The sequence below is a fragment of the Cupressus sempervirens genome, chromosome 6 (genome assembly GCF_028749045.1).
Source record: "Cupressus sempervirens isolate cs-2001-9-10 chromosome 6, ASM2874904v1, whole genome shotgun sequence".
Classification (NCBI taxonomy): Eukaryota; Viridiplantae; Streptophyta; class Pinopsida; order Cupressales; family Cupressaceae; genus Cupressus; species Cupressus sempervirens.
This window is the reverse complement of record NC_143123.1, coordinates 403,783,133-403,855,221: the sequence shown is the minus strand read 5'-3', so window position 1 is coordinate 403,855,221 and position 72,089 is coordinate 403,783,133. Positions and strand designations below refer to the sequence as shown.

At 35.2% G+C, this 72,089-nt stretch overlaps 1 protein-coding gene across 1 annotated transcript; it reads right to left on the bottom strand.

Annotated features, from left to right (window-relative positions):
• Positions 1–16,549: 16,549 nt before the first annotated feature.
• On the bottom strand, positions 16,550–46,139 carry LOC149552769 (Mal d 1-associated protein). Its single transcript, XM_089788316.1, has 2 exons — positions 45,717–46,139; positions 16,550–17,282 (listed from the first exon to the last, which is right to left on the bottom strand). Exons 1-2 carry the CDS (start codon positions 45,968–45,970, stop codon positions 16,913–16,915), a joined length of 624 nt encoding a protein of 207 aa, XP_089644442.1. The 5' UTR covers positions 45,971–46,139; the 3' UTR covers positions 16,550–16,912.
• Between the last annotated feature and the right edge of the window lie 25,950 nt (positions 46,140–72,089).

The window sequence follows — 72,089 nt, the reverse complement described above, 5'->3', positions numbered from 1 at the left end:
AAATTACTTGTCTTAGTGCCAAAGGTAAGATTTTCTTTCAAGATCTCAAGTACTGTAAATTGGTTGTCAAGAAATTCCTAAAAGATACTAATGGTTACCTTACAAAATTAGAGGGTGGTGTTTTTTTTACTTCTTCATTTAAGTTGTTATGATGTCATGTTCTAACTGTGGTGATGGAGTATATTTCCTTATATGGGAGATATGATAGGGTCCATACCAACCATTCTGTGTTATTAAACCACTTTAGATATATGAAAAAGGTTTATTTCCCTATTTACCATTATCTCACAATATCAATGCATTGAGGTCAAACCCTAACAAACCTATAATGCATGAGGGTTTGATGAGGATGATTCGTATTCATGTGAAAAAGTTTATTTCTAACCCACTTCCAAAGAAAATTGAAGAGCATAGTGGTAAAAAGTCAAGCTTGGGAGAAAAATGGGGAAGTAGAAAAGAAGTTTAGGGGAATTAGGGCTTGAAACCTCTAGGTATAGCAAAAAGAAGAAAATAAAGATCAATAAAGTGGAACTGGTTTCTAATACTAAGGAAAATAGTGACTATGAAGATGAGAAAGAGGAGAAAGTGGGTCAAGGAAAAGTAGAGAAGGAGACAAAAATTTTAGATGAAGAAAAAAAATTGAATCAGTTGAAAGAATGTTCGTGTAGAAAAAAAATTCCTCAGTTGATAAAGATAAAGAAACCCAAATCAACCAGTACGAGACGAGTACCCCTAATATTACGAAGAAAAATGATAAGGAATCTTAGGAGAACAATGTAAAAGAGGAAGGGCCTAGAGAAGCCATCGGGATGGTAGACTATGATGAGTCAATAGACTATGATGTGTATATCTCCCTTACTGATGTTGAAAGGATGGGTACTAAATGCCAGCTTGAAAAAAGTGACAAAACTTTTTGGGAAGAGAAAGAAATGAGGAAGGTGAGAATCTATATGTTGTAGGTTGTTGATGAGGATGAGCTCAATGTTAAACTTACTAAAGATGACATTAGAGACATGGTTATTGATCCTCCCCATGGGGTTTTGGAAACTGCTTAAGTTGTCTTTGTATATTCTCTTAGGTTGGATAAATGGACATTTCCCTCCATCAAGTTGTTGAACCTAAAGTTTAGAGCTTTAGAGGGGAGAATTGATGAGATGGAGAATAATATTGTCAAAAGTGGGAAGGAGTGTCATTGAGTAGTAGGGGAACAAGGAGGATGTAGATGATTTAAAGAAGAAGATAGATAAAATGGAAAATGTCACCAAGGACGTGCTGATAAAATGAAAGGAAATATTGGACTCTTCCTTGTTGATTATCTGAACAGGGTGATAAATATCATGGAGTAATGCAAGGAAGTAAAGTTGGTGTTGGATTTGGAGGAAGCTAATAAGGACGAGGTGGAGGTTGGACTTGGTGAACATACTCACTCCAACACTAAGAAGAAATAGAAGAAGGAGACCTAGATCAATTGGAAAGACATAAAACAGGTCACTAAAAATATTAAAGGTGTTCAGCAAGAGCTGAAAGACAAGGTGGAAGCTTTGGCATAGCTTGCTCCACTTTATTGTTGACTTTTTTTTATGTCTCATCTGTTATAGCTCATTTTTTAGTTTTTTCTCTATAGTTTTTGGTGTATACTTGAAAACCTAATCTATCGGGAGCATGTGTAAACAAGAAAACATTAGTAGCATGTGCATTTATCAAGATTTAAATCAAACAAAGAACTACTAACTATCCTTGCATTTTACTACACTAATACAACTGAAAGAAAACTCCCCACGCAACGTTGGAGCAACTCAACAAGAGCACCCACAAGAGGCCTTGTTGGTGTGCTCTAGTTGAAGGGATGTGGATGTGTTCTCCTCAAACACAAATATTGAATCCCATGATTTGATAAATGATATGCAACTAAGCTAAATGATGAAGAATGCTTCAAGAGATGGCTATGGAAGCAACCATTCTTGAGAGCACTCAATGGATAATGGATAATGGAAATGGATACAAGAAATAAAACTAAGAGTGCAATTCTATCATGAATATGCAATCACAAATGCAAGAAATCTAATTTCTACCATAGGGCTAGTAAGAAAGTATGAAAATCTCTGAAATCACTAGAAAGCTCTAAGCCTAAACTAGCATGATAACAATGCATATGGAGGAGATTGCAAATGCTTGAGACAAGGGCTCTATTTATAGGTTTGAGAGAGGCCTTAGGGATGTGGTATCTATGTGGCATCCACCTAGGTGTCACAAGGGAGACACATGGGCTAAGGGGACAAGCCATACAAAGGTCAACATAAGCCTTTTTGGTGAAAGGGATGCCTCAAGGTTTGCTCACACATGTGTGAGAAACCTTGGAAAAAGGAAAAGGGGACAAGTGTGTAAGAGTTGTAAGAGGCTTTGAATAAAATAATAAAATGGAAGCTTTGTTGGATCTTGAGTTGCTCACACATGTGTGAGCAAACACTTAAGGACTAAAAGGTGCTTAGAAAGGTGTTTAGGATTAATTAAGTGGGATTAACTAATGGGTAGGCTTAGAAGGATGAGAGTGATGTGTGTAGACTAGGTTTTAGGTGGGATTAGGATTAAATTAAATGGGATTTAACTTAATCATGGGATTATAGAATATAATAAAGTTAAGGGAATCAAATAAATTGGAATTTGTTTAAAAGGGGATTTATGGAGCACTATGTATTAAATAAATTTAACACATTAGGGGGAGTATTCAAATTAAATTTAAATATATTAGGGATGTGAACCTATTTAATTAAATAAGTAGAAGAACATGATAAAGTATAATTAATAAATAAATAAATAATTATAGTGTCAAGAGAGATATTAAATCAATTAATATAGTGTTTAGGATAATTTCAAGTGTCTACAGCTAGTTTTGGTGTTGGCTTTATCCCAGTTTTACTGAAAATGTATGTTGGTCAAAACACTATTTCATTTAAGGACTAATAGCTTTTTGAGTTTCTATAAAACTTTTGGGGTTTCGGGTCCCCTGTAAAAAATCTATTTTGGTCTTAATCAAAAACATTCACATAATTTTAATTTATGTAATGATTCATCATAAAATTATAATTCATAGTCAATAGTTTACAAATCCACCACATCTTTATTGTATCAAATATTGATAAGAAATCAAGATTTGATAACTAGTTAGAAGATTACCAATGTCCCCTATTAGAAACCATTTTTCTAATTTGAAAGTTCTTTCAATGCAACCTTATCAAGGTATCTCAAAGAGGAAAAAATGTAATTCTCTTTATTTTTACTAATGAGACACAAGAATATTTCCACTCAAATACCTCAACTATAACCATGGGGCTATTTAACCTTTTATAAAATAAATACATGTATCAAATTAGGTCTATATTAAGTCACATGAGAGGTAGAGATCTTACATAGCTCATTTATTATGGTGAGTATGTGTATTTCTATCTAGTTATATTAATAGTAGGGGGGCGGACCTTGCTTGACATTCCCAACGAATGACCTATCCTCCAAACTAATTGTTTACAACATTTATTTCCAATTTTTTATTAAATATATCTATGGACTAGTATCTATATGTTATTTTCTAATCGATAATTATAAGTTTGAGATAGAATGATAGTTATTTTCTTATCATTGCACCAAAAGTTAATGTTACTAACAAATTTTTGTATCTACTTGAAGGTGCACATAACCTAAATCCACAAAATTGGAGTGCGTATATAATATAATGATTTGAGGGTACATAAAAGTCTTGACCACTAATTAACAAGCTATAAAGTCTCTTACTATCTTAGTTGAATGATAAATACACTTTTAAGAGTGATTTTTTTTAATTCTCTAACTAATTGTTGCACTTCGACAGAACATATGAATTTAGTAAAAACTTTCATTACAAAGATTTTGGGTTGTAAATTAAATATTTAATTTAAATGCCCCATCAACTATAGTGATTTTTACAAATAGATGGCAAGTGGACATTGTTACTTTTAAAATCACAGTTCACTTGAACCCATATTTTTTCGAATGTTATAAGATAAAAGGTTGTTAATCTAATTGTATATGAGTGTGATATACAAGATATGGAAAGCCCTTTGAATAACAATATGCTCAACCTTAACAAAACATTATTAGCAATGTATAAAATTTATCAGTAGAAACATTGAAATAGAGTTATTAATAAATGTGTGTCCATCATCAAACATGAGTTGCACCATGAAAGTCTCTTGTATGGGGACTATAGATCATGAACTTATCTGATAGAGAACAAGTATCAACATGAGCTGAGAAGAAGTTGTCCTGATCATCGCTTCCAGCTTTGAACAAGTGTGGGATTTTCTTCTCATCTCCTACCATAAAACCGAGAGGAATCCCACAAAGAACAATTAATTCATGGGCTTTCTTAAACAATGATCTTTCTCGAGACTCTTCCCAACATCGGCCTTCATTTAAAACATGCAAACTAACTCAACTCAACTTCCTTACAATTCTTGTTTTTTTTCTTTTTCAATTTCACCCCCCAAAAACAAATATTAAAAAAATTATCATCACCTTTGCAAGCAAAGCCTTTCAACTGCACTCGGAGTTATACTTTTTGAAAATATATTAACCAAAATTCATCAAAATTATTAAGTCCACTTATCTTCACTCTAAATTATATTCAAAAATAAATAAATATAAGAGATGCATGATCCAAATCAAAGAATTAAAAGTAGAAAACAAAATAAGCTTCAAAGAAATATGAAAAATAAGTTATTATTAATTTAAAAAATTATATAATTCTATTTTATCTTTATCTATTTTTTAATGTATTTTAATCAATATTTTTTAATTGGAAAAGTACTCTTATTATTAGTAAAATAAGGTGCAAATTAATTGGAAAAAGAAAATAGAATAAGGTGTAAATTAAGTTATTATATATATATATATATAATCTATATAATAATTAATTAATTAATTAATTTTATTAATTTGTTGAGATACGACATATTAAAAAATGCTAGGTTGTTGTTGACTTCAAAAGAAAAAATAAAATAAAATAAATTTGTATACATTAGCTGCTTAGAGTTTTAATAGTTTGGTATATAGAGGAGGATACTTCAGATGGAAGACATTGGTGGTAACGTAAGATCTGTTATCAACAATATAGTTGCATTTTCAACAGATTCTAAAATATCTTTTTATTTGTGTTTGCAATGGATAAGTGTTTGTTTTAGTAGATAATTCTTAATGAATCAATTATTTGTTGGTGCAAAAATCATTATTAAATTTTGAATAAAAAGTGACAAGCTAGTGTAATTCTTATTTTATTAGTCCCTGTCGTTTAAAAGCAACAGACTAAAGTTTTCATTTGAATGTTTCTCAATTATTATCTTCTTAAAAATGGCTTGAGAAACTTCTAACCTATAGTTTCAATCATTTCATTGTATTAGTTTATTTTTCAATATGTTAGTTTCATTTTATGATTGAATGAAACTATTTTTACTAATAGTCTTTTTCTAACAAATTAACAAAAATAGATGATGAAATAGTCTGAAATAGAGTCTAAAAGAGTTAATGAGATTTCCACATATGTGGAGGACTTATCCTCTACTGCTGCTATTTTTGGTTTTAGGGGATTTTGGCCCTCTCTGTCGGATCTACATGCTTGGATATCCAAATATTGGGAGCTTATCATCTCATATTTAGTTCAGATTTACCATGTGGCAAGGGGTTCTTTTATTGTGAAATTTGCTACTGCTGAAGATAGAAATGTCATCCTGCGTTGTGGTTTCTCTTGGGAGGAAAGGTTCCCCTTGATGGCTAAACCTTGGTATAAGGATTTTGACCCGTCGATTGAATCCTTTTATAAGATACCTCTTTGGGTAAGGTTTTTGAATCTTCCCCTTCACTTATAGCTGGATTCAGTCTTGGAGGCTGCGGGGGAGGCCCTCAAGGACTTCTTGTTGGTTGATATCGCGTCTTCCAATGTGTATCGGATGATGTATGTTCACATTCTTATGGAGATTGATGTCTCCAAGGGGCTACCTAAAATGATTAAGTTGGCCTCTCCAAATGGCTCTTGGATTCAGCTTCTTGATTATGAGGGTATTCCCTTCAGATGCAAGAAATGTCATAAGACCGGCCATCTTGTTGCATGATGCCCCTCTGAAAAGGTCAGATCGAAGAAATCACCTTCTTGGTGGTTGGGGGTTTCAAATGATCACTACACAGCTTAAAAAAATTCCACTTTTGGGGATGGGTTGGTAGGCTATTCTTAGTATTCTTTGGTGGAGGATCATGTTGTTGTCTCTAATGCTTCAATTGATGTCCCTATGACAATAACCAAGAATATTGCAACAGTTCCTTCTTTGGATGTTGTAACTGTTGATTCGATTGTTGCCCCTCTTATGGCTCTGTCTCAAGATGGTGTTGTTGTCCCTTCTATTGTTGTGCTCCAGAAATTGTGTGGTGGTGTTGTTTCTTGTCCTATTGCGAGGGTGTTGGGGGTTGGTTGCGGAGTTGATGACCTTGTGTGGCAGAAGGCTACTGGAAAGGTGGAGGATGGATGGACAATAGTAAAATAAAAAAAATTCAAGCCCTCCAATCTTTCGTTTGATATGTCTTTACGTTCTCAAAAGACGAGACGAAATGTAAATCTTGAGGCTTGGTTGTGTATAAGGCTTCAGGACCTTTCAAAACATGTTGCTCACCTATTCTTCTAGAGGTTGTCCCTTTTTGTTTGGCTCTCCTAGCCTTGTTGGTCTGTTGTTTCTTTGTAGTTTGTCATGGTTTAGAATTTATTGCTTATTTCTTTTGTAACCATGGGGTTTCAGGTACCCTTTCAAAACCTATTTCGATGGTAGAAGTGCACTTTATTATTTGTGAGATCACCATGGTCATGTAATTTTGGTTGGTGACTTGTTTCACCCTTGGGTTGTTGTATCTTTTGTTCGGGTTACATTGAAAATATTTTGATATGTAAAGGGTTTCAGGCACCCTTCAAAACCTATTTTCCTCTATCAAAAACAAAAATAGATGATCTACATATGGCATTTACAAAATATATAATGTGGCCATTCATGCTTTCACATTTGGCTTTGATGCAAAGACAAGTGGAATGCATAATGCACAAATATATTTTTAATTTGTTATTGAGCTCATATTATTGATGTGCATGTGGCCAAGGTGAAACTTATATGTAGCAATTAAAATCTAGTGTTGGATGAAGAGTCGATGCTCAATATATTTTCGACTAATCCTTTCTATTCAAAGTGGTAATAAAGGAGACTTTTCCTTTAATTTCCAAGTTTCTTATGATTGTGAGAAATTATATGGTTCATGTTTTACCTTCTTCAATAATGGTGTGTGTGTGTGTGTGTGTGTGTGTGTGTGTGTGTGTGTGTGTGTGTGTGTGTGTGTGTGTGTGTGTGTGTGTGTGTGTGTGTGTGTGTGTGTGTGTGTGTGTGTGTGTGTGTGTGTGTGTGTGTTTAAATTGTCTTATTGTTTGAAATAACATAGATGGAGACATTGGGTCCCTTGAATTTACTACAAAATAATTTAATTGATTTTTTTAGTCTCCCATATGTGCCCTTATATCTAGCTTTCTATTGGGATAACAATTTTTTGTTATGTGCACTTGGTATTACATCCATATATGTGGAGATTAAATTGTAGTAGTGAAAGCAAAGTATTTCTGAATTTGGTTTGTTAAACTATTAAATTATTACATAAAATCTATGAAAGAAGACTTAGACTCCCTCACGAGTGTATTGGCAAGCATGTTAGGCACTTGAGAGGTAGGAGAAATATTGTGGGCATGCAAGGGTGAACTACCTTGTAAGTTATGTTACTCAATGTGACTATTTTAAGGTTTAGTAATGAACTTCTCATTTTTTATGGAGGATTACATTGTTGTGATTAATAACATTTGATCTCTGACTATATACTCTACCTTTCATGACTTAGGAAAAGTCAAAATCACTAGATTTTGAGAATAGTTTTATAATAGTTCCATTTAGAAAATTTGAAGATAACATCTTTCCTTCCAAATTCATATGGATTGGTATGATATAACTTTTGAAATTTGTTTTATTTTTTAGCTTTCTCAACACATACAGCTAAAATTCTATGAACTGTTTGACAAGTGGATTCATTTATTTTTTAATTATTTCAGAACTTTTATTATAATATTAGGAAAATATCAAACCCCTAGTTGTGAAAATTGTATGAAACATTTCAAATCTAATGTTCATCAATATTATTTTGAAAAGTCAGTTCTCTAACCGTATAGAAATGTGAAATTAACAGTGTTTTATTATGCAAGTGTTCAAGGACAAATAGGTTATGGAAAAGTGATCCTTTTATATTTTGGACTTCAATTATTTCTCTTTCAACTTCAAATTTAAATATTTTTTCCAAATAAAAAATTTTGTTATGCCAACAACATCAAAGTAGCACTTTCCCTAAAGGTTTTAATTGAACATCAATAGAATTATTTTTGGGGGTGAAGTAAATAGATTAATATTCATTTATTTTTGCCTTCGTAAATAAGTTTATTTTGGGAAATTCTCTAGTCACAAAATCCCATGAGAAATTGGAAAATGAAAGCAAGGAATTTATTTCATGGTTATCCAATGCAGTTTCCTAAGTTTTTTGTAGTTGTTCCACTGCTCCAATAAAAATGAATGGATAAGATGAGAGGGAAACTATGCATTCACTTTGCATTCATTATTCACTCCTATTATATTTTCTCAACAAATCTAGGTCTATGTTTGTAGTTGTGTGTTTTATTGGCAGACTTAATACAAAGATATAATACATCTATCATCGCTCTTACAGGTAGAACCTTTCAACACTTAAGTGCAGTGGAGTTATCCTTTTGTAAAAATATATTAAATATTTTTTTTGAGATAATGGGTGTTGCACACATTGCATAATATTGTTATTTGATTATTATTATTTTTATTATGTAATGTTGTACCTAGATGGACGTGCAACATGTAAATATTCTCATGGAATATTCTTGATGAGTTGTATTGTAACATTGTGATAATATTTTATGTAATTATTTAATATTGGAGAAAAGAATTAAATGCCCAATATTAAATGTGGGGTCAGTGGGTTAGGTAGCACATGGTTTTAGCACATGGTTTATGTAATACCACTTGGTGGTTTTGTGAGACTTGCTACTACATAAGCAGCCACAAGGGTAGTTGTTGTAGATAGAGAGAGAGACAAGAAGAAGACAAAAGGCAAGAGTCGAGCGGGACAAGGCTTGACAGGTTAGCCAAAGGAGCATTTGTGAAGGTTGAAAGCATGGCATGGGATGTGTGGATTCATGCGTGTTCACATAGTTTGTTCAGTTGTGGCTATGGCCATGAAGGCTTCCATGGTTGTATGGCAATGGTATTTTTGTTGAATAATACATGATGATGGATGCTTTTGGAGGCTGGATTTTTCCCTCAATGAGGGTTTCCCAGGGTATATCTTGTGTCACAATCTTGTGGGTATGTCATCTATTCTCTTGCATGTGGATTTTAATTCCGTGTTTATTTCAGATCTATTATGGGTTATGTGGAAACGGTTATATTCTTTGTTGCCAAGTTTCCTTACAAGTGGTATTCGAGCTATGGTTTTATTGTTTGTAACCCTAGATTGAATCCATGGGAATGCATGAGAGGATAAAAGAGAAAGGGCAAGATATATGAATAATTATTGCAGATCTGAAGGTTTTGGGTTTGCTGTTATGATGGGATGTTAAAAGATTTGGGCATATGAAATTGTTGGACAAAATGATTTTTTCAGATGTTTCATTTAAATGAGGGTTTTGGGGGTAGCATGTAGAAATGACTTCCTGGGTAAAAACAGACCTCACCATTGGATCTGGGTCGACATTTTCATAAAATTTGATATATAATATGCCCTAGTTTGGCCATGTTCAGAGGAAATGAAAGAGTTTTTTAGTTTCAGCCCATGATGGCCGTCAAATTTAATCCTGTCGGAATTTTCGTCACTGAAAAAAAATTAAAAATGAAAAATCGTACTGAAAATGGTAAAAAGATTGTCTTAGTAAAATGGCCATAACTTTCTTTCAGAATATCGGATTTCAGAGTTCTTACAGGCGTTGGAAAGCTAATTCAGAGCACTACAAGATGGTGTAGGTTTGGTTCTATGATTTTGAAATTTTGTCAGGTTTTAAGAGTCCTAAAGTCAGATGTTATTTATTTTGAGCACGAATTGGGGCATAACTTGGGCATACGGAGTTGGATTTTGGACTTCAAGTAGTCAACGAAAAGTTCTTGGAGAGCTCTACACATTGGTTCAGATTTGGTGCAGGTTTGGCATGATTTATTTGTTGATATATTGATCTGAATAGTTTATAGGTATATTTTGACTATGGTAACATTGTGAGTTTATGACATTGGAGATTTAAGATTTGATGTCATTGTATACTTAGTTCATATTTCAGTTTGGTCTCATGATGATATGGTTATCAGTGTTTGATTTGGATATGCATGATGACTTGTTGGGTCTACAAATTGTGCAGTGTTGTAAGCGATCTATACTTACAAGTTGCATTTATAGCTTGGTTATGGGTTGTCTTTGCCCATTGATCTTTCATTATTGATGCATATTCAAATTGGTGGCTTGAATTTGGGTTGTCTATGCCCTAAGTCACATGATTTTATGATTTTATCTTCATATAGAAGGGATGAGATGTTGTTACCAGGTACAATCATGGCAGAGGATTGTGGTTGACTATGCTGACAGGTTGGACATATTGAGAGCCAGATGCTTAGTTCATGGATGTGATCATGGTGTCATGGATTTTGGCATGACATGATTGGTTATACAGGTACATCCTTGATGTTCATTAGCTTGGATTTCTGATTCAGTTATGGTGGTATATCTTCTTGGTTGAGGATCATGGTTATTTGGTTTCTTTTGAGGAGCTCATGATGTGCACTTTGAGTTTTTTGATGGTTTGATGCCTTGGTTGATTCTCATGGTTAGAGGATGGTTATTTTTTCATCATGATGTCATGGATAGCTTGAATACATGGTTTAGTGGGAGCTTGTGACAGTGATGGATTAGTTCATAATTTGGTTTGGATCTTCAAGTAGGAGATGGATTTTATGATGCCATAGGTGACTTGGTACCATGGTTGAGTGGGAGTTGTTGGCATTGATATATTTATTGAGTGTTTACAGATGTTGGAGGTTTGTCTTAGATCCTGTTGCTGCAGAAGCATTTTTTTTTTGACATTTGCATGGTGCACTTGTTATCTTCATGGTGTTTGAAGATGGTTAGATCTTGAGGACTCATGGAGTTCTTGGTTATCTTCATGGTATGTGGAGATGGTTCTTCCTGGTATGTGGAGATGGTTTTCTTCATGGTGTGTGGAGATGGTTGCATCTTGAGGACTCACAGGGTTCTTGGAAAAGGTGTGGTTTATGCTTTTATTTGGCATGTTATCCTTGGTGTGAGAATGGTTTCATTATTATGTCATGGTATACTCTTGATACGCGTTTAGAGTTGTGACATGTTATAGTATGTTCATGTGGAGCATGTTATCTTTTTGGTTGAGATGGTAAGATCATGTTGTCATGTTTATGTTCCTAAGGCCATGGTTGGAACTTTGACATTGATCTTGGTTTAGTTTCTTGGTATTGAGTACACTGATCATAAGCTGGATACTTCATGATATTGCTATGTTGCATTTGGAGTTGGCATGGATTGATTGGTTACAGGTGCTCATGGATACTTAGAGATGGTGGTGATGCTGATTTCTCTTGGATCAGAGAAGTATTTGTTGGGACAGTTGATGGTTTCAACAAGAAGTCCGAGGGGCAGTCACCTGATATGGACTTGAGAGGAGATTGTTCTTAGATGAGTCTTGGTTGGAGACTTGGGTATCTTGATGAGCATTCTCATTCCCCACTCTTGGTCTACTCGGCAATTTGCTACTTGAGAGGTATAGCCCATTATTTTCTCTCAGTTGCATTATATTTATGCTTGTCTTTCATGGATATGGATCTTGAGCTATGGTACATGAGTTAGTTCTGGAGGGTTCATTTGAGATATGATTTAGCATTGGTTATCTCCATTTGCATATGTTGTTATACTGGTTGAGTTTGGGAGATGGTTTTATATTGGGCATATTCCTTGGATTAGGAATGGTTATTCCTTGGTTTAGGAATAGTTTTATTGAGTTTGATCTTCTTGTGAGAGGCTTACATCCATGATTAGTTATATGGTATGATTTGGGTGTTGTTGAGGCTTCTTGTTGGGGTTTTATGGAGGAGATCATACTTGCACAGTTCACATCTAGAGGTGTGTCTAGAAGGACATGATACAGGTTATGATTTGCATGGTTTCTCTCGTCTTGGTTATCTTCCTAGATGTTTAGTTTTGACTAAATTGGATTTGAGATTGGTTAGAGATTGTGATCACTGGTTTGTGCTCATGTATGTCATGTGAGAGATGACATGGTTATTACTTTATCTCCTTCCTTTGTTGGTTGTGGTGAACTTGGGAGAGCATTGGAGACTTGTTATGAGAATTGTTCTTGCAGGATATTAGTTTATGTATTGTGGATATCCTTGATACTACATGGATTCACTTCTTTGAGATGTGTTAAGTGGATTGGTTATAGATTTGACATTATCCTTTGTAGTGGGAGCTTTTTGGTATATATGTGGCAGGTATTGCTCTTGAGGCTTGTGATTGCAGGTTATAGATTGGATATGTCGGTGATATGAGATTCACTTGTTATACCTTTGAGGTATGGATAGTTGGATGGGTTTGGCACTTTGTTGTGGGTGTTATTTCAGTTATGGATATTTTGACAACTACGGATACATGTGATTACCTTTGGATCAGGTTTTTTGTGCTTGGAATTTCAGTTGGTACAGGATTTTATGATCTTCTAATGCGATAGGTTGGGTGGCTTTCTCTTTGGATGGTTTCTATGTATGTTCGGTGGGAGTGGCATAATAGGAGGTGAGATCATTCATGTTCGAGATGCTGGATATTTTGATTTTGTCGTGGGTACCAGGATGGAGCACTTGGTGTATTTTGATCCATGATGGTGGATGTGCTAGGAGGGATTGTTCCCTTGTTCATTTATGTGGCTGCGGATTGACCCTATGCAATGTATACAACAAGTGGGAGATTGTTGAGATAATGGGTGTTGCACACATTGCATAATATTGTTATTTGATTATTTTATTTTTTTATTATGTAATGTTGTACCTAGATGGACGTGCAACATGTAAATATTCTCATGAAATATTCTTGATGAGTTGTATTGTAACATTGTGATAATATTTTATGTAATTATTTAATATTGGAGAAAAGAATTAAATGCCCAATATTAAATGTGGGGTCAGTGGGTTAGGTAGCACATGGTTTATGTAATACCACTTGGTGGTTTTATGGGACTTGCTACTATATAAGCAGCCAAAAGGGTAGTTGTTGTAGATAGAGAGAGAGACAAGAAGAAGACAAAAGGCAAGAGTCGAGCGGGACAAGGCTTGACAGGTTAGCCAAAGGAGCATTTGTGAAGGTTGAAAGCATGGCATGGGATGTGTGGATTCATGCTTGTTCACATAGTTTGCTCAGTTGTGGCTATGGCCATGAAGGCTTCCATGGTTGTATGGCAATGGTATTTTTGCTTAATAATACATGATGATGGATGCTTTTGGAGGCTGGGTTTTTCCCTCAATGAGGGTTTCCCAGGGTATATCTTGTGTCACAATCTTGTGGGTATGTCATCTATTCTCTTGCATGTGGATTTTAATTCCGTGTTTATTTCAGATCTATTATGGGTTATGTGGAAATGGTTATATTCTTTGTTGCCAAGTTTCCTTACAATTTTAACCAAAAAGAAAAATTCATTTTTCGTCAAAATTATAAACTCCACTTATTTTCACTCTAAATTATATTCAAAAATAAATAACTCTTAATCTAAGAATTAAAAGTTGATAACAATATAAGGTTCAAAGAAGCATGCAAATTAAGTTATATTATTAATGAATTTATTATATATGTTTCTAATTCATCTTTATCGATTTTTTTAATTGTATTCTAATAAATGTTTTTTAACTGGAAAAAATACTCTTATTAATTTGGTTGAGATTTGACATATTTAAAAATGTTAGGTTATTGTTAATTTCAAAATATAAAATTAAAAAAATTGTTTCAATCAGTATGGCATAGAATATTTATACATATTGATTAATTTATGTTTCTCACCAGCAATATTATCTACTTGGTTCAATTATTTTGATTGATCATGTGAAATCTAAATAGTTTAGTTATGTAGATGATAATTTTTAAACCGTAATTTTTGAAAACGCAATTATTAATATTTTTCTTGTTAATTTTGAATACAAGAGGTGGAAACAATGACCAACAAAACTATGAAATTTATTCTAAACCATTATTCTGTATTTTATTGGCAACATCTCACTAAAAATAATTATTTTACATATAGATGTTTTTTTTCAATTGCTTTCACTTAATTGACTATAATTGACAATCTTCTTCCAATTGCAAGACCCTCCCTTGTCTCTCTCTTCTATTATCCTCTTGTTATTGCACTTATACTCTTAATGCCATCATTTTTATTGTGGAGTAAATAAGCTGATTTGCACTACAATGAGATTAGATGGTAGACATATGATGTTGTAGGTCCTTATTTGATAATGCCATCATTTTATTGCAGAGTAAATAAGCTGATTTGCACTGCCATGAGATTAGATGGTAGATGTATGATGTTGTAGTTTCTTATTTGATAATGGCATCGTTTTTATTGTGGAGTAAATAAGTTGATTTGCACTACCATGAGATGAAATATAGATGTATAATGTTGTAGTTTCTTATTTGATGATGCACATGTATATGTAATTTAATGATTATGTTTCTCTTAAATTTTATTAGAATGTTGGTCTCAAATGTTATGGTCTGAGTTGTTAGATGATTTAGATGCTTACGATATATTTTGTTTTATTGCAATCGAAAGTCTACATCCTTGATATATGTGTTTCTGGTACTCTCCAATGTGGAGATTCCTTTCCTGTTTAGCTATTACACTTGTTTCTATAATCATCAGGGCTTTGTATCACGGAGATGTCTATCTAGCCGAGGATTTGCACCAGACGTGACAGTTTTCCAAATTAATTAATTAATTTATAAATCACATAACAGCTGCTGTTTAACCACGGGCTTGTATCACGGCCTTCTAGACATTGTATTGTACGATAAAATGTCGTAAGGCATTTCACCGAGAGTACTTCATCGCGCGTAGTTGAAGTGTTTCATCGTACCAGTACTCGTAAAGTTTTCTACCATTTTCTTGTGACGTATCATGTGGCATTGCGTTTCACCACACCTAAAGCAATTGTATCATGGGATATTGATTATGCTTCATCGTGCCTCAGACAACGAGCACTTCGAACCGTTCTATAGTTGGCAAGTTGGTGATTCAAATACCCTTTCGGGAGACATCTTGCCAATCGCATTTGAGGTGGTTAGAAGAAGTTTTATGTTTAACTAAGTGCTTATAATTGAAGAAAAAGACTTATGTGGTTAACAACATAGGAATTGTACTCTGGGCTTTAAAGTGAACACTGAGTAGAATGCTAACGTAGTAATCAAAATGAACCTTCCATATTAATCACTCAGGTGGAAATCGAAATGTACGAAAGTAACTGAGGGTTTGGGAATCTTCGGTCTTTGTTTAGTCTTCAGCTTGCAGTAGATTTAAACACAATGTATTTATGTTTATATCTTTATTCTTAAAAAAAATGTTAGTGTATGATTGATCCTTGTGTCCAAAGATTTCTGAGTAAGACATGACAGTCTTTCCAGAGGTTGACCTATCATGTTTGAGTTGTAGTAGCATTAGGAAAAGTGACCTCCCCAGAAGGCCTAATGCTCACCTCTATGAGCATTCATGTAAATGCAATGAGTGCCAAGTGGTTCATTTATTCTCCTTAAGAAATAGGTTCTTATAAAACTTTAATCATGAAACGTGGGTCAATGAGTTTATCACACTGCTCAGTTATCTGCATTGAAATGTTCAATACAAAATTAATATCAGCTTCAGCAATGCCTGTACATAGTGGACTGTACTGGACAGCATATATTAGGTTATATTTCTCGAGAGCAATTAGATTACAATTTGAGTTCTATTATTCAAAAAAAGATGACTTGGACAAATGATCTATATTGGCATCAATGTAAGCGTGTCCGTTTCAGTGAAGCTTTATCACGCGTATTTCCAATTTCATTGAAACACACAATAAATAAAACGGTAATGAGAATCTCTAGCACAATACAGCATAAATCTAAAACGGTATCTTAATTTCATGGTTAACAACTACAGATGATGTTTTATCCAACCTAAAAAACGCAAAATGTCCATCCAAAGCAACTAAACTTCTCTTAGCAAAATCTAAATTACCATATTCTCCTTTACGAGACTAATCTCCTCTAGGATTTCACTCATTACGGAACCTCCAACCCCTCTTTCATATGGAGAACATCGTCTCTTTTACAGTCTCACTGATTAAATAACAACCCCTTTCAAATAGATTTAAACCATCATGACATCTCTCCAGTCTTCATTACATTCATCAGTGCCTAGATGTATTTCATTGGTTATCACAAATGGTTTACTATCCAATAATAACGTCAATACATCTTCAAAAAGGATTTTGATTGAAAAATGTTCTAGACTATTGCTTGAAAGTAGGCATGACGGTTATAGTTCCTTCTACAAATTTGTTGGATCCTACACAAGAAATGATGGGGGAGAAAAAAAAAATTGTGATGTGAAGTCATAAATCTAAAACTGTATCATGATATCATACTATTATCCAAATCTACAACAGAAACATGTCCATCCATCCATGAAATGTATAACAGATCAGATCTCTTCAAATTTATCTGCCATATCTCCATAACCAGTTTCTTCTTTATGAATCTTATCTTCTCTATGTTTTCGCTCTTTTGGAATGCTGCCAACCCCTCTTTCAAATGGACTGTGACTATCCCCTTCTTCAGGATACCTGAAACTTTGAAAGAAATCGCGAGCCATCTCTTCAGCTGCATTAATAAAAGTATCCAAGCCTCCAAACAGACCCTGATGAAAGTTCTCAAGGTCACCACGAAAAATAGGCGGTACATAAGGTTCCAGTTCATCGAACTTGGGGACTCGAGGGTTTGAGACCATAGAAGAATCTCTTGAAACATCTTCTTCTGTGTATTCAGTTTTCGATTCAATCAATTCGTTAGGCCTGTAATCAGCTCAAACATGCAAAAATAATTAGTTTACCCAGAAGCATCAAAATATAGAAAATTCTTGCTAGTTAGAACTTAATAGCACAAATCTTGAAGTGCATTGCATATTCATAGAAAATACAACCACCTCAAAGCACAAGACTGATCATTAAAAGGAAATAAGAACAAATGTTGGTTATTAATCTCCAAAAATAGAGCTCATTATACTGAAATGGCAAAAAAGTCATACTGTTCAATATAAAAGAATTGGTCTTTCTAAAATGTAGAGTACAATGGTACATACAATTCTTTTCAAAACATACTGGAAACTCATCCTCCAAAAAATTTTAATTACCATTTATCAACTCAAATGTATGGCATGTCGGAATAAAAAATGTATGCTACTAAGATTAGAGGTTATGCACTATAGGAGATCAATGTGTAAGCATGCAGCAACCCCAACAGCTACCGTTCAACAGCAATAAGAAGAGTAAACGACATATGAAACAAATTGTGCATGAAAGATATTAAAGTAAATAAAATAACTCATAGCAAATGACTATTTGGCTTTTCTTGTTTACGGCTATGCAAAAACTGCCATGGCAATTATGAAATGATTTTACCGTCTGGAGCATTTAGCAATATTTAAGAACTACATGCCACACTAATCTAATCAAATTTATCGAACTGTCCAACAAAAACCCTGAGAGCATTAAGACTTGTGTAATGTGAGATTCCAGTAAACACTTGTCATATTATCTACTCTGCGATCTAGGTGAGTGAGTCTTGGAATATAATTGCAACTACAAGACATCTGCACTTGAATTGAAGTTATCTTTGACAGGCTTGATCTATTTACATTTTGTCAGTGTACTTTCACGGTATTATAAGAATGTAAGTTTTCCCCCTGGACAATTTTGCAACGGAAACATGACATATAATCCAGCTTGCCACAAGTTCTTTACCAAAATTTTAAAATGGTTACATGACAGAAAAGGTCAAATATTTCCCACTAAAATATGCAACAGATCTCTTGGTTGTGTGTCAGACCATTGAGCATATACCTTAGGTAACCTGGTATCATATTTGTTCGCTTGCCAATGACAATTTGAAAAACAACTGTAGATGAAGAAGACTACAAGGCATACATTTATCTAATTTTGAATTAAATAGCGGCACATTATAACCAGAATATTGGACCTAAACTTTCCTATCAACTTTTTGGCAATAACATTGGTAGATATATGTGAAATCTTTTACACAGTAATCTGACAGTCATTGCCATAGAAAAGTGCAAGTGTGTATTCAATACACAAGATTTTAGCAGAAGAGGAACAAGGAGTCACCAAAAACTTCAAAAAGGCATCCTCCCAGTAATTAGCTCAACGCAATGACATAAATGTTTATTAAAAGACGATATAAGACCCAAAATATAGCACACAACTTAGTAAAACTAGGATATAATAACCTGCGGCCTAAAGAGTTGCTTAAGCTTAGCTGACTTAACTAATATGGCTGCCCCTTACCAAATTTGGTTTATCCACATCTCAGAAAACATCTGTTTGAACTTTGAACCTTGTACAAGCATAAGTTCTCATGCCATTTCAAAATATGGAGTCCAAGAAAGTATGCAACTGCTATATTCTATGACAAGAAGTAATCATTCCACTCATTATGAGCTTCTTCAGCCCATACAGCATCTGTTGATGAAATTAAGCACCAGAAAATCCATTACCATTCCATCTGTCTAGAAATGGAATCAGCACAAATATATTATTCTTTGACAAAAAAATGTTATAGAAAATGCTTAAGACAATTGAATGCTGTACCATTGTGACTAGATGCATCCATACCTTGAACATGGGAATCCATACATCAATGTTCAATTTAACATAACAAAGTACAGCATCTCAAGGAAAACCTTCTATTCCAATCATGAAGTATAATTCAAATCTATCAATTTTTGCTGTAAATATTTTTTTCTCGAGTGGCATCAGAGCAGGAACATGAATATAGCCTTGTAATTTCGGTAAATGTCATTTTTTCATTACTCAACCTCTTTAGAAGTTTCGATTTAGAAGCCCACTAGATAAAAAAATTAAGAGAACCAAATCACAGACAAACAGGGTCTGCATGTTATAGCCATTGGATACAAAGAACCATTTCTCAAGCATCCAAAACACGATATTGTTCCATGCGGTAAAGCCCAGTTAGTTCCCAAACCTTACAGGCAACTGAAAAAGAAAAGACATGTCTTAAATGCATAATCATTTAATTAGACAAGTCTAAGTAGCTCCTAAGTATTTGTATCTTCTTCTAGCTGTTGATGATACTTCTGTTTGATGGTCATCTCAACTGCTTACTTATTATTCTTCTGCCCTGTTCACTATCTCTGCCGAACACATATTTTCTTCGATTTCCCCAATACAAAATCTGTTCTAAACTGCTCTTATTCATCATATAAGTCTGCTATCATCTTTTAACTTTACTTATAAATCTGCTAATAAATAGATAGATATTCCTTGTGCATTTCAAACAAGTTAGTCTCCCCTTTTATAATCTTGCCACACCTCTTAATAATGTCTGCCACTTTTGCAATGGTCACAACCTTCCACAATCACCACTCTTTGAAACAGTCACAGCCCTTCACCATTTCTACCCTTTGTGAGAACCGCAACCTTCCATAATTAAAACCCTTTGAAAGCAATGTTACCCCAGTATATTTTCAACCGTCCCCATCCCAGAAATGGCTCTGAGATTTGGGGACACCTAAGGGAATTTGACTTTGACCTCTAGAACAAATTAGACTTTGACTCTCAAAGTAACACAAATTTGGCATATGAATTCTGCTGATTCTTATATTTCAAAATTTTATTATGTACATGCTTTATCCATGTTTTCGTATAAATATTTTAAATTTCTCTATATATTTTGATTTTCCCTATTGTTATATAGCCGTCCCCATTTGCTGACCCCCCTCCCCATCCCCATCCCCAAAATCGGCAAGAAAAATTACCGTCCTAGAAACCTGTCCCACTGTCCCTTGCCATCCTTGTCCCAGAAACTCGAGGGAACATAGTTTCAAGAAGTTACAGGCTACAGCCCTTCTTAGTCCCATTCCTTTCTTCTTCCAATAATGTTTCCTTAACTCCTTTTGCTCCCTCCTTTTGTCCTCCTTCCATGTCCCCTTCAAATAAACTCTCCTCCCTTTTATATTGTATGTTGAAGATATTAGAATATTTTTAGTATCCTAACTTCTTGCCATATTTAGCTTGTTCTTCTAGAACCTTAGTTAATGGTCATTTTGGCTTTTTTTTAATTTTTTCTCAATTAAGTTTATTTTTCAACTATGATGTAATTAATGTCCATAAACACTATTTAAGAGTTTATTGTTAATGCAATATTTATTCTGTTTTTTCAAGGTACCACAGAAAGAGCGTGTCTGAGTATAACTCTCTTAATGTTTAATAATTTTTCCTTCAACAATTATCTTGATGGGTTTCTAATCTAGAGAATTTTAATAATTTTCCCTACAAAAAGATTCTACAGGGTTTTAATAATCAGTCGAGAATTATCTCTCAAGTTTAATAATTTTACCTCAAAAATTATCTATTGGGTTTTTTAATAAATTTTCCTCAAAATTTATTTGTTGGGTTTATTAATTTTTCCCCTTAATAGTTTTGGAAAGTGTTTTAATAAATTTTCTCTCAAAATTATCTAGTAGATTTTTATAATTTTTTCCCCTTCAAATCAGTTGGGTTTTACTCTTTTTCCTCAAAAATGGAGTTTGGAATCTTTAATCCATATCTCTACTTTTGGTTGGTTTTGATTAATTTTTCACCTCAAAATTCATGTTTGGTTATGATCAATTGACCGCCTCAAAAAATATTTCTAGTTTCTATATTACGCAAAGTTTGGGTGGGATGTTATTTCACAGTTTTAACCATTTTTTCCAAAAAATAATGTTTTGCAAACTTCAAATCATAGTATCTTGCAGTTTGTTTTGAGGCATCCGGCTCATTTGCAAAGTTTGGTTTGTCAATTTTCCCTCAAATCAGGGAAGTCAATTTAGTTATCCAACATCAAATTGGATGTTTTTTTGCGATGATTTTTGGTCAACAGTTTTGCCAAATCTAGTAGGGTCAGTGGAAGAACCAGCAGCAAGCTCTACTCTCACGCCAACAAATCATTCTAAAGAAGGGGACCACCTTCTTTGTTTTTCAGGCTGCTCGTGGTCATTACCATTCTGCAGATCTGAGGTGGATCTCAGCAACAGCCAAATTATTGGAAGTATTTGTGACTATAAGATGTGTATCGTCTTCTGCAGTGTAGTTGATAGAATAACCATTGAGGGAGGGTATTAGAATATTTTTAGTATCCTAAGTTCTCTCTATATATAGCTCATTCTTATAGAACCTTAGTTAATGATCACTTAGGCTTTCTTTTTAGTTTGATTCTCAGTTAAGTCTATTTTTAGACTATGCTATAATTAGCCTCTGAAAACTCTACTTAAGAGTTCATTGTTGATGCAATATTCATTCTATTTTTTCAGTTCATTGCCATTTTAACAATTTCAGAAGTCAAACTGTTCATTGCATCTCACTTGACTTTCATTAAACTTAATTAACTTACAATTATATTCTATTGTATTTTATTATTTTTTATTTATTAAGTTATTTTATTATTAAATCATATTTCACAATGGAGACATCACACCGGGTTATATGACTTTTTCTAGTTTTGGAGATTTTACTTGTTACAAAAACACGAAACTATTTACAACCCCGATAACAAAGAATTCAGAGTCCATACTGTTGGTTCCAAATATTGTCCTTTGAAAATGATTCCTATAAATGACTTTTTAACCCGAGATGAAATACAACTAGAAACTAACTGTTGCAGAAGTCACCACCAAATGAACAACTTTCCTTCGAGATCTAGAGGTATACAGCTCCCTCTTTAATATAAATTGGGTTTTTCGTGTTGAAGATGGTAGCTGCGATAGAGATCTTTATCTCTAGAAATATGGGTGTTATCACTGTTTTTATCACCTTCAACTGAAAAGGACACTTATGCTTAATTTGTAATATTAAAGTAATGACATGTGTCATTCAACATGCATTGAGGCATGGAGATTCGAAGAGTTGTAATTGTAATAACGAGTCACGTTTTAGGAAATTGAACAGAACTTCAGTTGGTATGTGAAGAGTCTCTCATTAAGTTCTATATATCGCAGCAAGCGATACAAAATGTACACTTGAATTTTATTATCAATAAAATGGTATTTTTGTTGTGTGGCTGGGTTTTTCCTTTCTTTCTAGAAGGGTTTTCCCAGGATATTTCTGGTGTTCATTGTTTCAGTTTTGTCTCTTTCTTGTTGCTGATTATCATCATTGATTTCTGGGCTCAAGTTTTAACATGGTATCAAAGCCTAATTTAATAATAGCAATCAAGGGTGTTCATGAAAGTCTGCCATGAATGCACCTTCAGTCAAGTTGTTCAAGGAGTATGAGATCCGGGGTTTTAATTACAATGTGTGGCGAAAAGAGGTTCAGAAATGTTGATGCTCAAGGGCAGGCAAAGGAGCAGACTATTCACCTGGCATCTGGATGAAGCCTTCTTTACATCTTAGAGATTCCATAAAAAAAAACAGCGAGCATTCCCAGTGTGCACATAACCACTGCGTAAGTCTGGGTGATTCCTGTGTTTTTATGTCAGTGAAGTATCATTACTTCGATCATATACGTTTTCAATTATCTTACTTCTGTCTGATATTATCATGTTTGTGCTTCTATTGATCTTTAATCAAATTGGTTATTGCTCTTTAATATTGATTCCTATTATTTTCTTCAAACTATTTTTTCATCTCCAGTATTAATAGTAATACTCAGGTGAATGATTGTTTGAAGTCAGTTATTCTTGGTAGCTGCATTGCATCCTTCTGTCCTGAGTATGAGAAGAATAATCAGATCTTTTATCACCATTTGGTTATGCCAAGGTTGACCAATAAGTTTTCAGTCACTCGTATTCATCTTTTGCATTCATCCTTGGCATCAATCATAAGTCGAGAGCTACTCAGAGTAGGCAATCTCCAATTTGCATGATCGGAAATTTGTTGGAACAAAATGTTTTGGCGTTGTTCTCCTCATTGGGCTACTATTTCTTGGCTAATTTCGGTAGCGTCTTCCTCCGCCTTTATTTCTGAAGGTGCTCACAGTGAGCAGCGAATGTTTTCAGATCTGAATAGTAGATCTAAGTTGTCATTTTCTCAGAAACTTCTGGTTATTTTTGCTCATCGATTTGACCAAAATATCCACAAATTCGATGTTTATGTCTTGGCCAATATATGTGAGTGCTAGCATGGTAACTTTACTCACCTCTGAGTAACCGTCCTCGTGAATTTAGTATCACCAGATGAGAGGCGTTATGTGAGGAAGCCCAGCGGTTTTCCCCTCAAAACTGGAAACTGAAAAGTCATTGGCATCAATTACGTGCATGTGTATGTGAATCGCAGTTGGAAAAACTACTGGGTTCCACTCAAACACACGTTCATTTTATGCTGCTACTCGAGATCATTCTTGGTGTGATTTTTGGACATATTCATGAGATAGCTTCTGTTAAACAAAAACGAGAACAACCTAAGTTTTTAAGTCGGTTGGAGCATCATAACTCGACATTTCTTTATCAAGCTTGATTCAGATATCTCACTGCATACAGAGTTGCATTGGTTTTTTTGTTGAAGATCGAAATCATTCTCTATCAGACAGATTCCACATGAAGGGACAAAAGCATTCAAGGAACTAACGGCAGAAGTGTAAACAAATTTGAAGACGAAGAGGATAGCAGGAGTCGTCTGTTTGTATGGGAAGTCAAGTGTCAACCTCTATTTCCTTGCATTCTTGATCAGTATGTGTCTCAAGGGCTATCTCTGTAAGTTTTTAATAGAAAGTGGAACGATACCAAGAATATAGTTCTGTTTTTTTTATCATGATTAATTTCTGACATTCTTGATCACATGTATGCAATCTGTTATGACTCAAACTCATCGATGCTCAGAAGACATTCTTGATCGTATGATCAATTAGAAAAAGATTGATGTTTGTAGGGGTCCTTCCACTATATCTAGTGCTTTAAATATCCCGTCAGTTTTGATTTGGAAATGTACATGACGAGATAGGAATAATTGTTGCGGAGACTGTAAACTCTATTTGATGATTCCTTCGCCATTTCAGCCATGCCCTCGATGAGTGTGTGTATTACCATCGAGCACAGAAGAGGTTCTCTAGATTGCCGAAAGGTAATATATATGTTATGGAAAACAAATAATATTTAATTTAGTATTGATCCTATGTGCAGGTTGTGTGTTTAATTCTGCAGGATGCTTCATTAGTGTTCTTGTTTATATTATATGTTTTGTTTCATATGTATTCTGACTCGACATTGTGCAAAGAAGTTGTGAGTGCTAACCAGTTAATCTCCAATGGTTTCAATGACTATGTCAAAGATTGAACTTGAAGATTCGATTAGCAAGTTCTACGATATGAATACTGATTTAATTTTGATAAAAGAGATCATTGTGTATCACTTAATAATTGTGTATATTCTATATTGATCTATGTATGCCGGTAGCATTGATCTTTATATGATAGATTGATTTTATGAATTATTATTCTATCTCTCATCTTTACAGCATGCAACAAGAAAGACAATAGGTTGCTTTAATTAAGAGGGAGATGTTGAGCTTTAGAGGGAATTTTTTTGGCTTCAGAGGGAGGCTTCATAATTAAGAGGGAGTAGTTATGGAATCCCCTTCATTCTCATATATGCTTGTGATTCTTGTGATTTTGAGACTTAAATGGAACTAAGTCTTGTTTTGTTATATCTATTTACATTCATGTGAAATCAACAATGAGATTGGAAGATCAGCTATGATAACTCTTTCACTATGTGATAGTGAACATCATGTTGAGAGAGTCCATGATGTCATCACGTTGAGAGATTCCATGATGGGAGTTGGATGTCATGTTGAGAGATTCCACGACAGTTCACAGTGAGAGATTTCGTGATTAAAGGCTTAGCTGTGAGTCTTACAAATCTGTCATGTTGAGTGATTCCATGATATTTAACACTGAGTAATTGTTGCAAGTTTTCATGTTGAGTGATTCCATGATTATTAACAATGAGTGATTATTATAAGTTTTCGTGTTGAGTAATTTCATGAATCTTATAAGATCTATGTAAAGAGATTTTACCATTGACATTTTGGTTGCAGTCTTGTGTGACTGTTCAGCTAAAGATCTCTCTCTAGCTAAGAGGGAGTGTTGAAGATGGTAGCTGCGATAGACATCTTCAACTCTGGAAATATGGGTGTTATCACTGTTTTTGTCACCTTCAACTGAAAAGGACACTTATGCTTAATTTGAAATATTTAAGTAATGACATGTGTCATTCAACATGCATTGAGGCATGGAAATTTGAACAGTTGTAATTGTAATAACGAGTCACATTTTAGGAAATTGAAAAGACCTTCGGTTGGTATGTGAAGAGTCTCTCATTAAGTTATATATATCACATCAAGTGATAGGAATTATACAGTTGAATTTTATTATCAATAAAATGGTATTTTTGTTGTGTGGCTGAGTTTTTCCCTTCTTTCTAGAAGGGTTTTCCTAAGATATTTCTGGTGTTCATTATTTCAGTTTTGATTCTTTCTTGTTGCTGATTTTCATCATTGATTTTTGGGCTCAAGTTTTAACATTTGGGGTATGCTTCTAACCAAAAATGAGAAAAAGTGTACTAACATCTAAGCATATACATGTTACAAATGCAAAAACCAAGTCGCATATAAAACATGTTACAGAATAATAATGGGAAAATGACACAAACACTGCCTGCAATGTAGCATATAAAACACAGGGAGATTTTAATCGTTCAATTCCGGATACATATTCTAGAGCTCAAAGTTTCCAATATAAGCCAAAACAGAGTGACAAAGTTCAAATGTCCCTGTAAAAATGATAATTTTTCAAAATTTCGTGAATTATTTCCCCTTTTTTCATTCTTGCCATTAATTTCCTCAATTCGCCTATATCTCTATATCTCAAAATACACACATTTTTCAAAGTCGTTCTTCAATAACAATCTTTGACAGCGACCAGTACAAAACAAGAAAAGGTCATGAAATAGCAAGATAATTCTAAAGCCAAAATTGTTTTTATCATACTTAAATAAGATTCAGTGCCTTGTGTTTTCAAACAAAAAGAAGTTAAACTATTCTAGGCACACAATTCCTAGCTGCATCCGTTGTTCTTCATCTTCTAATACAAAGGTTACCCTTCGATACTTGGTGTAACTAGTTTTCTCTTACCATGCGACCAAGAGTAGCTAAGAAACAATATCTTCTTGTTCACTCTCTGGTGAATTCATGTCAGGGTGAACAACAGGGATTGGTCCACCATACAGAAGTTCGCCATTTGCAAGGAGCACCATCTTGAAAAGATTCCTTTTAATTGTTATCGGGAAAATGTGAATTTGAAAAGGCCACCACCTTTCCCTTGTAAACAAAGCTTTAGAGCTCATTCAATTCTAGCAACGGCCACTAATAATTCTTCATTTCCAAAATGTGTTATTACCTCAATAATTTGCTTTATCACACTTGCCATTTAAGAGTTGTACTTTTCTCAAGATCTAGAAAGATTGTGCTTGGAAAGGTGTACAAATTGATAAAGTCAGCCATGGCATGAACTTTCATCCCAAAATAAAGGTTTTAATGATGACCCCAAATAACTGTCTCACAGGAAGGGCAAAAACTGTGGTCAGGGAAACCGCATTCTCCAACCATTCCGAAAGGTATGGAGTTAAATGATCTTCTTGAGGCCAACGAATTAGTGTTAGTCTACAAGGTCAGGAACTTGGTAAACTAGTTAATTTTATGCCCAGAAATTAGATAAACAACATAAGAGAACTAAATAAATGTAATTGTATAGAAGACACAAGATTTATCCTAGAAAAACCCTTCCACTTGAAGGGAAAAACCCAGCCACACCAGCAAAATATCTCATTTATTGATCAAGAAAAATTCATAGTACAAGGCTTTCACTTCATCTTTTACAATATACTGAGTAATCACATAAATAGAGTGCATTTGACTCTGTCTTACACGAAGGTCTCTTCAAATTCCAAATATACATCACTTATTGTGCGTGTACCTCTTCACATGACATATGACACCTGTCTTTTTATATAATATTGACTTAAATATTCTCGCAAATATCTCTTTCAGCTGAAGCTGACCATAACGGTCATAACAAACATGTTTCCATTTTATAAGAATAGAGATAAAGATCTCTATCACAGCTACAAACTTCAACACTCCCTCTTAGCAAGAGAGAGATCTTTAATAAGGCAGTCACTCATAGCTGCAACCAAAGATGATAATTCATATCACATAACACATGTTATCTCAACATAACATGATTCACCATAGATAACTTCATAAGCACATAAAATAGAGTTACACGCATAACTTTCACCATGCCTACTTGCAGAGGGTAAAATGAAGACTTTTATCTCAAAACTTCTCCCAAAGAAGGATACATTTCCACCATGCCTACTCATAGAGGGTGCTCCACCATACCTACTTGCAGAAGGTGAAACAAGGACTTCTTTGTTGCACCTCGCAACCATGAGAGATGTTAATAACTCATAACTATCAATTCTAAATATAGTCCCTATATAAAAATATTCAAGAGATATAATCATAAATACTCATCTCTTTGTGGTGTAATCTCAACATTCACACAAACATACTAAATAGATATGACTTGATTCTATAAAGCTTATGACATTAATTTTACCATCAAAACAATAATACTTATCATCTCATAATCCAAATAATGGCTTATTCACAACACCTCTATAAAACTTTTATAGGAACACCACAATCTCCAATCTCGTGGTTGATCTCTTCAGAAAACTCTACTCCAAAGGATGATTTTGCAAACTCCAAGTTTAGGAAAACCCTCACAAATTCCCACATGCCACTGCCAAGTTGGGTACTGCCTAGAAGGAGCGATTTGCACTAAATATATAAAATTTCCAAATCAAAATAAAAAACAAACTTTTAGACCACAATTAGCTTTGCACATCAATATCTTTTTTATCAAGTCAACCCTCTAGATCTCGCTTGACTATGATAACTCTGGCAGATTCAATCAATTGTATGAATACAGAGACATACACAACCCTCATAGAATTCTACTGTAACATCTGTGATGCACAAACTCATAATGCACACGAATAAAAAGAGATTCTTCTGTATTGATATTGCCACAAGATCCTGAATTGGATATTAAAGAAGTGTGCGATAAGTATAATAATGCAAATCCTTCAATATTATACTCTACCAAAATACAAGAGAACTTATCTTCATGTCATTTTTGTTCCTTTAACGATACTGAAGATGTTATCGTCTTGACCATGCATAATCTCTTCAAAATCACCCATCGATGTTTGACATCATACGGCCCATGCAAAACCTTAGACGAAAAAAGCATTACACATGCTCTCTCTTCAGACAATACGAGAGAAACTAAGAAAGAGAGATGTTACAATGACATTCATACTCCTAACAAGAGCACGGTGGGATATCATTCATTGTTAAAAAATAAATAAATAATAACTAGATCAAGACAGTATAATATTGGAATTCAATACCTCTTCAGAAATAAGAAAAGTCCACCTTATACATGATGAGGTGGAAATAGGAGGATGATCACGACATATGTGATCACACAAAAGGAAGGCAATGTGTTCATCGATCTCCACATAACTTTTGAATATTAGTGGGCATAAAAAGCATCAGGCATATCCATGTCCCCCTTGAACAACAAAAATGAGAACAGGAATTGCACACTGAGATCTTCAACAAAAAAAGGCACTTTCTACAATCCAATGGCTTGCACAAATTCCATCGAATCTCGCCCTGAACTTCAGTATTTTGATGTTATTGAACTAGACTCGATAAAATCATCTGATAACTTCTGGTGCTCCTGCCTATTTGATCATAATATTTGCAAATCACAGATATCCCTCCAATTGAAATATTCAAATACTCCAATAGATAAAATCAAGAACCGACCAATCTACTCTGAATCATTTAGTATATTCGGTAATAAGTTAAAACAAAACTTATCTTTATATTCAAGCGTCAATGGATACAAGGGCTACGGGCTATGGTACTTTCCCTGTTACTTCAAACTCTGCATCCATACTTTAGATATTCTAACTAAATAAATATTCATCCAACTTTAAACTTTGTCAGGCAAGACTTGGTCCTGTAACTCCATTCTCGAGCATATTGATGCACAGATATGCAAATCATTGCTTAGACTCTTCCCCGAGTGCTAATGAATCCACTAACATCAATGGATTAACCCTTTAACATACAGCAAGAGTAAAACAAGAATAAATGAAGACGAATCTAAACAGAGCAACCAAGCGGAAGACAGTCACGAACATAAGCATTATCGGGATTGAAACTTCCTCCCAACTCGTGATTTATTTACTTTTACTAACACATGTCAATGCTCTACAACTGCAAGCCAATCACGCCAAACTAAAGAATGTCTTTTATAATGAAAATTAAGGACATTCAGGAAGACTATTCAATTATCGGACTTGTAGGACCATCATAAAGATTTCCAACCATCAAACGTTGAAGAAAATCATAATCTCACATAGAACAACCATTGCAAATGAAGGTCTCTTACACAGCTACTAGAACAAGCATTTCTTTATATGCTGAAATCTAATCTGGCTCTGATACCATGTTAGTTTTATGCCCAGGAATTGGACAAACAACATAAGAGAACTAAATAAATGTATAGAAGACACAAGATTTATCCTAAGAAAACCCTTCCACTTGAAGGGAAAAACCCAGCCACACTAGCAAAATATCTCTTTTATTGATCAAGAAAAATTCATAGTACAAGGCTTTCACTTCGTCTTTTACAATTTACTAAGCAATCACATAAATAGATTGCATTTGACTCTTCGTCTTACACGAAGGTCTCTTCAATTCCCAAATATACATCACTTATTATTTTTGTACGTGTGCCTCTTCACATGACATATGACACGTGTCTCTTTATATAATAGTGACTTAATTATTCTCACAAATATCTCTTTCAGCTAAAGGTGGACCATAACGGTCATAACAAACATGTTTCCATTTTATAAGAACAGAGATAAAGATCTCTATCACAGCTACAAACTTCAACAAAACTTTGGTACAAATAAGTTGGTAAGATAGATAACTAGATTTCAAAAGGATATAAGATGTTAAAAACAAAGGGAGAGATTGAATCAAAGAGGTCACGAATGGGAGTAAAATTTCAAATTTGGGGGTAACGCATACCCTAAATAATATCCTAGCACACAAAGCAATTTCTGTGACCAAAGAAAACCAAGACAGTAGACATGCTCTAGATTTAAAAACAATGTAATCAATACTAATAGCAGCTCCGTCCACCTTTATAACTAAGGAAAAGAAGCAATGATACCAAAAGCACGTATTCTAGGAGTACCGAAAAATTAATAATTAACATATCTCAGCCCATGTGCTTGCCAGTATTTATTAGCTAACAGATCTTCCGGTGTAAAAAACAATAAGATCCTGTAAGTTTATAGAGTACAGTTATCAGCAGCATTGGCATGTTATGATGCTTATATTGTTGTTATAATGTCCCCTTTCGAAGATATACACTTCTAGAAAATGATTTTAGTTGAATTATCAGAAAATTATAAATTTATAATCAATCATTATCAAGGATTTGTGCTCAAATACAAAAAATTCCTATTGAAAAACATTATATCCTACATGCATTCAAACCAGTTCTTAGCATATTTGCAACAGCTAACATTATTAGGAATATAATGGGAAGGCCCAATAGAATAACCAAGCTCCTAAAAATTAAGCGCAAGAATAGAAAATGTTGGAGATTGTAGCTGCAATAGAGATCTTTATCTCTAGAAATAATGACATTATTATTGTTAAGGTCACCTTCAGTGGAAGAGGACAGTTATGATTAAAATGTAATGTTAAATATAAAAATGTGTCATTTGACATGAGTTGAGGCATGGAAATATTTGACAATAAAGAATTATGTTTTGGGAAATTAAAGAGAATGTGGCGAGTCTCTCTTTATGTCATATATATTGCTTCACGCAACAGGCATTGTACACTTGAATTTCATCATCAATAAAATGATCTTTTGTTGTGTGTAGCTAGGTTTTCCCCTTATTCTCGAAGGGTTTTCCCAAGATATTTTTGTGTGTCTCTAGCATCTCTTCTGGTTATTTGTTATTGTTGTTTATCCGATTTCTGGGTTAAAATCCAACATGACATCAGAGCCAGTTTTTGATAACAGCATTAAAAGAAATTTTCTTTTATTTTCTTCTAATTGGTATTCCTGATGATATTTGGATAAGTGTCAATGTGATTATAGCCGTGGGAGAAATCATTTACATCTGTAATTGATTCTTCATTTTCTCTGTGATTGTATTGTGATTGCTTCAACCCTCCACCCATTACTGCTTAACCATCAGTATAGAACCTTGGTTATATTTTTTGTGTTTTCAGATCATTTACAGTTGAGAAAAGTGTAAATGATGTTCAATGAAATAGTTTCCGGTTCATTGTATCATGGTCTTACGAAGTTTTGAGATTCTGGTACTGAACTTGTTGCAATAGCCTTGATTGTTATTTTTCCCTGTAATATTTCTTGGACGGTTACCAGATCATAGTTTATTGAAGGTGTTGCCATCTTGGCACTGTTTTTCTAATTTTTTTAATCACCATCTTCAGTTCATATGATCATATATGGTGGTTTGAGTTTATTTCTTTAGCCTTTATCATTGTTCGGCTCTTCCTTCTTTACTGGGTAACCAATATATATTTACTTCCATGTGTGTGAGCTAATTTTTTCCCATGCATTAAGGCTTCCTGTTCAACTATTAGCTTGCTTAGATGACAACAACTCCTTCAAAATCTCTTGTTCTTCTTCTGCACCTGTGCCCACTACAACTTATACATCAATGACAGCCCAAGTAAATGGCTCCCACCTTTTCCAAATCAATAGCTACGGTGTCAAGAATAGGAGTTGGAAATCACATTAGCAGTGAACCCTTTTTTGTCTGTGGCTTCGAATGGGTCATTTTCTTCTACCTAGATGGCAAAAGTCTCAACAATAACAGTCGTCATGTTTTTCTCTTCATTGCCTTGGCCGGTAAGGGTACAAATGGAAGGGTCTTGTTTGAATTGAAAATTGTTGGATCAGTGCAGGAAGGGAAAGCGCAAGATGCATAAGCACTATGATCGGACGTTGGAGGGTAGCCCTCATATGTTGATGTACCGCGGCAATGTCTGGCTGTCTATAGTTTATGTTGTTGATATTTGTAATAGCATTGATGGAAGCCATTATGTTGGTAACGGAAGTCCTTTAGCATTCCACCGTGTGACCTTTCAATATTGGGATCCACTTGATTGCATGAGCTTCAAAGAAGGAAAGGTCTCTCGTGTTTGTATCTGTGTGTGCAACTTTGTTTTTGGTTGAGACGTCTTGTGTAATGGCAGTCTTAATGTTCCTCCTTCAGTTACCAGGAAGTCTTCCTGACTTGTGCTCTCGGCAAGAAAAACCTTTCTAGGGGACAGCTCATCTGAGATTTGCAAGGTCTCCGAAGGATATTCAAGCATTTTGCAATATGAGGGTTGGGGCCAGAATTTTCAACAATGAACAACGTGCAAAGTTTTCATGGGATTCATAAGTCATAAACTGTGTAACCGAAGTTGAGCACACCAAGCTAAGTATTTCTCTGTCGAAGCCTGCATATATTTTATTGGTTGGAATTAATTTATGATGAGACGCTTCAAGCTAATCTTTTGTGCTATCTCATAGGAAACTTCCAAATTGAATGGAATTATGGGTGGAATAATTTTTAAGTTTTTCCCAGTAATTATTGGCTAGAACCTATGTGCTGCAGCTGCATGCATTACTTCTTGTGCATACAGCCCTGTATATAAATATTAGTTATTAATTCTGCATGATAAAAGGAGTTTATATTACATCAAATAAGTATTCTCATTGGGATAAGTGTATAGTTTTATGAGTTATTAATAATCTCCCTTTGTTGCAGGATGCAACAAGAAGCAACAAGATAAAGATGTTGCCTGGATGCTACACAATCAGAGGGAGGGAGGTTGCATCCTCTTATTGTTGGGATCAAAATAATTCTTGATTGAGAGGGAGTCCATATAGAATCCCCGCCATTCTTATATGTATTGTTTATGTTTCTTGATATTTGTGAATTTTGAGATATCTGCTGGAAATGAGTCGCAAATATGAAGCAATGATTTTCTTTCTTGTTGGTTCATGTTTTCTTTGAATCGTGAATGGTTTAATAAGTTGTAAGGACAACCTGATAACTCTTTCACTTATGATAGATTCATGGTGAGCATCATGTAGAGAGAGTCCATGATGTCATCACGTTGAGAGATTTTGTGGTGGGAGTTGGAAGTCGTGTTGAGACAGTCCATGATTGTATCATGTTTAGAGAGTCCATGATAAAATGTTGGTTGTAAAACTTTTTACTAACTTGTCACGTTGAGAGATTCCATAACAGCATCATGTTGAGTGAGTCCTTGATGAAAGTTGATTGTGAATTTTGCAGGTTTTTCATGTTGACTAATACCATGAATTATATAAGATTCATGTGATTAAGTTTTATTACTGCCATTTTGGTTGCAGCCTTGTGTGACTGTTTGCTAAAGATCTCTCTCTGGCTAAGAGGGAGTGTTGGAGATTGTGGCTGCAATAGAAATCTCTATCTTTAGAAATATGGATGTTATTATTGTTAAGGTCACCTTCAGCTGAAGGGGACACTTATGATTAAATTGAAAATAAAGAATTATGTTTTGGGAAATTAAAGAGAATGTGAAGTCTCTCCTTATGTTATATATATCACTTCAAGCGAAAGGGATTGTACACTTGAATTTAATTATCAATAAAATGATCATTTGTTGTGTGTGGCTAGGTTTTCCCCTTAATTCTTGAAGGGTTTTCCCAGGATTTTTTTTTTTGTCTCTTGCATCTTTTCTGGTTATTTGTTATTGTTGTTTACCTAATTTCTGGGTTAAAATCCAACACAAAACGACCAACCAAAACAATTCAATGCCTTGGCCAATAAATTAACCAACAAGGGGACAACTACTTAATTGAAAGACACTTGGTACTGGTTTCTCAAAGCTAAGCCCAAAAGTGCAGGACGACCAAACAACTCGATTTGACCCCTTGGCCCAGAAGCTAACCAGCTTGGTGTGGTCTATTTAATTTGATAAAATCACCACTGCACCTCCCCACCACATTTTTCCACTACTCCAAACATAATTGCTTGTAGGAGAATTAAATAAATAAATGTTAATGTTTCTTGATGGATTGGCAAATCAATTCAATTAATTTATTAAAGATTTATAAGAAGTTTCATAACAAACTATAGATTCAACCATATTGCATGCCGATAACTTTCCTAAACACAAATGGCTGCCTTCTGTGAATTCAATTTAGATCTCAGAATTGCTGACCTTGCTCAATGCCTTTCTCTGAGTAAGGATCTTCCTTATATAGCCCTCAAGAGAGGAAGAGTCACATCCTTATCAAGGACACCTTTCCACATGAGGAATTTCCTCTAAACTAATCAATACCCCTTCATCAACGTGGATCCTCGAAATCACTGCTGTTTATGATGTGTTTAAAGATAACTATATCTAGATCATAAATAGTGTGGAGTGCTTTGTTTGATTTAAGAGGGGATCTTGAATATGTTCTTATTTTATTTTATTATTTCTTCTTTCCTTACTTATGAGCAGGTTATGAAAATGGTCTTATGGCAGAGGCATGACAGTTGTGGTGCTACTATTATTACCATCAAGGTTCAAACCTCTTTAGAGCGTTATTATTAAATATTTAAATGCAAATGAGGTCCCATTGTGACCTTGCCGGTTCATAGCTCCAAGCCAAAAGCATTTGCCCCTCTTTAAAAAAAGAAAATAGAGTATAATTATCTTCTCCTTAGAGTGTCTACCAATTTTTGGTTCAAACTTAACTTCTAACATAGCTGGGAGCTGTAGAGTTACCTAAGAAAATCCTTTGATATGTCAGGCTTCTATTTAGTGGCCATATAAGCCACATATCATCGCCCTAACCAGCATTTGTAAGCTGCTGAGCATGTCACTCTGTGCTAATTATGGCCCAGCGATTAATGGACCCTTTACCTATACAAACAGAAACATTTAATATAATCCTGCAGTGCCATAACTGATTGCACTTTTTTCATTCAAAGGAAATATTAATAGTAACCCCATAGTTACCAGGAAATACAAGGGGATTACGAAATGGGAATGCGAATTTCAACCGAATTAAGGTACACAATTGAATGAATAAGGGGAAAGATTTATTATATACAAATGTGGTTATCAAAAAAATGGGGTATGGAGACAGGGAGATGGTCTCCAATCGTACAATAGAGTTTCTGTAATATCCCCTCTAACAATTAAATTTAATAACTAATCTTCCTATATTCATTTAATAAGAATGGCTAAAATTGATTGATAAGTCTATATCTAACAATATTAGTATTGAACTAAACTGGTTAAATATTATCAATCAGATAGTCTTACTAAACAAATTGATCTACTAATATTAATAAATAAAAAACAATTTATATTGATAAATAAATAAACTAATTCTAATATCAAACCATATTAATAATTAAACAATCCATATTAGTAAAAGAAACCATGTTATTATATATATAATATAATAATGAGAGAGAGGAACAATGGGGCCCACACATCACGAGTCGCATCCCTTACCGAAGACATTTATAAACTACAACCAATATTAGAAAGGGGCATCGAATGGGAAACCAGGCAAAAAAATATTATATGTTACAACTCTGCACAATGGGGAAATACATATGATCAGCCATTTTTAGAAAAGGACAATTGCTTGTTTGGTCAAACTTATTATTACATGGGAATACAGACCAAAAACAAGAGAAGTTATTCAAAGTAACCAATAAAATTAAAAAGATGACATGGAAAGGTTGTTTTTAACGTGGATTTAGAAGGAAAGATACAAAGTTAAATGAGTAGAGTATTAATGTTGAAAAGGTCGAAATTGTAGTGGGGGCATAATTTGACCACGGAGAAGAGTAAAAGAGGTGTTAGGTGGTAATAGGTATATAGTTAACACCCAACATAAAGTATATATTGATGTTCATATTACCCATTGAAGATAATGTATATTTAAATGAATATGCTAATATTGAGTGCTTAGAATAAAGTTAAATGTTTATGTCATTATTTTTGAGAAAGGGATTAATATTATTAATAATAAATATTATTGTTACTATTATGAATGAATGTTTATTATTATCATGTTGTATTTAAGAGGGGAGTCTAGGATGTAATCAATGAGAGGCTCGAGTAGATTCCAACCACTCAAATGTATCCCGTGGAGGTCAGCATTCCATAAATATTTGTGAAATGGACTTTAACCTATAAACTTTAAGGGAATGCCTATTAAGGATTGGTGTCTAAGCAACTTGATTACACCTGAAGTCTCCAACTCGATGTTGAGCTAAAAGAAAATGCTGAAAATGAAAATAAAATCTAAAATAAAAACCAGACAAGAATGCAAGAAAAGTCACAGAAATTTATGGTGGTTCATCCACTTTTGCTGGACTACATCCACTCTTCAAGCAGGGGAGAAATCTCTATTCAGATGAAAAATTACAGTACAATAATCAGCAGCATCAACAGGCTTTTCATATTCTTTTCCAGTTACATTCAGTGGATGACGAAAGGGCAGAGAAGAGAAAGAGTCGACAATGATTGGACTGCACAATCAAAGGCGTTACAAATTCCTTTTGTTAGAACCATTACAATCTCCTACTTGAAGTCCAATCAATGTTACACAGAGATATCCCCTACTTGGAATGCTTATGGCTATGTTGTGACAATGCCGAGAGAAAATCTGCAGAATTCAAACTTCTCTCGAGGTACAACCTTTGTGAACACATCAGCCAGATTAACCTTTGCATCAATCTTCTATAACTGTAATCTTCCCTCTTCAAGAGCATGACGTATGAAGTGAAATCTAGTTTCTATTAACTTTGCACAATTGTGGAAAGCTGAATTTTTAGCCAAATGAATGGCACCCCTGCTATAGAAAAATAGAGTGAAGTTCAATTATTTAAATCCCAACTCTCCAAACAATCATTGTAACAATATCAGCTCTTTAGCCCCCTCGGTAAGAGCAATAATCTCAGCCTCGGTAGAGGAAAGAGCAACAACTTGTTGCTTGCGAGAAGTTCAGCTAATCGCTGCCTCGACAAAAGTAAACACATAGCCTATAGTAGGCCTCCTTTTGTCTAAATCTATAGCCATATCAGAATCAGCATAACTGTAAATATAAGGAGTCTCACTGCTAAAACATAAAACAAGAGAGGAAGTGCCTCTCAAATACCGAAGAATCCATTGAACTGCTTGCCACTGAGTTTTTCCTGGATTACTCATAAACCCACTCACAACTCCCACTGCATGAGCAATATCCAGACGTGTTCTAACCATTCCATACATCAAACTTTCAACTGCTGAAGAATAAGGAACACCATCCATCTCACATTTTCTTTCGAAGTGGAAGGACACATCTTAGAAGATAGTCGAAAGTGATCAGCCAATGGAGTAGCAACTGATTTTGCATTTGACATATTAAACTTCTCGAAAACTTTTTAAATGTATTTTTCTTGAGATAATCTGATTTTTCTTTTACGTTTATTGTGGATTATGTCCATCCCAAGAATCTTCTTCCCTGCCCCTAAATCCTTCATTGCAAAACAAAGAGCCAAATGCATCTTCAGCTCATGAATAACTCGTATATTATTCCCAACAATCAACATATCATCAACATAAAGTAGCAAAATCACAAACTCACCAATAGGAAGGCTCTTGTAGTAAACACATGGGTCTGATTTGCAATGAGTAAAACCTTGCTAAGTCATGAAGTTATCAAATTTCAAATACCATTGTTGCAAAGCTTGATTCAGCCCATATAAACTCCTCTTCAATCTGCAATATAAATGCTCCTCCCTTGTTTAATGAATCCTTCAGGCTGCTCCATGTATAGTTCCTCCTCAATATCCCAATGTAGAAACATTGTTTTTACATCAAACTGTTCAAGTTGAAGATCCAAAGCTGTTGTTATGCCCAGTACCAAACAAGTCGTTTGCATTTTTACCATTGGAGAGAATATTTCACTAAAATCCACTCCCTTTTGTTGAGCAAATCCCTTCACTGCCAATCTAGCCCTGTACCTTTTCCATCCTCCATCTTCCTCTTTTATTCGATATACCCATTTATTTTTCAGAGCCTTTCAATTTGGTGGAAGAGGTACGAAGTTCCATGTCTGATTCGCATTCAAGGACTCCATTTCATTTTTCATGGCATCTATCCAAAACACTAAAATAATACCATTACATACTTGCTTATGTGTTTGTCGCTTTGCCTGATCAGAGCACAAAGAAAATAATAATTCATAGTCATCAAACTTTCAAGGACGTTTTCTCTCTCTCTTGTAGACCTTCGTAGCTGCAGACCCTATTCCATAGAATCAGTTTGAGCATTACCAACTCCCCATTCAAGTGGCATATGGGGATCACCAAAAGTTTAAAAATTTCTCCAATTGAAAATTCTTTATATACAGTGCTCTATGTAATGGTTATATACAGTGCTCTATGTAATGGCGTCGTGTGCAGTTACATTGTCTTGGGAGGCTGATCAAACCCCTAAGTATCGAGATGATGTGGTAGAGTATTATGGTGACCATAAGACTCAAATTCCAAAGTTGGTGATGTAAGGACAAGTCTTGCTCTTTGACCCTACCTTCCCTTAGGGTCTTCTCTAGCCTATTAGGGTTCTTCCACTAACCCTACCTCAGGAGGATCCAATTCACAATCCTTCTACTCTTCAACTTGTCCACACCAATGATGAAATCAACTCTACCCAACCAATACTCTATGGATGTCTTCTTGAACCATCCACACCAAGTACTCAAACTTGATCCAAATTACACACAATGGAGAGGGGTTTGTTTCTAGGGCATTAGGCTCATCAACCAAAAAATGCAAAGAAATCTCTACCAATCTCAAGAATTTGCTCCAAACTAGGCCTAATAGGACTACATGGAATTAGGCCACCAAACTCACCTTTTGGCACACAATTTTAAAAATGGCTTAACAAGGTAGCAAACAAACTTCATATTCTGATACCCTTTTGGAAGATCTTTCAAATTCACCTGGTCTCACTTCCCCAACTTGTTCGTACAGTGGGTTGCTATATTTAAGCCTAAAATTAAGGGTTTCACCAATGTGCTGACAATATTCACAAGGGTTTGTTCAAATCCCTATCAAAACATGTCGTCAGGACTTCACCTTGGACATAGGACTTCTTCAATCTTATATCCTTCTCTCCATCTGCTCAGATTGAAGCAACCAATGCACTCAATCCCATCTAATGCTATTTCAATCATTGTGATCCTTAATCATGCTCATTTGTCTTGCCTAGGACATCACTGTAAAAAAGTCAAACATGCTATCCAGAGCCCAAGCTCTTGCACACCTATAGTACAAGGAGTCATCTCACACATTCCAAAGAATTGTACAGATGCCACGGTGGAAAGGTGAGTTATAACTCCATATTAAAAAACTACCTGGTTCAAACCAGCAAAGATTTACCAAAACGCAAAGAACTGAAACCAAAAGAACTATCTAAACCATAGTTCCGAGAATCGCCAGAATCGTCGATTTGGTGCTTCAATTCATGCTTGGCAATTTTTTTGGACCCGGTGAATTGAATCGTCAATTTTTTGTCATGAATCACTGATTCATGCAATTCATGCAAAAAATCACATGAATCAACCTGATGAATAGGCGCGGGCAGCCAAATGTGAAGACATTTTTTAATAAAAACATGTTTTTTTAGTTTTTTTTTTGCCTTTCCTCTTTGTTTTAACCCTAAAGGGCCTTCTAATTGTTTAGCACGAGTAGAACAGAGGATCTTCATCTTAGATTCTTACATACATATGTTTCATAAGTCTTCATGGATCTTCATCTTACATACATACATTTCATGGATCTTCATCTTAGATTCTTACATACATTTATGATTTGATGTCTTATGGATCTTCATCTTACATAGATTATATGATTTGAATCATTATGATCCTGTGATTTCTATTTACTTCAGCTATAGCCTACAATTTACATTTTACGTGTAGCATAGTTACGTATGTGATGGATTTATCATTTATGTTCCATGTTTATGTATGTTAACTTCTATTTGATAATGTTATAGTGTGTTTAAGTTATATTCAATAAAGAGTGTATGAAATAAGTTTTAAATTGTTATAATCCCTGAATTTCAAGGGTTTTTTTAATTTGTCAATTCATGGCCGATTCGATTCTGATTCATGGCCAACTTGCGATTCGATTCGGCCTTGCTGATTCCAATCTGATTCTGATTCCAATTCTCGTTACTTTGATCTAAACACAGACAGAAACTACTATCTACATCTACCAATTCATACACAGGTCACAGTGCAGAATTCAATCCATTCAACGCCCCAATGAAACCAAAATACTCTGACTATGGTAAAATTGCTCAGCAAAGTTGTTTGTACATTAATCAACTTTCATCAAAATGCCATCCAACCCTTGTCACAAGTTGAGGGAGGCCTTATATGGGGTCAACACACATGTCCCAACCGCTTTGAAGTGGTTATTCCACCTAGTGCTCGAAAATGTACATTCTGCAATAAAAGTTGTCATGACAACTTTTGCAATTTTGCAAAGTTGCCATGCAACTTGACAACTTTTTGCATAGTTAGACAAGACTTGGTCAAAGCCTCATGAAACTCTACCAAATGCTCAAATATGTTACTTAGGACATGTAACCACCATTCCACCCTTTCTTTGTCCCATCTGGCCCTCTAAATGCACAAATGCCACCTTTGACAATGATGACATCAATTGCACAATACCTAGCAACATTGGACAAACAACTAACATTGAATGCTTCCAATGACCCAATTAGACCTCCTAATGACTAAGTCACACTCTAGGACTCACTAACCCTTTATTACACTAGTGGCTTGGCTAAGGCCACTACAAGCCAAAACTTGACTAGGAACCCTAGGTTACCATGCAGTCTTACCTAGGTGCTCCTACACCAGCTGGATTTTGAAGGGACCCACCAAAGAGTGTGGGAAGAAACTGAGTGTCTTTGGCGTTGCGTGGGGTACGGTGGTGGATAAATCCTAAATTAAAACGTAAAGGCTACCAAGGGAGACACGGGTAAAGGCTACCAAGGGAGATACAGAAAAAAAAGGTCTCCCTTGGTAGCCTTACATTATAGTTGAAAGACGTGGGTTAGAGATAGGAGACATAAAATCAGCTCTATAGACTGGGGTGGACAGGCCCTATATTTAGTGAACTAGCTTGACCCCTACTATTATGATAAAGGTTGTCCCTTTACGTTTTAGTTTAGGCTTTAGACGTTTCCATGGGATACTGGCTGAGACTGACGGGTCCAAATGCGAATGTATGTGGCTGATTGGAGTAGACCACACGAGACTCGGTGATACTAGCTATGATGTTTGCGCAGGAGATGAGGACAGCAAGTGCCCATCTAAATTCATGGCATCCACGAGTTGCTTTAGGGAGAGGACGCCCAACATTGAGGTATCACATGCTTGGGCTAAGGAATGCGCCATTTCAAACATGGTGGGGCTTTCTGCAAGCCACATGGACGTAAAATCAGCCTGCATTCGAGTGTAGGGACGATCAAAGAGACTAGGAATCGTACGTGAAGTCATTGTGGACTGTGTTAGCAGCATAGAAGAGGAAGGGCGCTGGTAAAACAAAGTATCGTGCTCTACGGTGAAAACCGCTAGGCAAAGGGGATTCGCTGATAGATTTATCCCTGGGTATGGAAAGTTATGAGACTAGTGGGGTTGGGGAGAATGTCACACTAGGAGCAAAAGTAACAGGTTTTGTATTGGAAATCTAACCTTTTGAAATAAAATTTAATATTATCAAATAAAAACTAAAATATATTCAAAATAATTATCAGAACTAGTACTCATTTTGTGCAAACCTGAGAATGATTTCTCATTGAATATTACATCCTGACTATGAAGTACTTTACGAGCAACAAGATCCCACAAACTAAAGCCACAGAAATATGTATCACTTGGATTGAAAATCCAATTTCGTTCTTTGCTCTCTTGGAATGTGAACATACGCATCATAGCCAAAAACTCGCAAATGAGAAAATAAATTCTTTTACCAGTCCACCTTTATTCCAGAATATCAAGATCGAGACGTGATGAAGGAGCTCAATTAATTAAATAAACATCAATTGCAAGCCTCTGTCAAAAATTCCTTCCCCAAACTGGCACTTGATAGCATACACCAAGCTCTCTCTAAAGTAGTCTGATTCAACCTCTCAATTGCACCATTTTCTTGAGGTGTACAAGAAATTGTTTTAATCCTTCTAATGCCATGATTTGCACAAAAACTATCAAACTCCAAAGAGCAAAACCCGCCACCATTATCCGTTAATAGGCATTTAATCTTCTTCCCAATCTGAGCTTCCACCATAGCCTTGAAACATTTAAATTTCAAAAACATTCTGATTTCTTATTCAACATGTAAATCCATGCTTTATGAGTGCAATCATCAAGAAAAGTTACAAAATAATTTGCACCACCAATTGAAGTTACCTCCGTAGGACCAAAAACACCAAAATGCACGAGCTCTAATGGAGAAGATTTCTGCTCATAATCTGTCCTTACGAAGCTGGTGCAATTTCACTCGCCATAAAGACAATGTTCACATAGTTCCAAATCAAGCGATTTCAGACCTGGAAGTTGGTCTCTTTAAAGCATCACTTCAAGACCTTTTATACTCATATGACCGAGCCTCTTATGCCAAATTTCAGCATTACTTTCCGCAACCACCATGGTTGCTCCCACTTCACCATTGCACTCTAAAACATATAGGCTTCCAAATTTCTTTCCTTTAGCTAAAACCAAATGCCCTTTTGATACTTTCCATGAATCAAAATCAAAATTAACATTGCAACCTTGTGTATAAAACTAACTCATAGAAATCAGATTATGCTCGAGTGTAGGAACATGCCAACATCTTTTTAAAGCCATTGACTACCGTTATTCATTGACAATAAAATATCCCCTTTATCGACAATATCACATTCTTTGTTATCCCCAAGAAAAACTTTGCCAAACATACCTTCTTGGTAATTTGTGAAAGCACTCTGACATGCAGTGGCATGGAAAGATGCACCAAAATCAAGAACCCACGAACTTGCATTCATGTCACCAGCTGCAAGTACTTAGCAGCTGCATTATGTATACTATCATTCATCACTTTGTTTTGAGCCTTCTTGTAATTCAAACATTGCTTCTTTGTGTGCCTTGGTTTACCACAAAACTAGCAAGTGTCATTTTGCCCTCTAGACCTTGAACGATGATTCAATATGCCTCTTCCATTGTTGTTATGCCTACCTCTTTCACGACTTCTAGCTCTATTACTTGTGCTCACAATTGTTAGAGCATCACATGAGGAGGGTTCTTGGCGCTTCCTTCACATGCCTTCACTAAGTAATGTGGCTGAAACTTCATCAAATTTCAGCTTAGTCTTGGCTGCAGTTGAAGTGCTCACAGCCAATACTACACCTTCCCAGATGTTCAAAAGTGAGCATAATAATAAAACGGCTTTTCTTTCATCATCTAAAGGTATACCGACTAAAATAAGTTGACTAACTAATGTATTAAACTCATTCAAATGATTTGACATCACTACCACTTCTTTCATTTTCAGATTGTATAGCTTCTTCATTATAACCACTTTAATCGATGCTGAAGGTATTTCATATTATGAAAATAATTTCTCGACCAGCTCTCTTTTTGTCTTCTCGCCTAAAATGTTAAACAACACATTACTTGAGAGAGCTAAGAAAATCATTGCCCTTGCTTTCAAATCCATTTTCTCCCATACATCTCTATCATTTTCCTTGGCCCTTTGTTTTACCAAGCAATGCAGATTGCAAATCCTGCTTGATGAGTAAAGACTCTATCTGCACTTTCCATAGCTCGAAGTTTTGCCTAGAAAAATTTTCAATTTTCCACTTATCCGCCTCTTCCATGGCACCTACAAATTTTCACCAATTTCCAGAAAATAAAACGAGCTTAACCAGCTTTGATGTCAATTGTTGAGCTAAAAGAAAATGCTGAAAACAAAAATGAAATCTAAAATAAAAATCAGACAAGAATGCAAGAGAAGACACAGAAATTTATTGTGGTTCATCCAGTTTTGCTGAACTATATCCACTCTTCAAGCAGGGGAGAAATCTCTACTCAGATGAAAAATTACAGTACAATTATCAGCAGAATTAAAAGGCTTTTCATATTCTTTTCCAGTCATATTCAATGGACGACGAAAGGGCAGAGAAGAGGAAGAGTCAGCAATGATTGGACTGCACAATCAGAGCCGTTACAAATCCCTTTTGTCAGAACCGTTACAAATAAACTAAAAATAATCTCCCACAACACGATTATCTGACTTATCAACTATATAAGTATCAATATCATCTATCCCAAAAAAGGGGCATTACAGTTTATGGCAATAATGAGGAATCCTAACCCCTGATCAATTAAGAGCCTTAAATTTAATCCTGAAAATTGAAAGATTGGACTAACAAAAGCAAAATAGCAATCTACTTATTTATTTAAAAGAAACTCAAACAATATCCTTAAACCCTAATCCCTGATCTAAACAAGGCCCTTGAGTTTTAGCCAAAGATATAAGTAAAATTTGGATAGGAAGAGCACTTGATTCAACGATAAAAACTAAACATCTCTCAATGGCATTTGCTATATCTTAGTTTGGCATTTGCTATATCTTAGTTTTGATTAAAAAAAAATCGAGTCCAGGAGATTGGTGTTTACATGAGCATAGAGGGGTGATGATCCAAAGGATAACCATAAGAAGCATCTCCGAGATACAAATAAAGAGCTTACTCATTACGTCGTTCCAGATTTTGTGACGTAAAAACCATATTTTAGGATTTTAATTTTAAATTAATTTGAATAAAAAAAAATTATTCTAACCTAGCCAGAATTGGATGTCTTAAAATTTTCGCCTGTTTTTCGCTAAGCGTCTTAAATTGAAGAATATTTTGAATCGGGTATCTAAATTTGTGGGAATTAACGGACAGATAAATTGAGAAATAAACTCAAGATGAAAATGGGTACCTGCCCACACAATTCCTGAAAATCTCCTGGGTTTTCTCGCATTTCCTGACAAATTTGCCAGGCTCCACTTCTTCTGTGTTGCATTTGTTCCTCATAACTTTGCTTATGGCACAGCGGTCTTCGGAACCATAATTGCTTCTGTCCATTCTGTCATCGGCAAGTCGGGAATCACCATCTGAATCAGAACGGCCGAATCTAAAAGCTGCTCCAAATTTATCCCCCAGAGCACTGATATCCACTAAATCGCCCCACATTGCTAGAAGACTTGCTCTCTCCAGAAATGTTTCACCGAAGACGATGTTGGGAAAACTTTCTTCACAGAACGAAATTGAATAAATTGCTTATAGCTCAGGTGATGGGGAATTTTCTCGACGGTTCCGGGATCTTAGATGAATCGGCTGGTTCGCTTTATCGTATTCGTTTATAGTTTTTTAAGATTAAGTGTTTAAATAGTCCATTAGATTTTGGTAAGAAAAAAAATTAACTATTCTTACATGTGATTTAATAGATTAAAGTTGTAAGTTAAAAAATTAGGAAACCTCTTAGCTATTAAAACTTTAAGTTCTTCTAATTCTTTTTCTTAAGCAACGAGACAGCATAATTATTTGAACTATAAATAATAAACTTTCATTTTCTAGATGAACTAATATTCAAGGAAGCATGAAAAGCAGTTTCAAGAGTAGGTTGACTATTGTCATCATTGCTCAATTCAAGGGAAACCAACTTACAAATTAATGAATCCAATGTGACCTTATCATAACTGATTGATCTTAACTCTTGAATAGAAAAAGTTCTAATTGCATTCCTCCATGTAAGGGTTCTAAGAACTTTGCATACAACTTCATTATCTTCAAGTTTTCCTCCAACTCTCTAATAGCAACAACAATTTATTTTATCCTTATTCCATATTGAGCAATAGTTTCTCCTTCATGCATCTTCATCTCGTCATATTTCCCTTTAGATTGTCAACTTTGGCCTTCACTATTTGTTCATATCCTCCATGCACTTTCAACAATTTATCCTACATGTCCTTAGCTCTATCCAAACCTTTAATGTCAACATATTATGAATTGTTTGAAGAAATTGCAATCTCTATCATTTCCGAGATTTGATCCAATGCTTTTGGTTTTTCATCTGTGGTAGGAGTTCCAATAGGTGGTACATACTTTATAGTAAGATATCAAATAGTTGTATCTAAAAGCACTAGCAAGTGTAGCTTCATCCTACTTTCCCATGTGTCAAAGTCATCCACACTCTTATTGAATTTGGGTGCATCCTTCCTATACATCTTGATATTTTTTCCCTTGGTTGTTTAAACCTTCTTAAATCAAGGAACCAACACTTTGATATCAATTGTAAGTATAGGAGTGATTACTAAGAGGGGGGTGAATTATTAATCACCAACCCAGTCAAAACTACAAGCCCAATAAACTTACTCAAATAGATTAACCTTTACCATCTTTAACTTCTTATTAGCACAATTGATAAAGTAAACATTAAATCAACATGCAACACATGAAAAACATCCACACAATTATAACACAAGAAATGTCTCATGGAAACCCAACTAGGGTGAAAACCACTGTGTAAGAATGATGCTCACAAATGTTTGAACTTGTCTAGAATACACTTTGTTAGAATCTTGCTCGATTAATGGTTACAAAAGCACTATGAAAGGCTATATGGTTAACGGATTTCCTTGGAGACCTATTAAATTATTATACAGTATTAGGAGAACCTTGTTAGAGGATTTTGAACACTCTTTTGAGACTGTCACTTGGTTAGAGGATTTTACAAAGACTTTTTAGGGGCATCACAATAAGGAAATTTTTTGTTACAATTGGTAGAGAGTAACAAATAAGAAATGATTTTTACTTTGCATTATCTTGCTAAATCAGATCCAATAAAGCTCCTTAACACATCAAAATACCCATGCTTGATTCTCTTGTACTAATTTTACTCAAATTTGCCTCTTCCTCTATGATCACAACCTTCTCCAACATTTGTTTCTTCTGTTACTATATCAAACTTTTTCATTTTCCTTTTTTAAGTAGAATTACTTCAATCACAAACCCTAAACCCAAATCCAATGATCCAAATTAGCCACAATAAATCTAATCATCCATATTATCTTTCCCACCTAACCTCGTCGGTGTATGCGTAAAAATGCGGCCTATGCTAACACACACACTTCAACACAGTCATTGTATGCGGATTCATCCCGGAATGAACATTGGATTGTTCATCCGAAAATCAGCCTGCAAAGCGACTTGTTGTCTTCTATCTAAAGGGAATTGCTTGTCAAATATCCTTAGATCTGAGGTGTTTAAGCAACCAGACCCTGTAAGAACGAAGGATTTGAAATGAAATTAATCTATATGATTATGCAAATTAATCTAGAATGGAGTATGCACGTTTAATCTAAGAACATGCAAAAGAAATTATACTAAATGTATGCATATTAAATCTAGATGAGAATTAAACTAGAAAATGAATATGAAAGTAGGGAGTTCAAATGAATGCACAATCCAGCAGCAATTCAATGCAAATTCTCATTCAACCTCTTAAAATGAAGAGATGAGAGTCTCTTAAATAGACTTTCCTGGAATCCATCAACGGTTGAGATCGATTTCAATCAACGGTCAGGATTAAAGGTGAAGTTCAGTCATCAAGGGAGATTCCCAAATTAAAGGGAGTTAACAGATTTAATTTGAGTAAAATAAGGAGTTAACTAATTCAATTTGAGTAGAAAAAGGAGTTAACTGATTTAACTCATTTTTTATCAATAGTGAACTAGAAATTTCCCTTTGTTGAACTGAAGAGAGATTTTGTTTGAGATATTTAATTTAATAAAATGAGATATGCTCTCATAATTACCTTTTCTATTTAATTAAATAATTTTATTTAATTAATTAGAGACACTTTTCTTATTTAATTAAATAACTTCATTTAATTAATTAGGAATGGCTTCCCATTTAATTAAATAACTTTGTTTAATTAATTTAGAAGTAAGTACTCCATTTAATTAAATAATTTTGTTTGATTAATTAAAATAGGCACATTTATTAAATTAAATAAATTTAATTCCATAATACATTAGCCTTAGGATATAATTTAATTTAATTAAAGTATAAATACTTAATAATTAAATTAAATATTAATCAATAGGTTTAATGTGACTAATATGAGTAAATACTATAGGAATTAAATAATAAGCATGATGAATGCAGATTTAGGTTTTCTGCATTTGACAATTAAGTCAAGTAGGGAGTAGCAGAATGAGAATTGCCTATTAGAATAGGTCTTAGGATTGATTAAAAATAGACCAGAATTGGTATCATGGCAATGAGCCAATTTTGGGGTATTACATTTTGCCCCTCTTTGAATGAATGTGCGAGCAGCATGTTCAATTCAAAGAAAATCAGAAAGCATGATGCAAAGATGAGATTGGTTCTGAAGTTGATGGCACGGAGACCAATTGATAAGCTTTTGAGGACTATCTCTAGAACAGAGCTTAATCCCAAGGAATCCAAGTAGAGCACCTAGATACCTAAGATTGGTAGCATTTAAAAGACTATCTCCATAATAGAGCGTAATCTTTAAGGATCCAAACAGAATGTCTAGATACCTGAAATTGATAAGCATTTAAAAGGTTTCTTCAAAACAAAGTTTAACCTTTAAGGATCCAGATAGAACATCTAGATACCTGAGAATAATAGCATTTAGAAGACTATCTCCAGAATAGAGTGTAATCTTCAAGGATCCAGATAGAACACCTAGATACCTGAGATTGAAAGCATTTAGAAGACTATCTCTAGAACGGAGCTTAACCTTCAAGGATCCAGATAGAACACCTAGATACCTAAGATTGAAAGCATTTAGAAGATTATCTCCAGAATGGAGCTTAACCTTCAAGGATCCAAATAGAACACCTAGATACCCAAGAGATTGAAAAAAAAGATAACAAGGTCCAATCATGAGTCATAGAATCATCCCCAAAACGAGGCTTGATCCTCAGGAGTCAGGGTTTAGACTGTCCCAATACCTGTCTATCGAACTTTGAGAAGAGTTGTTATAAGGTTGATCAATTGATGAAAAGACAAGATAGATGGCAAAGATGCCAGATAGAAGGGACCAAAATGCCTCGAGTGATGAGATGCCCTAAGTGATGAGGACATGAGATGGGAATGAGATGCCCCAAGCAATAAGTATTCAATGATGTAATCATCCTGCCTCCTCAAGAGCGAAATTGAAAGATGACACACCAGAAATAGATGTGAAGCAATATAGCAATAGATACAGAAGAAATCTGAGATTCAACAGAATGTAGAAGAGATCAGAACAATCTGAACAATAAAGAAGAGATCAGAACGATCAGAAGAAATATGAAGAGATCAAAATGAGCTGAAGAAATATAAAGAGATCAGAACGATCTTGAAGAAATATAAAGAGATTAGAACAATTTGAAGAAATATGAAGAAATCATAATCATCAAAAGAAATTTGGAGGTTGATCTGAAGTGATTTCGAGATCCAAAAGACAAAGTTTGAGTTGAAAAGATTCCAAGAATCGCAAAGTATCAGATAAATTTGGACTGTACAAGCATTCGGTCGCATTGGTCCCAAAATTGTAAAATGCATTTTTGAGCGACTTAAGTGTGTCAGATTTTGAATTCGATCCCGAAAATGGGTTCAGAACAACCAAAGTAGCCAAAAGAGTGATTAATCGATCATTTGTGTAGTTGTGAAGAACATGATGCTTTGAAGAGATCTGTAGTCCCTCATCAGAGAAGGTGAAAGTAGATTTGCAATTGAATCGCATGCTTATGCAAGTGAAGTATGCAATGCAAGACTATGTTAAATGCAACCCTAGGTCTGGTTACCAAGCCTCAATATTTAATCATCACCGGATATAGAACAAAGCTCGTAGGTCATACAATTCCCATTGATATTGCAATCATGGAAATATGAATATAACATACATTATTGGTTTGTCGGGATTAAATGTAAGCATTCAAGGCACAAGAAGCCAGAATGACTAGAACATTTGTCCCTTTTAATGTAGCAAGTTAACATAAGCATAAACACTAGGATGACCAAAATGTTGCTTGCATGATAGGCACACCAAACACACGGGAGATCCCTCTTATGCTAAGCATTCAGTATTCATTATGTCTGCAATGACCCTTGCGTTCATAACCTGAGACAGAAGTGTGCTAGATATACTCACAGTGACTCGTACGTTCACTTAGCAGGACGAGTATTAGTATTTACTGTAGCATGAAGAGTTCACTCCAACAAACAAGGAGAAGCACCAACGTTATTGGCGTATTCTTATAAAAGGAGCCGAGGTACACCCGGCCATGCAATACAAGATGGAGGCTCTTATAGTGGACACCCCTTTTATAGGAATGCATCAACTAATTGGAACTAAACCGTAAACAAAAATCAAAGAAAAAGATCATGCCCCCAGTCATTGCTTCTCTAGTCGAAGATGACATCATCGAGTTGCTCGAGGAGATATGATAAAGCAAAACAAAGCAAACAAAGAAAATGCCTAGCATATCCAAACAAGTATATCATTTTTGAGTTCATTTTTTGGGATTGATGTCAAGTGTCAATGTCTAGAACATATTTGAAAGAAATCTCTTCAATAGGGTGACAACAGTAAGCAGACGCAGTCAGAACGAATAGTGACTGAGGTCAAAGAGGAATCTTCACGATGAAGAACCTAAGAAGGACTGAGCATCAGCAGGCAGACACAACCAGGATGACTAGTGACTGACACAAGAGAGATCTTCCACAAAGGAATCTGGAGACATGACCTAAGCAACAGTATGCAGACACAGCTGAAATAACTGGTGACTGTTGCAGAAGAGATTCTATGAGGAGAATCTTGAAGAGAGTGACACTTGCGATAGTAGGCAGACGCAGTGAGGACCACTGGTGACTGTCGTGAAGGAGATTCTATGAGGAGAATCTCGAAAATAGTGACACTAGCAATAGTAGGCAGACGCAGTGGGAGCCACTGGTGACTATCACGAAGGAGATTCTATTAGGAGAATCTCAAAAAGAGAGTGACACTAGCGATAGTAGGCAGATGCAGTGAGAACCACTAGTGACTGTCGCAAAGGAGATTCTATGAGGAGAATCTCAAAAAGAGAGTGACACTAGCGATAGTAGGCAGACACAGTGAGAACCACTGGTGATTGTCGCGAAGGAGATTCTATGAGGAGAATCTCAAAAAGAGTGACACTAAGTGGGATGCCCTGAGCTATGACAAGACTCAATGCATGGATACATGAGTGGAAAGCAGGAAAGCAGGAAAGCAAAAGCATGAAATCGACTGTATAGAAAGCCTGAAGGTGCGTTGCAAGATGGAGCGTTGGGAACAAGAGGTGCCTGTTTACTAGGTTTTCACCTTCTTGGTAGGATTCTCTTTTTTTGCTACCATGATGCCTATTTCTAGGTTTTCACCAATGGCACTTTCTATATTTTTCAAAAAAAAAATTGTATTTTTCTCTTTTTGATTTTTTTGCATTTTTTGGAATTTTCAATTTTTTTTGTATTTTTGAGATTTTTCACTTTTTTTGGTGTTACCAAGGTGCCTATTGCTAGGTTTTCACTAGGGTAACAATTTTTTCAGGACTTTTTCCGATTTTTATGATTTTTTAAATTTTTAAAACTTTGTCAGAGATTACTAGCTCTCAAGAAGGATTACCTTGATTTTGTTTCAATGTCTAGCAAGGTGTAGGACAAGATGTAGTAGCAAGCAAGTGGATAAGCAGAGATGGATAGAAAACGAATATGAAGTGGTGAATGTTACCTTCAAGGAAAGCCTTCACAAGATTACCCAAGCTAGGGAAAAGATATAACAATATAAGCTCATGTTGTAATGAAAGGTGTCACATAAGTAATCCAAGAAAATGACCATGTCAAGAGATTTCCAAGAACTGAGTTTTCTTCTTTCTTTTGTTGATCAAGACCAGAGGGTTAACTGAATAGGATAGCAAAGTTTGTTATGGAGGTTATGAGTGAGTGACTTGAGACAAGGACATTTGAAGGATAAGCAAGATCATGATAGGATGTCATGGATGGAAGAATTATGCATGACGCCTGTTTACCAGGTTTTCATCATGGTACTTGTCCAAGGTGCCACAAGAAGTGGTTTTCACCATAGGACGGATTTATTTATCTTTACTTTTGCTACCAAGGTGCCTGTTTCCAGGTTTTCACCAAGGCACTTTTTCTTTTCTTTTTTTTTTCTTTTTTTTTGGATTTTTAGAGTTTTTAGAAAGAATTCAAGCCTTTCTCAAGTTAGATAGCACTCCTATAATGTAAGTTATGATAAGCCAAGGCCATAGCAAGGTATGCTCAAAGATGCTGATGCTGATAAGGTAATGGAGGGAGATAGGAAAATGAGAGGTAGATGGAGGATAAGGTTGTTGGTTTTAGAAGACTGAAACAAGCAGGCATAAGATCTAGAGGATCTCATGAGGGTGGATGAGATATTAGGAAAGATCAAAATTGACACACACCTTGAAGGGTAGTGGAATGATGGAGGAAATATGGATGAAATAGATTGAGGCTTAGATATATGAGGTAGAAAAGCCATTTTGGAGAGGGGTGGAGTAGAAGGTTTTGAAACCTTTTTAGGAAGATGTTGGGAAGGAGATGGAGTGGAAACCTTTGGAAGCTTGAATGTCAACTTTGATTTGTTTACAATATTCAAGTCCTTCAAAAGAGACTTGGGAATCCATATAGCTTTTGATTTTTCATTAGATGCTTTGGAATGCATTTCTTCAATAACATATTTAAGAAGCCACACTTTCCTTGGTTGAGCTCTTTGAATAGTGGACCTTTGCGGTCTCTTTTGTGTATTTTCCTTCTTGACATTCACATGTCGATTAGAGGAGACATAGTGAACTTTTGAGGATGGATTCATGCACTTTTGTTTGAGTTGATCATCCAAATTACTTCCAAAGGACTTGGGACTTGTGGATGAATGAGGCCAATGTGACTGGTTTAGATGGAAAGGTGAATGTGAAGAGTTCAAGTATGTGTATCTTTGTTGATCTTGGGGTAGGGTAGGAGGAATGTATAATGAGCTAAGAGTGGAAGTAGGAGATAGAGGAAGATAGGGTCCCAATATGGATGGAAGACCTGAAGGTTTTAGCTTAGATGGGTAGGGACCAAGGATAGATTTAGAAGATGTGAATGAACCATGAGTATGGATATCAGTATCTTTAGAGTGACCAACATGACCAAAGCCATCAATAGTTTTCTGAGTAACTATTATAGGAGCAATACCTTTGATAGGAGTATTTAAAGCTTGAGCATAGTTTGAAAGTGAATGTAGTGAGGTAGAACATGAGAGCGAGGGAACACTTTCTTCAAAAGGAATCTTAGGTAGTAGAGGAAAAGTATCCTTCTCTTGGTCTTTTATAATCTCCTTAAGGATGATGGAAGGAATGTCATGATCTTGCCTAGTAGAGGGGTATGATATGGGAGATGGAGGACTATGTGGCTCTTGAGATGGAGGCACGAGATCTTTGAAGATTTGAAAGGGGATGAATGAATCTTGGTCTTGATCAAAACTTGTTTCTTCATCATTTAAGTAGTCCTCTTGACATGAAACCAAATCCAAGGATAAGCGAGTATCTGAATTTGTATTCGAATATATTTCTGGAGGCTTCATAATAGGCTCTTGAAGAGACAATGGAGGGATAGTTGGAGTGGGGATAATAGGAGGAGCAACACATGGAGGTTTTGGATCTTTGCTTTGTATGGTATGGGAGAGGTTTGCAGCTAAGTCAAGATTAGCTTGAGTTTCCTTTAAAGGTAGTCCTTGAGGGTACACATAGTCAACTGGGGGAGTAGTGAGTTCTTTTGGTAAATATGGGTTGGAAAGATTGGACAATTTAGAAGGTGGATGTATGTTGAAGGAAGTAGAAGTTGTGTTTGAATCGTTACTAGACATGGTTTCATGAGGTTGATCCTTCTTGAGAGTAGAATCTTTAGTAGTTGAGGGCTTAGATTTTTGAATTATGCCATTGTCAAAGAGATCTTGGATCTCATTTTTCAGCTCCTTACAATGTGAAGTTTTATGTAAATTATGTCTATGATAGGCACAATAGTTACTCATAAAGGAAACTCCCGCCAAAGTGACCTTAGGTAATACAATGAGTTTCTCTTCAAGAAGTTCTTCCAAGGTTAATTCATAAGATTTTCCCAAAGGTGTGAAATCACGCTTTGGTTTAGGTTCCCAAGGTTTTTCTTCAAAAATATTTCTAGATTTCTTGGGTATTTGCAGAATGTTTTGAGATGGCTTGGACTCAACATTATAGGAAGGTAAATAATCTCGCAAGGAGAATTTGTTCGATGATGTGTCATCTTCCTCCTTCAGTCTTTGAAGTTGAGTGCTCATTGATTGAATTTGTTGCTTCATGTTTGCAATAAGTAGCTTTTCTTCCTCACTAGGAATATTGGATTTAGCACATTTGTTGTTAGCCATTTTGATGTACTATGTTTCAAGTATTGACAGCCAAGTTTTAGAACATAAGTTAAGTTGCCACAGTCATAGACAATGACAAAAAGCAAAAGCTTAGACAAGGACCACACTAGAATGTAGTCTTAGAAAAGCAAGATAAGAGCGCAATATACTAAGGTATGAATAGTCTGATTTGAAGGCTAGAACAGCCAAAGATTATGACTATAATGATACAAAGTACAACAAGCACTAAAGGACAAGAGCAAGATAACTGAGAGACAAGACTAGTTAAAGTATGGATCACAAGTCATTAGCTAAGCAAGACACCACTGTTTGAGACTGTTTGCAGACAGAGAGTGATAAAAGGATGCAGAAAAGGGCAACATGCAGATCGTAGATAGCTAGATCAGACCAAAAGTGGAAATGTTGACACAAGATCTCACGCGAGAAACCTTTACGGGTCGCACGAAGAAGTTTTACAAGCCGCGCGAAGAATTTTCTGTCTCGTGCGAAGTTCAGTGACAGTTTTTAATTTCGTGCGAGAAAGCTCATAGGGTCGCATGAAGACTCATGATAGAATTTTAATTTTGTGCAAAGACAAAATGATTTTGCGCGAGGACAAAATGATTTCGCGCGAGACTGAAAAAGTTTTCGCGCGAGAAGGCAGACCAGTTTTAGAACAGCGACTGATTTTGGCAAGATTTCTGGACTTTACAGATTGGGAAGATTTTTGAGACAAGTTCAATTTAATAGATAGCAAATTTGATCATTTTAGTAAGCAAACAGATAAACATACATGTAGAACAGCAAGCAGGTGATATCAAGCATGTCTAAAAACAATGAGCAAGGGCAAAAGCAACCTTGCGCATGAACAATCAAGTGACTTAGTTTTGTGCTAATCCCTAGGAGAGCTATTTGTGTATGTTTTCAAAAGGTTTTTGCAATCACGCATACATCCCTAGGAAATAAAAGTTGGCCTCTCTAAGTTTTTTAGTAATGGTTTGACTTTGCAACTTTTGTGACTCACAGGGGTGACCTCCAATCTTGACGCACCGAGGTTTTGACACAGTCTGAGAACTTAATCTTCAAGAGCTACTAGGGAGATCTGACAACCCACAATGAACCACACCCGTGGAGATTTCTTCCACAAGGACATTTATATAGCGGTTGTCACTACCATGGCAAAAATGGCTATTACCGCTTGAGGTTCCGTCAATGCAGTTTTCCCTGTAGAGGGATTGTCTGCTACGGTTAACCCTCTCTAAAGGTGACCGACTCACAATAGTATACCAGAAGGGGACTTAGCTTCCAGATTTAAGGTTTTGACACCTTTTCACCTTTAGCCCAATCAAAGTAGATAGATTAATCTGACACGCTAAACCAAGATTATCTCTTAAAGATCTATGATATCATCTCCCAGTGATCTATCAACCTCTCCGGAGAAAGGATGCCTTAATCAACAAGTTGAAGACTCATCTATATGCGAGATGCTCGAAGTATCCTCCCCACCTACAAGGAATTCGTCTTAGAGAGGAATTTCACTAGGAACCCACTCCCTCAAGATCCACGAGTAGTTTTCATGGGGGCTTAATTACTATGTGTGTACAGATGTCAATTTTCAAAGCAAATCTATCCAAAAGCAATCAAAGAGCACAAGGTGGTACACTTAATGCTTTAACTAATGTGAGGTGAGTCCAAAGATGTGGAACATTTAACCCCTCACATAAGCCAAAATGAGTCCACAACTCAAAAACTAGTGAGTTCTAGAAAGCACAAAAGGGTTGCCTTGTGGAGCATTTAACGCTTATTTCCTGTAGACCCCTCCCCTTTAACGTGGTGCTGATCTTGCAACCATAGGGTGGAATGAGGGGTTGGTGGATTAGCGAGTCCAATAACCCAAGATAGCTAATTAGATCTATCACTAATAACTAAGCCTACTAGATGAAACTAATAGAGATCACAACCTAGTATCAAATTATGCATGTGTTGTAAAATGAGAACATGGAAGGAAATACACACAAGCTTGACACAAGAGATGTTCGTTTTAGCTCCAAATGAAGTGTTATCAGTTAAAGAGAATTGCCTGGTAATCCTCGCAATGCGCTTAGTAGATGTTTTACCTATTTTTAGCAACTTTATCACGCTTTTCCAATTGTCCCGCAAACCGCTGTTATGCTGCAAAAAAATTCAGAAAAATGGAAATAAAGATGCTTAAGAGAAAACATGTTAGTGAAAATTGAAGCTTAACTATGGGGAAATAAAATTTAACTTTTTTTCTTCATTTTTATACCCATAAAAAAGCTTAGAAAATGCTAAAACTTATGAAAACATCAAAAGTCAAAAAAAAATTTATATACTTTTTTTTTTTTTTTTTAATGATGAAAAACTTTAAAAAATTGTTTTTTTGTATTGTTGTTGCAAAATTTTAGAAAACACAAAAAAAACCAGAAACAATGAGCAATTAGCAGAAAAACCAGAAAACATGAAAATCAATGCAAAAAATAGCATCTGTCAGCAGAGTCTCGTGCGAAGTTATTTCTGTCTCACGCGAAACTGTTCTGAGCCTGCGCGAAGTTATTTCTGTCTTGCACGAAATTATTTCAGGATCGCGCGAAATTTTGTTAATGCCCGCACGAAATCTTGCGCAGTGTCGCACGTAATCTTTGTACTAGCCATCGAAATTTTGAGCTCGCGTGAAGAAGTTTTACGGCTCGCGCAAAGAAACAGGTGTCGCGCGAAGTTTCGTGTGCTTAGGCACTTTTTGCGCGAAGCGCAGAGAATCTTCGCGTGAAGATTCTAAATCCTTACGCAAAAATGAACAGTCTCACGCGAAGATTCCCGAATCTATATGGAACTGTATGGACAGAAAACACAAAAATGATTTTAAAAATGCAGAAAGAGGCCAGAAAAGTTGATTTTCTCAGCCCCACGGTGGGCGCCAGAAATGTATGCATGAAAATGCGGCCTATGCTAACACACACTTCAACACGGTCATTGTATGCGGATTCATCCCGAAATGAACATTGGATTGTTCATCCAAAAATTAGCCTGCAAAGCGACCTGTTGCCTTCTATCTAAAGGGAATTGCTTGTCAGATATCCTCAGATCCGAGGTGTTTAAGAAATCGGACCTTGTAAGAACGAAGGATTTGAAATAAAATTAATCTATATTATTATGCAGATTAATCTAGAATGGAGTATGCACGTTTAATCTAAGAACATGCAAAAGAAATTATATTAAATGTATGCATATTAAATCTAGATGAGAATTAAACTAGAAAATGAATATGAAAGTAGGGAGCTCAAATGAATGCACAATCCAGCGGCAATTCGATGCAAATTCTCATTCAACCTCTTAAAATAAAGAGATGAGGGTCTGTTAAATAGACTTTCCTGGAATCCATCAATGGTTGAGATCGATTTCAATCAACGGTCAGGATTAAAGGTGAAGTTCAGTCATCAAGGGAGATTCCCAAATTAAAGGGAGTTAACAGATTTAATTTGAGTAAAATAAGGAGTTAACTAATTCAATTTGAGTAGAAAAAAGAGTTAACTGATTTAACTCATTTTTTATCAATAGTGAACTAGAAATTTCCCTTTTTTGAACTGAAGAGAGATTTTGTTTGAGATATTTAATTTAATAAAATGAGATATGCTCTCATAATTAACTTTTCTATTTAATTAAATAATTCTATTTAATTAATTAGAGACACTTTTCTTATTTAATTAAATAACTTCATTTAATTAATTAGGAATGGCTTCCCATTTGATTAAATAACTTTGTTTAATTAATTTAGAAGTAAGTACTCCATTTAATTAAATAATTTCATTTAATTAATTAAAATAGGCACATGTATTAAATTAAATAAATTTAATTCCATAATACATTAGCCTTAGGATATAATTTAATTTAATTAAAGTATAAATACTTAATAATTAAATTAAATATTAATCAATAGGTTTAATGTGACTAATATGAGTAAATACTATAGGAATTAAATAATAAGCATGATGAATGCAGATTTAGGTTTTCTGCATTTGACAGTTAAGTCAAGTAGCGAGTAGCAGAATGAGGATTGCCTATTAGAATAGGTCTTAGGATTGATCAGAAATAGACCAGAATTGGTATCATGGCAATGAGCCAATTTTGGGGTATTACAATCGGCCTTACATTCGATTTTTACCTCAAAATTCTTTCCAACTCCATAAGTTGTTTTGACCTTGTAAAAATTGTTGAACCTATAGCTCTTTTTGGCACAAAAGTTGAAAGAAGTATGAAGTGTTGCCATTGATGGTTGAATTCTTTGATTGGCAAAATGTGAGACAATCAATTGAAGGAAGGAGAAGAAGAAAGAAGTCGATGATTACCAGTCAAGCTGTACACTGACATACACTCAAGCACTCCCATGCTGACACAGACAATCAAACATAAATGATAGTTGATCTGAGTCATCAACAAAATGAGTCACGGATAATGTGACAGGAGGAAAGATTGAAATGGTGGAAGCAAGCAAGGACAAAGACCACCATTGGTTCACAAAAGGAGTTACGAGGCTACCAGTCTAGGCCTTGTGCATAGGGGTCACATGATCCTTATGAATGAACCAGACATGGAATTCAAAGTTTGAATTCAAAAATGAGTTGGATAATCTGGTCATGGGTAATTGTGCCTTGACATTTTATAATGGATTCAAATGACTAAATCAAATAAAGAAGTAATTTTTGAAGGTTGTTGATATTGTGGGAAAGAGAAGAAGAGAACGGAAAACAAAAAGAAGTGCAGCAAGAAGTAGACCAATAGACGGAGCAGTTGTAGAGAAAGAAGAGACAATGACAAGTTGTTGCAAATAACCAATGGGAAAGGTGATATTGGAGAACTCATAAAGCAAATGGGAAGATCATTGCATCTTCAAGGATACAAAGTGGGGATCTACATGACAAGCCAGTGCCACATCTATAGTCTAAATATTGTAGTATGTTTTCTTACCATTGCATCTATTTGTAGCTCTTAACAAGGGAAGCTTCATTAGTGAGCTTACTCTAAATTCCTCTAACATGGTATTTCTTAGAAGGATATTTGTAAATTTTCTAACAAGGTAGCTTTCACAAGCTTTTGTAACTATAATAGTTTACAAGCCATTCCTAATAGAATCTGTTTCCAAAAGAAACGCTTGTAGCTTTTAACGGGGAAACCCTTTACATGCATTATAAGGGCTAGTAGGTTTATTATCCTGGTTGTGGTTTTCACCCTCTAACCAAGGGTTTCCACGTATAAAATATCTATGTCAACTTGATGAATACTTTTGTGTGTGAACTTGCTTTTATCTTACTGGATTATTGTATTTTAAGTTGTCAAGTGGCTCATGTTAAGCATAGTTTAAATGGTTAAAAGAACTAGTTTTGAAGAAGGTATTGATTCATCCCCCACCCCAGTACCACTTGAGACCAAAAATTGGTATCAAAGTGCAGATCCATGTTGCAACATGTCTAACAACTTGAGGGAAGATCTAATGGAATCATTTAGAAGATAGCTAGAGGAAGCTCGGACACCATTGAAGACTTGATGGACAAACTGAGAAAGTCCTTGGCTAAGAGGAATAAGTTGATGCAAAATCTCAATGAATCAAAGAAGTCATTGAACATTAGTATAGAGGTTATGAGGAGTCAGAAGAAGTCATCCTTGACTTAATGATTGAAATAGAGCAGTTAAAAGAAACCAATGCTAGATTGAGAAAGAAGAAAGAAGAGCTAACCAAAGAGGTTATTAAAGCTCGAATCGAATGAGATGTTGCCATATTATCGAGGGATGATGAGGAAGCAATAGCAAGGAGAATGGATGAACCAATGATTGAGAAGTACAACCATCCCAATATGGAACAATTCATGGAACTGGTTGAGCAAGTGCTCAAGCTCGTTGAAGAGTTGAGAAGCACAAATAAACAAAATAAAAAGTTGAGGAGATTCAATGAGAGCTCTAAGAATATTGATGACCAACTAAAGGCTCAAAGAAGAAACAAGAGCACAACTAATCTTGGCTACCAAGGTGATAACAATACTAAGGAGGGATAGACCTCTAGAGAGAAGAAACTGAATAGCAATTCTATGTCAAAAACGTGGACACACTTCTATAAACCCTTACTCATGGAGAATCCCATAGAGAGAGAGAGAATTGAGATATGGCTTATAGCTTTCTATCTATGATGTGCAAGAGTTATGATATGGTGGATCTCAAATGAACCTAGCTTAAGAAACCCTTGCAAGATGCACCATAAAATGGAAGATTCAAAGAGTAGAGACAATAATGCCAATATCCAAGAATCAAGTATTTATGAAATACAAATGCAAGCTTCTAAATGAGATGCAAGATCTAACAAAGAGAGTTACAAGATCCTTCTAGTCGAGCTATGTGAGCTAATCTAGAGCATAAAGAAAACTAAGCTTAAAAGTATATCATAATTCAAGTATAATGAAGACTAGCTAAGACTGCTCCAAGTGTTCCAAAATTACCAAGAAAACCTATAGTGTAACAATAGCATAAAAGACAAAGATGGGAGAATGAGGAGAGAGCCTCATTTTAAAGATAAATGGACAATAGAGATTAAGAGGCTAAATCCCATGGTGGAGAATCAATTTCATATTGACTTTGTGCACAAGAATCTCAACTAAGCAAGATCAAAGGATAACTTTAAGAGGAAAAAGATGTGTGGAGGAGAATTAAAGCTATTTTGAAAATAAATATTCCTCGCACACAAAAAAGTGTGTATTCAAGTGTAGACGAAAAGTCTTTTTATTTTTACTTTTAAAATAGGAGTAATGCTTTTTATGTGTACACTTAAGATAAGTGAAATTTTGGGGATTTTATTTAATTAAAGGGGAGCAAGTTGTTTCAAGTAAGTAAGAGACTTAGGACAAAATGGTTAAACCATAGGTTATAATCGAATAAATAGTAAAGTGATGATTTGATCAAAGATAAGCAATAGATAAACTAAGCAAAAATATTAGAAAGGGGGCTCATAGTCTAGATGACCATTTTTGAGTGATTACCAGGAAGCATGTCTCTAAAAGGTAAGGTGTTGCTAAACCTACTTGTAATTTATGTTATAAGAAAGGGCACATATCTAGTGTGTATTGTTTTAAGCATATTACACCTATTCAACAATGTACCTATTAAGGAGCTTGCAACAACGATCATCTCTACGGCCATGCTACACAATAATGTATTTCTCATTTTAATGTTAAAAGAATAGATGGACATTACTATTATTACAAAAAGTACATGGGCATAGAGAAAAAAATTGCTGAACAAGAGCCAAAGAGAATCAAAGGTCTCCCAAGGCAATGAGACCCACTAGAAGGGATAGGTTTTCCACACTGATTTGCACAACTTGTGGAAATGAAGGCCATTCTGGAACTCAATGCAAGATACAGATGAACCCAAGGAACAACATTAGACCATAGAAGGGTACCAAAATGACCTATCATATCTCCCACAAGATTGGTCATCTTGCAAGAGACTTCAGATGTAATATAAGACAAGATCATGAGTCTCATACAGTAATTGAAACGTAACTAGGTTCAATACATTTAGCATCGATTTATCAATGAATATTGTGTTGGTAAGGCAAGCATCTTTGTTAGCTAGAGGGAAGATGACATGGGATGGAATGGGTTTCACAATAAATGAGATCCCAAACCCTAAGTTAAGGTTTGCAGCCATGGTATTGGTATACAAGTTGTTCCACACCAACAGAGAGAATTGCATCCCTAGCAACATAGTATATGGAGAAATTAAAGCCATCTACAACAAGTCAAAAATTTACCTATGTGGAAATCTTTACAGGTAGATAATCGAGAACCTAGGAAAGATAGTGAATAATCATAAGGAACAAACCTTACGATTTGGATCCATACTTTTATGCAAGTTCTTCTACCGAAGGGAAGAATTTCTTAGATCCCCAAACATAAAGTGGAGTGAAGACCAACTGGTCATGGGGAAAATAGGTGAACATAGGAGACTATAAGGTAAAGGAAATGTCATGCAGTGATAATAATTCAAAGGTTCCTAGAGGGAGATCAATTAGAGAAAAAGGATACCCACAAGTTTGGTGGAGAGCTACAAAGATCAGGTTTTCTTTCTGGCGAGAATAGACAAATGCATTGTGTGTGCAACTCAGCCAAGAACTCTATGGTTGATATTGTTTGGATATGAACTAAAGGATAAAGAGGTACAACCCTACATAAAATGATTAGTAATATCAGATGAAAGATTTATCCTACCAAGGTTTGGCACTTGTGTAGAGATAAGGAACAAGCTTCTCTTAAAGAAGAAGAAATATCAATAGCCAACTCTACAAAGAGTAACAAGGATTTAGGTATCTAAGTCATTCAAGTCAAGACCATTCAAGGTGATGAGCACTAAGGAAATGAAAGAACGGATGGACATGACTCAGGCTCAAAAAGAAAAAGAGGCATCACTAGATCACTATGAAGCTGAAGAAACTAAATCTAAAGATGATGCAACAAGAATAACTATAATCACTGAGACAACTAAGGAAGTAGAAGATGAAGCATCGAGAGCACTGAAGAAAGGTAAGAAGAAATCTAAACTGGTTCCTATTGGAGAAATTGTGAACATAGTTGTTAAGAAACATGATTACTCTATCCTTAAGAATAGATTTTCAAGGTTTTCTAAGGAAAATAAGATAAAGGCTATAAATATTGTAAGAATTAGCATGAGACAAATAGAAATAAAACCATATGATGTTGGATTATCATTACCCAATGAATTGACAAATGGAGTACATGTACAAAGGATTATGAGAAAATGGTGGAAGAGTCTCCAATCAATATGAGATCAAAGTTGAATGAGTCTTAAAAGATGTCCACCATAGAAGTATACAAAAGAAGGTTCAATAACACAAGGGATGTCATTGACATCTTAAGTGGTCAAACCAATCACACACAGACAAGCATACCACAATATTTGAAAGAAATGACTCCAAATATTGATACTCATATGAAGAGGAATCATACTCCAAGAGGCACAAATGAACCATCCATTTCAAAGGTTATAGGGGTAGTAAAGCCTAAGAAAGTAGAGGTGAAACCTAGCACAAGAGTTGAGTTAGAGAGAAAAGTTGAAGAAAGGAGACAAGAAACTCCTAGCCTTCAAAAGGAGGAAGGTGTTCCACAGGAAGAGAAGCAGGACAAAACTAGTGTGACTCAAGAGGATTCAACTACACCTAAGTCAAATGAAGCAGTAAGGCCTACAATCAAAGACAAATAAGATGAACAACTGACAGTTGCCCCACCAGTTACATAGGTTGGTGAACAAACCATAAAGGAGCAAGTCAAGTCACTAGGAGGCATGAATCAACAAAACATTGCTAGGACAATCAAGACTACCACCATCTATGTGTATTCATCACTACAAAAGGATGAAGACAACACAGATAAATCACCTAAACTAGTACAAATACCAGATGATGAATCCCTAGAGGAAAAGTCCCTAGAAATGGAGAAGGAATAGGAATCACCACCAATGGGTGGTAAAGAGGTTGAAAACAAAGTAGAGCTACATAAACAGGGTCGAGGTACCACAATTAGACCTATATCTTAATGATTGAGAGTGTTTGAAAGCATGACACATGGATAGATAAGCAAAAAGAGAGCACTAAGCATGTCAAGAACAACAAGTGGAGAGTACTCTAAGAAGAAGAGGAAGTTGATTAATCATATGATGACATATTCATCATCATCGTCATCATCTTCAAGCTCTAAATATGAAGGAAGATTTTATGAGAAGGATGTTGGAACAATAGAAGGAAAGGAGAAACTTGACGCCTTCATTGCTAAAAGCAAGGACATGATTAATGTTATGGGTCTAGAAGAAATAAATGAGTACAAGTAGTATTTGAAAGGGCAAGGAGACCTCAAAAAGTAGCAATGACCAAGAACGCTGGCAATCACGAGAAATATAATTGCAGAATTATCCTTAGATGTCACATGTGATCCTAATATAAATCTCATCAACCAACTCTACACATTGGTTGAAAAGGTAAATGATAATCAAGAAAGCGTCGAAGCATTGGTGGAAAAGGCGATAGAAGCCAAAAGAATAAATACATTGTTAAATCTAGTAGAACAAAGAAAAACCACTCTATAGGAAGCAAAGGACAAACTAAAAGAAACTTGAAAGCCTCAACAATGGTTATGAAGAATGTGTTAGATCCACGAGCACTCTCATTGGATCTAAAATAAAAGCTACAACTAGCTCAATAGGAGCTGCAAACATTAAAAGATACCTTCAATATAGTCATTGTTTCTAGAGATGACTATTTGTCTAAGACCCAAGGGACATTAAACCTCATTCATCAAATCAAAGATGAGAAAGATAAAAGAGCTATCAAACTAATATAAGTACAATACCAAATTACCCCTGTTAGGAATAAACCATAGATAGAAATAACAACTACATGCAAATATAAACAATATTCAAAAGTAATAGATCACACAAAAAAGAATAGAAGACACCAAGATTTAACGTGGTTCACCCAATCCCTGGGCTACATCCACCAAATAGCAAGTTTGATATTATTATGATCTAGTGATTACAACCTGATCACAATCTGTAATCCTTTATAGCTCAACACCGCTGCAAGAACCAATTTCGCATCACCTTATAAAATAGTCCCTAACCCTAAGCCCTTTTTATACAAGTATTAAACTGCTTTAGGGTTATAATTAATAATTACATGTCGGCCCAAAATCTCAATAAAATAGGGCCCAAAAATATTTTTAGAGCCCTAAAGAATTTATGAAGTATGTATAATACTTTCCTGATCAGTCACCACAAACTAAAAATCTCCCTCTTGGGAACTAATCAGGCTCCACACTAAACAAAAATCTCGCACATGGAGACTGATCTTGTAGGAATACTGCTACCACATGGGGCTCCCACTGGATCAAACCACCTTGGACTGTGTCATTCATTGATTTCTATTTACTCCAAAAGACCAACCGAAGCTGAAGAGGAGTTCAACTTCTCCCTTGTTACTGCCTTTGTAAACATATCTACTAGATTGTCATCTATATGTATCTTGTCCAACTTTAACTATCCATCCTCCAAAATTGACTAAATGAAATAGTATCACAACTATATGTGTTTGGTCTTTGAATTAGAGCTAAATTCTTTGCAAGATGAATGGCACTTTGAATATCTGTAAACAAATAATTATCCTTTTGAAGATGTCCCAATTCTTCCAAGAATAATTGAAGTCATGTCATCTCCTTACCTACCTCTATAGCAACTACATACTCTACCTCTATAGTGGATAAAGCATTAACCTTTAGTAACCTAGAAACCCAACTCACGGCTGCCCCACCAATAGTAAAGACATAACCTATAGTACTTAGCTTGGTATCAATATCCCCTATCAAATCAGAGTCAACATAGCCCTATAAATTAGTAGTGGAGCCCCTAAAGTGTAAACAATTATTGGATCTTCCTCTTAAATATCTGAGAATCCATTTGATTGTATTCCAATGCTCAAATCTTGGATGACTCATATACCTGCTAACGAATCCCATTGCACGTGCAATATCTGGCCTTGTACATACCTTAGCATACATCAAGCTTCCTATAGCTGAAGCATAGGGTACCTTGGACATCTTATCCTCTTCTTCTTGTGTCTTGGGACACATCTCCTTTGTCAACTTCAAATGATCAAGTAAAGGTGTGCTGACAGCTTTAGCATTCTCCATAGAGAAATGTTGCAACACCTTCTCAACATGATCAGCTTGAGATAGCATCAATTTTCTGTTCTTCCTCCCTCTACAAATCTTCATACCAAGGATTTGTTTTGCTGCCCCCAAATCCTTCCTAGCAAATGCATGTGCTAATTGGTGTTTTAGCCCCTTAATGTGATCCATGTTAGACCCAACTACAAGCATATCATCAACATACAAGCATAAGATAATGTAGCTGTCATTTGCCAACCTCTTAAAAAAAAAAAAAATGATCTGACTGACACCTGCTATATCCATGCTCATGCATAAAATTGTCAAATTTGAGATACCATTGCCAAGGTGCTTGCTTCAAGCCATATAAACTTTTCTCAATTTGCATACTAAGTTCTCCTTACCTTTGACCTCAAATCCCCGTGACTGAGCCATATATATCTCTTCATCCAAATCATCATGAAGAAAGGTTGTTTTAACATCAACCTGCTCTAAATGCAAATCTTTAGTAACCACAATACTTAAAACAATATAGATAGAAGTCATCTTAACAATAGGAGAAAATATCTCATCAAAATTGATTCCTTTTTCCTGTGCAAATCCTTTTACAACTAACCTGACTTTAAATATTTTCTTACCTCCTTCCTCTTCTTTCAACCTATAAAGCCTTTTTACCTATAGGCAATTTGCATAAATCTCAAGTCTTATTTTTCAGTGGAGTCAATTTCTTCTTTCATTGCAAACTCCCACTGAATCTTAGTATCCACCTGCACAGCTTCATCATAACATTCAGATTCACCAACATCTGTTAATAAAATAGAATACAAAGAGGGAGAAAATCTTTCTAGAGGTCTAATTTTCTCATGTTGACCATCTAACATTCACTAGTGTATGTGGTATTTGTTGTTGCTATTGTTGCACATCATGAGGAATGACTAGAACATCATCTTTTGGAGTATCATCCAACACTACATAATCATCTTCTTTCTTCTCATGTTGCTGCAACAGATCTTTGTACAACACTTTCTCATTGAATATGACATCCTTGCTTCTTACAATTTTATGATTTTCAAAATGCCAAAGCCTATAACCAAAATCATTAATGCCATATCCAAAAAATACACATTTCTTTGACTTAGCTTCTAGCTTGGTTCTATTTTTAGAATCTCTATGAGCCAATGCTTTACAACTGAAGGTTTTCAGAAAAGAATAACTCACTTTCTTACCAGTCCATGCTTCCTCTAGAATACCACAACCCAAAGGAGTAGAGGGACCTCTAGTAATCAAATATACAAAAATATTGACAGCCTTTGCCCACATGAATAAGGGCAACCCAACATGCAACCTCATGCTCCTTGCACGCTCCATTATAGTCCTGTTCATGCATTCAACCAGTCCATTTTCTTGTGGAGTCCTTGGAACAGTTTTATGTCTACAAATACCATTAGTGGAGAAATAATATTCAAATTCATGACTACAATACTCACCAACATTATCAGATCTGAGACATTTTAATTTCTTACCAGTCTCATTTTCAACCAAGCATTTTTCATTTCTTAAAAGTTTGAAATACATTAGATTTCTATCTAAGAAAATAAACCCATACTTTCCTAGTTGTGTCATTAATAAATGCAACATAATAATGACAGCGACCAAGGGAAGATACCTAATCCAGTCCCCATACGTCGGTATGCACAAGCTCTAATTTCTCCTTTTTGTTTTCCTTCCCAATCTTCACAAAACTCACTCTCTTTTGTTTTCCATATAGAAAACTTTCATAGAAATCCATATTAACACATTTTAGACCTAGTAAAACATTCTTTGAATGAAGAACTTTCATACCTTTCTCATTATAGTGCCCAAGTCTATTGTTCCACAGTGCTATATCAGAATTTACAGCAGCTATTTGTTCTTCCTGCTCCACTGCAACAATTGTTCCTGAACATTCATATTTCTCTAAAACAATTAAAGTAGAAGGAACAATATGACCTGTACAAAGATATAAGGTGCCTACTTTCACACCTTTTTCTACTACAAGGGAACCTTTTTAAACCTTCCAATTTTTATCATTAAAAGTAACTATACAACCCTCATCACCGAGTTGCCCTACTGAAATTAAATTCCTACTCAGCCTTGGAACATATCCTACCTCATGTAGTAGTTAATGATTCCTATTCTATAATTTAATCTTAACTTTTCCCTTTCCAACAATATGACAAGGTTCATTATCCCTCAAATAAACAAGTCCAAAATCCCCTTGGACATAATCAATGAAATAACCTCTATGAGGTGTAGCATAAAATAAAGCACCAGAATCTAAAACCTATGAATCATCAACTCTTTCTAAAAATAGAAGTAAAGCATCCTCTTTGAATTTGTTACTTACCACATTTGCCTCATTGTCTCCATCTGGTTTATCTCCTTCATTTTTCTTTTGATTCCAATAGTCTTTCTTTTTATGACCTGGTTTCCCAAAGTGTTAGCAATCGTTCGATCCTCTCGATTGAGATCTCCTCCCCATTGACTTTCCTCTTGATTTCCCACGATTTCTAGAATTATTTACTCTTTCAGTTGTTTTGCCTTGACTTTGTGCATTCAAAGCACTTCCAGATATAGATTTTCCTGAGGATTTCCTATGAGTTTCCTCACTCAAAATAACACCGATCACATCATCATATTTTAGGGTACTAGATCTAGGAACAAAATTACTCACAATCATTGCCAAGCCATTCCAACTTTCAGGCAAAGAACACAAAATCAAAAGAGCCCTAATTTCTTCATCAAAATTGATACCCACAAAAGATAACTGACTAGTAATAATATTAAACTCATCTAAATGGTTTGTAATAGATCCACCTTTAGCCATTTTCATGTTAAATAAATGTGTCATGAGAAATACCTTGTTTGAAGCAAAGGGCTTTTCATAAAGTGTCACTACGGTTTTCATCAACTCTTTCATTGTCTTTGCTTTTGTAATATTAAATGCCATTGATGGTGTTAGACATAATTGAATGCTTCCAAGTGCCTTTCTATCTAAAAGATCCCATTTGTCATTTGACATAGATCCCTATTTCTTGGTTTTGCCTTCCAATGACTTCCATAAATCCTTCTGATAAAGATAGTCTTCCATTAGCATCTTCCATAACTGGAAGTTTTTCCATTAAACCTATCAACCCTTGGCTTACCCTCGTTTTCCATTGCTTCCACTCAACCATGAGACTCCCACTCAACTGTGAGACTTTCCTACAAATAATAACTGAAAAGAAACCTTGCTCTAATATCACTTGTTAGGAATAAACCATGAACAGAAATAACAATTACATGTAAATATAAAAAATATCACAAAATAATAGATCACATAGAAAAGAACACAAGACACCGAGATTTAACGTGGTTCACCCAATCCCTGGGCTATGTCTACCAAAAAACAAGTCTAATATTATTATTATCCAATGATTGCAACCTTATTACAATCTGTAACCCCTTATAGCTCAATATCGCCGCAAGAACTAATTTCGCATCACCTTATAAAATAATCCCTAACCCTAAGCCCTTTTTATACAAGTATTAAACCACTTTAGGGTTATAATTAATAATTACATGTCAGCCCAAAATCATGATATAATAGGGCCCAAAAAAAAAATCAAGGTGATACCCCAAGCCCCAAAGAATTTATGAAGTATGTATAGTACTTTCTTGATCAATCACCACAAACTAACAATCCCCAATCATAAGGATCATCTAACTACATATTGGAAATGTAGATGCTCTACTCACTAGAGTACCAAATAATACAATGAGGGAACTTGAAACATTCTTCACTTATTTTATATATATATCATGAGATCTTTTCTCTCATAAACATGAGGGCATCATGGGATACAAAGACATATACGACAACCTATAGGCACTTGACAATACCCTTTGTCATTGATGACAAAAAGAGAGAATAAGAAAAAGGGGAAGAATAATAAGTAAAAATGGGAATCATATCACAACATAAGAAAGGGGAAGGATAAAAAAAGAAAGGGAGTGAATGAGAATAGCAAGGGGAGAATACAAAAAAAACACAAAAATAGAAAAGGAATGGAGTGAGACAGGCACATTGTTAGGGGGTTCTAACAAATGAATGGCAAGTCCATCTACTAACAACATGGTCCTCACTGATACATGCAAAATAATGATAACCAACTTTTCCATCAAAGGAACCTTGCAAAGTAGAAAGGGAGATTGTTTGTAAATGATGTTTTCCCATCTATGCCAAAGGGGGAGATTCCTGACCCTACAAATCTCTTTGATACAAAAGTTGAAAGAAGTATGAAGTGTTGTTATTTATGGCCAAAGTCTTTGATTGGAAAAATGTGTGAAAACTAGACAAATGAAGGAGAAGAATAAATAAGGTGATGATTACTAATCAAGGACTACACCAGCAAACACTTTGGCACTCCCACACCAACACAAGAGTTCAAGCATGAATGATAGTTGATCTGAGTCATCAACAAAATGAGTCACCAATGACGTGATAGGAGGAAAGAGAAAACTGGTTGAAATGGTCAAGGATGAAGACCTCCATTAATTCACAGAAGTATTGGTAGGGCTACTAGTCTAGGCCCTAGGCATAGGGGTCACAAGTTCTCTATGAATGAACCATACATAGAATTCAATATTTCAATTAAAATATGAGTGAGATAATTTTTTCATTGATAATTATGCCCTGACATTTCAGAATGGATATAAACGACTACATCAAGAAAATAATTTTTTGTTGAAGATTGTTTCTACTGTGAAAAAGAGAAGAAGAGAGCATAGAACAAAAAGTACTACAATAAAAGGCAAACCAACATACAGAGAAGTTGTTAAGAAAGACGAGACAATGATAGGTTGTTGCAAACAACCAAGGGGAGAGGTGAGATTAGAGAACTCGCCAAGCAAATGGGAAGATCGTTGCATCTTTTGAGGATATGAAGTGTAGATCTACACTACAAGCTAGTGCCAAATCCAAGGTCCAAATACTATAGTATGTTTTATTACCATTGCATCTATTTGTAACTCTTAATTGAACAAGCTTCCTTAGTAAGCTTATTATAAAATCCTTTAACAAGGTGTCTTTCATAAGCTTTTGTAACCTTGACAGGTTGCATGCATT

What these genes read in the sequence shown, in the direction of transcription:
- LOC149552769 (XM_089788316.1), bottom strand. Translation starts at nt 45,970, where the DNA reads ATGTGGGGCGATTTAGTGGATATCAGTGCTCTGGGGGATAAATTTGGA. An exon ending in TTCAGGAATTGTGTGGGCAG is followed by an intron (nt 17,283 to 45,716) that starts GTACCCATTTTC and finishes AGCTGATTACAG; the next exon opens with GCCTAACGAATTGATTGAAT.